The following is a 72,089-nucleotide window of genomic DNA, read 5'->3' on the forward strand; positions in this document are numbered from 1 at the left end:
CTCTTACGTTAGCTTGGCTTCTTGATTTTTCTGAGTGTTCTTCTCCAAACCTATCCCAAAATCCCAAGTGTCACATGTGGATTGGGACTGTCCCTATCCAGTTGTGGTTCCTGAGAAAAGTTCATTGTTCCCTTAGAGACCCTGGCAAGGAGGGGGATGGCTGTAGGTGTGTATGGGAACGGGGCAGGTGGTTCAGATATGGATTAGAGCCCCTGCCTGAAGCTCTGCAGTCCTCTGCTGCAGCTCAAGTCACTGTGCTGCCCTACGGCTGTCATTCTCTGTGTGCTGACTTCCTCTGGACAACCAACCTTCTCTGGACCAGCAACCTTCCCTGAGTCTCTGCTGCTCATCACTGCTTCTCCAAATTGTAGGGAAAACTATTCTTCTCTTAAGCCCAGCTCTTTCACAGGAGGATTCTAGAACAGAATGTTTTAGACTTGCCACAACCTTTCCTTCCCAGATGATACAAGCCACCTGGTGGGGGCTAAGGAAAGGGGCAGAGAGGTAAGCACAGACTCAACTCCCTGGCTCAGTCTGGCCAGCCTTTCAGACTTCTTATCCATGGAGAATTTCTTTCAGGGGATGCATTATCCCCATCTGTGATCTCATTTAGGATTATCACCTTCACAGTCTCTGGTCTGTAAGAAAACTGTCTTTGTGTGTGTCTATGTAGGATTGTGTGAACCTGAATTCCTAGTATGATTCAAGATCTTTCTCACGTAACTCCCAGGGCTCCTCAGGAAATATATCTGTTTCCAAATGTTCTATGTCAGTAAGACAGTTGTCTACTAAGAGTGAAATGAACCCAACATAAGTGGGATCACTGTTCTCAGTTTACATTCTAGTGGAAAAGATAGAAAATAAAATAGTAAAGAAGTAATAAATAAATAGAGTAATTATGGATTGTGGTAAGTATTATGCAGAAGATAAACAAAGTGTTAGATATAAAGCAAGTGTCAGAAAAAAGCTGAAGAAACACATTGGAGCTGAGATTCTAAAGACGAAAATGCGCCATCCACATGCAGGGTGCTGGAAGAGCAATATAAAACCATTGAGGAACATTGGGCAGAAAGTAAAGTTTTCTAGTTTATGCTTTAAAAAGTAATTTTGGCTGTGAGAGAGAGAGGAGGGATTGGAGATAAGCAAGATAAGAGCAAAGGTCAGTTAGGAGGCTGTTGCAGCAGTGTAGGAGAAAGATAATGGTGGCTTCAGCTCAGGTGGTGGCAATGCAGATGGAGAAAAAATAGATTCAAGATCTTTTTGAAGGTAGAAGCTACAGGATGTGATGATGAGTTGAAAGTGGGAAAAGAAGGAAAATGAAGAGTGAAAGATGAATTGAAAGTGTCGTGGTGGAGCCGGCCCATGACCGAGTGGTTAAGTTCACACACTCTACTTTGGGGGATCCAGGGTTCACTGGTTCAGATCCTGGTCATGGGCCTAGCACCGTTCATCAAGCCACGCTGAGTCGGCATCCCATATAGCACAACCGGAAGGACCTACAACTGGAATATATAACTATGTACTGGGGCTTTGGGGAGAAAAAATAAAAAGGAAGATTGGCAACAGATGTTAGCTCAGAGCCAATCTTAAGTGTCATGGTGGATAATTGTGCCATTCGCTGAGATGGAGAAGACTGGGAGAGAGACAGGATTGGGGAAGGGGAATTGAGAGCTGCTTTTTTGCAATTATGACATTTCATGTGCCTGTAGACATTCCTCTTGCTTGAGTACATGTTTCAGTTATTCTTTCAGAATTCTGTAGCTGGCAAACTTTCTGATTGCTGGCATGCCTTTATGTCTTAATTTGTATTAAAACATATCTTAATCTCACTCTCACATTTGAACATTTGCTTGGTTATAGAATCCTAGGATAAAGTTGCTTTCCCTTGGCATTTCCTAATTTCGAAGATACTGCTCCATCATCTTCTTGCATCCGGAGTCGCTTCTGGGAAGTCCGATATCAATCTAAATCTGGTTCCACTCTTGATGATCTGCTTTGGTTTACTTCTAGAAATGTTTATGATTTTTCTCTTTTTCCTCAGTATTTTGAAATTTTATACCAAAGTGTTATAGACAGTTGTGAGTTTCTTGTTGTTGTTTTTCGTAATTCGGCTTGGCCTTGTGTACACTTTCAGTCTAAGAACTTATCTTCTTTTTATTTCTGATAAATTTTCACTTAAATAGTTCTTTAAATACTGCCTCCTTCCATTCTTCCTTTCTCTCGATCTGAAACTACTGTAAGACAGACACTAGAACTTTTGGATTCATCCTCCATGTCTCAGTCTTTCTGGCTGTACTCCGGGAGAATTCATTGGCTGATTTTCAAGATAATTCATTTTCAGCTGTGTCTCTATTAAGTTCTTTTATCTAGCTTTTAAAAAAATTTAATCAATTGTCGTTTTCATTTTTGAGATCTCCAGCTGGTTCTTTTGCATGACAGCATGCTCTTTTTTCACGAGCGCTATTTTCCTTTATCCCTCTGAGTATGTCTATTATACATATTTTCACCATCTCTCTTCTTTGCTCTGTTAAGTCTGTTTGTTTTACTCTAGGCACTTGTATTTATTGATTATACGGTTTTGTTTTTACACTCTTGGTTTTTCTCAGTGCTTGGCGACTCTTGATTGTCCATTCTTGAGATTGCGCTTTCCTGTTAAACAGTGTCTATATGAGTTTAAGAGCTACTAAGGGGAGGGATGGGACTGCCTGCTGAGAAGCCAGGCTAGTGGGTTCTCAGGGAGCTTTGAGGAGTGGAACATGCTTCCTGGTGATGTCCTTGGGCAGCTAGTCTTCTGTACATGGCCATGTCTCTCTGACCGAAGCTCACACATTCCTGCCACTACTTGGAGAAAGAAATCCCCATAACAGCTGCTCACTCCAGACTGTGGCAGTGTTGATTCTCTTGGCTGTTCTTGCTGAGATATCTCGACTAGCTTTCCTATCATTTCTCCTGGGCCACCTCCTACTTCCAGTGTTCAACAACTCCAATCCCATCTGCTTGCCATCCTCTGGGATTCCTAAGAATTTTCTGTTTGTATATTCCCTTTCCTATTTTTGACCACATTTATATGTGATTTATTTGTTTAGTTACCAATATCTGCCACTTTTAGGGATTTTATATGGAAGAGGGCAAGTTAGCTCATGCCTAGTTCACTATATTGAGAAGGGGGGTATCAGTCAGACATTCAAGGAGAGATGTTTATAGGCACTTATGTGTACAGATCTGAGGATGCGGGCGGGGAGCTGTGGGCTGGAGGTTTTGCTGTTTAGATGAGGGAGCCAACAGCATATAGAGAGTATGAAAAGTTGTGAGGCTAGATGAATCACTGAAGGAAAGAGTGTAGCCAGAAAAAAGAGCCTGGAATCCAGAGAGCACAGAGTGTTCAAAAATATGATACATGTTGACGAATGTCTCCATTTTGCTAAATGGTATCAAGTGAAGCAGTAATGTAAATACGAGAGTTGTCAAATTAGGGAGAATTAGAAAAATGAAAGTGTCCTACTAAATAATTTTACTAACTTTATCTATTAGAGTTATTACAGGATTTTACTCTGCCTTTTGACTATCATTTGAGGACCAAGTATCTGAAATTCTGCTGTACACCTGGCAAGGACAACAATGTACACTGAAGAGAAGAGAGGTTCATTTTCCTTCGAATTAACAAACAATGAATCCTAATCCGCTAGTAATATTTCTCTGAGTCAGTCTTTTCCTCCACTAACCAGCAGCAATTTCTACGCTGCACATTTTAGAAAGAAACCGCCTAGAGAGAAAAATAGGCATTCGCCTGCACCACATTTGGGAAAAGGGTGTTGTGCTCTCCCGTGATTTTAAATACTGAAGTTATTCTTGCTCCGGGCAATCTGAACTTCCCTTTCCCACAAGCTTCCCACATGCTCTGTCTCACTTTTCCATGGTTTACCTATTCAAAAAACTGCTTACCATGGCAACCCTTGTCCGCACGACAGGCAGTTATAATTTGCTTGGAAAAACTACAACATAGTGTCATTTCTCATAAACTCTTTACACCAAAATGTTTTCTTCTTCAGTGATTTTCAGTGACTTTGTTATGGTCACATGGCCCTTACCAAAAGATCATTTATAGGTAAAAAACATTATTAAGGAAACCTGTACACTTGCTCAATATTAGTGATGGGTGCTGTTGGGATTTTTATAGCCTCTCAAAATAGGAAAATAATGGACTTTCTGACTATCTCTTTGGTGCTACCGAAACAGCATTCAAATAACACTTGCCTGAATCAAAAAGTTCTACATTTTATAAAAATGTACTTTGCATTGAAGTGCTGTGAGATATAAGGAGAACAGCAGAGAGCCAAAAATAAATGCAACTCAGGTTGAACCCTACTCTGTGCCCCTGGGTATGTGTTCCATTCAGAAAAATTCAAAGATAGTTTCAAAAACCCTGCTATGGCATTGTGTGGCTAGTGCTAACAATAGCATTCAAGAGATTTCGTGTGATCGTGAACAATTATTCGCATGAATACTTTCACAGATTCACTGAATCGCCTGCCAAAAGGCAGTAGATGTCGGACAATACTACCATATTTTAAATTCAAACATTGGTATTTCTGTGATATTTATTTCTGTGGCACAAACATGTTTGGATCAATATGCTCCTTGTCGCTAGATTTGTAATTCAAGCGCCCCAAAAGCAGTAACAATTGCTACTTTCCAAACAATTGCTCGCTATTCTCCAAATCAGATTATTAATCTACACTTGGCATCCAGTGAGTGCAAAACATATTATGCAAATGAGCTTGGTGCTTCAGGCCCAGAGCATGAATGGAATTAATTTTAGGCTCAAGAGGAATTTGGCCATGAGCAAAGGATGGGGGAATATATGACCCAGAGGATTAATCATTCCTATGGTTTATGATAGATGCTCTTCCAGATGCCCCCCTTCAGCTTCACACCTCAGTATAAAAGGGATTGATGAAAACATGTCTTAAGGAGATCTTAAAAAACCAAGATTCTAGATAATTTTACTTTTTATTTTTTACATTTTGGTAACATTTGAGGATTTCTTTGTTGTCATTTGTCTTTTAAGCTCAAGGTGTCATTTAAGTACCTTTAAAAGATCGATATAAATTTGACTAATTCTTAGTATATAACACATAATGTAATAGTTTTGTTATTTGTATAATATTTTGGCAAAAATTTAAAATGGGTCAGCTGCAAATGTTGGGCTGCCCTTCTAAACATCCATTTTCTAGACAAAAATATCCTATAAGCTTACTTCATGGAGATTTTGCATCATCCTCTGTTAGATTGAGAATGGATTTGAGAACCAGGAAATTTGTATCACTCTGCCACATATAAGAGGATACATGTTGAAAAATCTGAAAAAGTAGCTTGGATCTAAGTGCTTTTAAGCCCAAAGAGGTCAAGAATAATATTTCCACTGCTTGCAAGTTAGGTCTGATTCAGAACTCACGAGGAAAAATGAATGTCAGTGGATTAAAAAAACGTTAAATAGTACTAAATAAGTGAGTGAATACTGTAGACAGAGAAATTAGATAACTGCGCAGGTTAGGGTGCTCTTATTTAGGAAGGATTGTGAAAAACAAAACAGAATAAAACCAGTGGCCACAGCTGGACACAGCCCCAAAGAAAAAGTGTGGGGCTGCTAAGAACACAGGGCAGACATTGACTGTTAGACTCGGGATGAACTGAATCAATAATAGACCATGTGTTTGAAGAATTGCTATGGCAATTAAAACCTTTGAGGTGGGAGAGTACCCAAGAAGGTGGTTATAATTAACGAGGGAAACAAGGTAGTGAATTAAGTTATAATGAACGATACAGAGGAATTTCATAACTGGACCCCATCGTGCAGGAGGAGATTGGTCGGAGTTGTTAATTGGACTAAGTGTCTTCAGGTGCTAGGTGTCAGAGTAGGTAATAAAAATGAAAGTCCATACTCTACCAAGTTGCCTCGAACTTGATTATTCCTGCGTGGAGTGTTGAGAGGTGGAGTCAAAATATAACAGTGTTTCAAATGCACGTAGTGTCTTTCTCTTAGTATTCTCAAACTATGCCGCTGTGCCAGTGTTTCAAAGGAGTAAGTAACTATGTTGAATATTGCTGACAGGTCAAATATGACAAGGACAGAAAGGTGTCCTAGTGCATTTAGTGTCACGCTAAAAGTAGTTTTTGTTGAGTGATAGGAGCACAAGCCAGATTGAATTACAATGACAGGTGAACAAATATGAGAAAGTAGAGAAGTCAAGAAGAGTAGTCTGCTGTGAAGGGCAGCAGAAAAATGGTGCGATAGATGGGCAAGGTGAGGGGTTCTATGGAGGTTTGTTTGTGTGATTTTTAGGATGAGAAATACAGAGCAGCTTGAAAGCAACTGGGGATGGTCCATTAGAGAGAGAGAGAATGCTGATTCAGCTGAGGGGGGCCTGATTGAGCTGGTGAGTGGGGCTAGAATCCAACACCCTTGCATAGGGTGCGGGCTTTTCTTGAATGGAAGAGAAACTCTTGCTTAGACGTTTTAGAGGAAAGAAGATGTAAATGTTTGCAAATTTGGTGGTGGGTAGATAAGAAAGTAGTACTCTAGTTGTTTCTATTTTTTGAAAGCAAAAATGAAGCTGATTGGGAAGGAAAAGTCCATGTAGAACCCTTGAAGAGAGAGGAGAAATTATGAAATTGTCATCTTGGAAAGCAAGGGATGAGCTTATTAAACAAAAACTGTAGGATTCCTGGACCATGTTGAGAGCCCATCTGAGACCTGAGATAATAAATTTAGACGGAAATCAATCTGATGCTTTTGGGTCGTTTTCCTTTGGGTACCAGCCTCAAGAGATGGGTGTGAGTTTATTCAAGGCCGGGGACTCTGCACATATTGTCACTTTAGGCTTTGTTTCTATCCTGGGTCCAAGTTCTGATTCCTCCACTTACTATCTATGAGCCCTTAGAAAGAATTACTTAATTTCTCAGTATCTCAGTCAGTATCTCAGTTTCCACATCTACAAAATGGAGATCACAGTAGTGTCTACCTTATCAGGTTATCAGGAGGATTAAATTATTTAAAGATGCAAAATTCTTGGAATAGTATCTGGTATCACAAGTGCTCAATTACTGTTAGTTAATAATTCCCATTATATAAAGTACATGTTGTGCTCACGCTGTACAAGCTATGAATTTTCCTATCCATTAAAAGCAAAACAAGGAGAGTATGGAAAATTATAAACCAAAATCATATATAAGTAATTTTCTTGGATTAAAAAATATACACGGATTTAGGAGTCATCATTTTTTTTTTAAAGATTTTTATTTTTTCCTTTTTCTCCCCAAAGCCCCCCTGTACATAGTTGTGTATTCTTCGTTGTGGGTTCTTCTAGTTGTGGCATGTGGGACGCTGCCTCAGCGTGGTCTGATGAGCAGTGCCATGTCCGCGCCCAGGATTCGAACCAACGAAACACTGGGCCGCCTGCAGCGGAGCGCGCGAACTTAACCATTCGGCCACGGGGCCAGCCCCTAGGAGTCATCATTTTTAAGAAAACCATTCATAGCTGTAAAATTCCCTAGTTTCTGAAAATTCAACTTTTTACAGGTTTTCTAAAATCAATCATAATTTGCACAGATTAAAGCTAAGGGGTAAATTCAGTCTAGAAATGAGAATTTATTTATGAATAGTTCCCCTCAAACTTTAGAGTCTGGAATATTTTGGTTCCATAATATCATTCATTTGTGTTTTGTGAAAAGAATTTTCTTGGACCAATAATGTCATTTAAGTGTATAGTACTTTGAAATTACACAAGTTAAAACAATAAACTAATGTTACTGATTATTTGTGTACATTTTCAAAATGCTCCCACGTTAAATTCAACAAGTAAACACTTGATGTTTTCTCTGTGCAAGGCCCCATGAGAAGCACCGCAAGGTACACCAGACAGGAAAGGCAGCGTTACTGGCTCTCTAGTGATATATCAATTGTTATATTTGATCCTCAACATTTTTAAGAAATAAAAGACAAATATAGTTTACTCATTTCGTAAACAAAGAGACAAAAGATCTTAAAGGTAAAAATACACAGTTTGTGAAAGAGATCATTACTCTCAACTGATCGTTATTGGATCATTTCAATCTATTCCAAAAGCTAATACATAATGTCAGCTGTAAGGATTACCTGGCTAAGGAGCTTAGAAAAACAAAAAGAAAGTATTATTACTATCATAATATTACTACTCTTAATACTGCTACTGCTACTACTACTACTACTAATTCGGAGTAACATTCTCATCATGAACCCTGTAAGCCCTCCACGCAAGTTCAATTGCACCCAACATACATGGAGAAATTCAAGGTTATGTGTATTGATCCTAAAAAATTATTTCCAAATGATATAAGGAAACCAAAAGTCATCTGGAAAGCATATAACGTTGCATGATGTCATATATATGCATATATTTTATATACATAATGTATACAAAATCATGAACACTGTTATACTAAGAAATTTTTTAAATTTTTGTCCGTCCGTCTTCTCCCTTTTAAAATCATTTTCTCTTTTCTTTCTGTTCTTAAAAAAGAAATTTGGAGATCAACTCTCCCCATGGCACATTCTTCACCATGAAATTTTTCCTGAGAAACTACAAACCAAACAAGTCTAAAGATCTGGGTTCTTTGAGGATTTAGCCTTCCTTTTCTTTCTTTCTTTCTTTTTTTTAAGCCTCATTGAGTTATAATTGGTATACAAAACACTATACATATTTAATGTATACAATTTGATGAGTTTGGACATATACATACACCTGAATCACAATCAAGGGAAACATATCCATCACCTGGAAGTTTCCTTGTGTCCCTCTTTTGTGTGTGTGGCAAGAATATGTAACATGTGATCTACTCTCTTTTCAAAGTTTTAAGTGCGCAATATTATATTGTTAACTATAGGCACTGTGTTTGTATAGCAGATCTCTAGAATTTATTTATCTTGTACAATTGTACCTTTACACCCTTTGAACAACAACTCGTCATTTCTCCCTTGCCCCATCCCTGGTAACCACCATTTTATTTTCTGCTTCTATAAGTTTGACTATTTTAGATAACTCATATAGGTGGAATCACACAGTACTTGTCCTGTGACTGACTTATTTCACTTAGCATAATGTCTTCCAGGTCCATTCATTTTGTCACAAATGGTAGGATTTCCTCTTTCTTTAATGCTGAGTAATATTACATAGTATGTATGTACCACATTTTTTAATCCATCCATCTCTTGATGGACATTTAGGTTATTTCCACGTCTTGGTTATTGTGAATAATGCTGCAATGATCATGGGATTGCAGGTGTCTCTTCAAGATCCCGATTTCAATTCTTTTGGATACATACTCAGAAGTGGGATTTCTGGATCATGCAGTGGTTCTATTTTTAATTCTTTGAAGGACCTCCATACTGTTTTCTATGGTGGCTGTATCATTTTAATTCCCACCAACAGTGCACATGGGTTCTAATTTCTCCGCATCCTCACCAACACTTGTTATCTTTTGTTAGCCTTCCTTTACATGAAAGAAAACTTTAAGAACAAGATCTATTAGATGGGATAAATGGTTGACTTCTGGGTTTGTTTGGTTAAGATGGGAGAAAGAAGTTTATAAGCATTCCTCAGCAAAAGGGCTGTTGTAAATCTCTGTCTTAGTTTAAAGCTAAGGGATTTAAGCTAGAAAGAATGAACCTAGCTTACCTGAGAACAACTAGACATTGTAGTAGATTTATCCACTGAAAACAAAAGGCAGTATCAACATTTTGTGCTTGGTTAACCCAAAAACATCGACTCCATTTCAAATGGGCTTGCTTGGGGGAAAAAATAACATTCTAAGATTTTATTTAAGAAAAGTAAAGAATTATAGCTAAATACTAGTTATTCATCATTTTATATTCTGTATCATATGGAGAGGAACAATATTAATTCTATGATTTGTTTGTTTGTTTTTAGATCTTATTAACCGTCATAACTCTAGTTTACAAGGTCTTTATCTTTGAATATTCTACATTGCAAGAGCACATTTCAGGACTTTTCATTGCTTTGCCCAAGAGTCTCTAATTTCAAAAATGTTATATTTATTTTCATCACATTTCATCTGCAGAAGACTCCTTACCCTTTCTTTTACAAACTGATATTTTGGAAAACAAATGATTAACTGAAATAAATGGCCTTGTTTTTAGCCGTTCCACTCAGCACTGTTACCTACATGATAGCAAATTATAAACTGATTAATGAGGTTTCAAAGCAATTATTGGGCTATGAGATCCCATTAGGCCTTGAGAGAAGGATTCCTTTTCAATAAATATATTTGGTAATGTAAGCCACAGAATTAAAAAGAAATTGACCAAACTTTACTTATGTATGCCATGAAAAATTCAGTATCTAATACAGTAGTCCTTCCTTGTCTGTAGTTTCACTTTCTGTGGTTTCATGTACCTACAGTTAACTGTGGTCCAAAAATTCTAAATGGAAAGTTCCAGAAATAAATGATTCATAAGTTTTAAATTGCACATCACTTGAAGTAGTGTGATGAATTCTCACGCAGTCCCACTCTGTTCCACCTGGGATGTGAATCATCCCTTTGTTGGATCGCCAACCATCAACATCATCTGCTCCTGACATCCAGTCATCAACATTGTCACTGCTTGATGATCCTCCTTCTGACCTATTGTCAGAAGGTCAATAGTAGCCTAACGCTACATCACAACACCTACATCGTTCACCTCACTTCATCTCATCACGTAGGCATTGTATCACCTCACATCATCACAAGACGAGTGATGAGCATAGTACAATAGAATATATTGAGAGAAAGAGAGACCACATTCACATAAGTTTTATTGCAGTATACTGTTATAATCGTTGTATTTTATTATCAGTTGTTGTTAATCTCTTATTGTGCCTAATTTATAAATTAAACTTTATCATAAGTATGTATGTTTAGGAAAAAACATAGTATAGATAAAATTCAATACTATCTGTAGTTTCAGGCAACCACTGGGAATCTTAGAATGGGGATCTCATCCCCAGCAGATAAAGGGGGACCACTGTACATGAGTTACAAGCAGCTGTAGTTTAAAACTCAGTAGGTAAGATTTGGGGGAGTTAATTCCTTTTCTATTTTCCTATTGAGATTTCGGTAGCACATGGGGAGACTCGGGAGCTACCATGGAGAAAGTGAGTACTTCCAAACCGATAAAGGGGGAGGGTGTTTAACACACAGTCAGGGAAACTGCTAATCACTACTGTACTATTGATGTGGTCAGAAGCGGCTTGGTGGTGCCTGATGCTGACGTCTACTTGAAAGATAATGATAACATTTTAAATTAAGGGCACAATCATAAATGCTTTATTAATATTTATTGAATGATTCTAAGATGTAGTCACATCTTTTAATAACTTTTTATAATGCATGTTACAAAATGCCTTGGAAACATATTCTTAATAAATGATGCCATAATAAGCTCCTATAATGTTGCTATAACACAGCTGTTGTTAATTAAAACAATGTATGCACCTGCTTCATTCATCAATTTAGATTATTAGTTTATAAAACATGCTAAAATGACCGATATGATTTTTTAAATCATCATTATTTGGATGAACCTTTAGCTACAATGACTTTTCTTCACTCTCACAGACACTTGTAGACTTTATGTCTTGAAAACAAAAGAAAAAAGTTAGGTCACCAAATATCTGGAGGTGTTCCTGGCTTAATAATGTAATCACATTCGTTGGTAGTCTGCTCTGTGTGCAATAGATCTGCTTCCTGAAAAACAACATGGAGGGGCGTATGAATTATTTCATGCTCATGATTTTGGTCTTAATCTGCTGTCCTAAGGTCCAAGCACTGCTTAAAAACTGCACACTCCAACATTTTTCTGATCTCACAGAATATTATGCCATTTGAAGATACATCTTCTCCCAGAAGACTATCCCCTGATCAGTCTAAAATGGAAATAACAGTAATATAATGACAGTTAAGGTGCTGTCTCTTGTCCATACAATGTCAACTCTTTTTGGAAGCTATCACATCATAAATGATGAAGTTTGTAGAAGGAAAAGCTTTACCATGTGGAAATTTCAGCTTTGATCTTAAAAACTGTTTTCTCTCTTCCCCATTCATTCCCATCACCATAGCCTTTCAAGTAATGTTGTCCATGGCATAAACATAACAATATCTGTATAATATAGATTGAAAAAATGGAAATTTCCCTAATAAACTCATTAAAAGTAATTGTGTATTGATTAGTATGTGTATTAGCTTGCTTGGGCTGCCATAACAATGTGCAGCTATATGCTGCATAACGACGTTTTGGTAAATAACAAACTGCATATACAATGGTGGTCCCATAAGATTAATACCGTAGAGCCTAGGTGTGTGGTAGGTTTTACCATCTAGGTTTGTATAAGTACGCACTACGATGTTTACACAATGATGAAATTGCTTAGTGATGCATGTCTCAGAATGTATCCCCATCATTAAGTGATGCATGACTCTACCATAGATTGGATAACCTAAACAACAGACATTTATTTTCTCAGTTCAAGAGGCTGGGAAGCTCAAGATCAAGTTACTGGCAAGTTTGGTTTCTGGAAGGAGCTCTCTTCCTAGCTTGCAGATGGCCACTTTGTCATCACATGGTGGAGAAAGTGAACTCTCTGATGTCTTTTCTTATAAGAATATTAATCCTACTGAATTAGGGCCCCACCCATATGACCTCACTCAACTTAATTATCTCCTAAAGGTTCCATGTCCAAATACAGTCACATTGGAGGGTTAGGCTTCAACATATGAATTTGGAGAGGGGGACATACAATTCAGGCCCTAGCAGTATGGTTATAATACAGAAGCAAACAGGACACATGAATATTTTCTTACTCCTAACATTTTCACATAGTCATTTCTACTTCAAAGGGATTTGAAAAGTTCATATTCTGCAAAACCCAGCTTCATTAATGAAACAAATTGTTCCAAATTCTATGAGCAGTAAATCCCAAATTCATAAAAGTTGTATCTTCATGATCATTGAGATCATACATCACCCTAGACACATTTAAGTGCTGGGAATACAATGGTGAACAAGACAGAAAGGTTCCTGCTTTCATGGAGCTTACATCCCAGAGTGGAGAGAGATGGTAAATTAATATACATACATAAATAAGAAAACATCTGATAGTGTTAACTGCCATGAAGAAAACATGATACTGCAATAGAAATGGTGCCATGGGGCTCCAGTAGATAGTGTGGTGTAGGGTGCCTATCTGAGAAGGTCACAATGTGATGACAAGAAGAAGATGACTGTGAAAAACATCCCAAGAACTAATAATAAAAATAAATGAATAAAATTTGGAGGTTTCTTTCATTTCTTGTTACATTAAAATGAATATTCACAAATAAGAAAACCTACATCAACCATCGACTCATTCTTTATTTGTACAATCACCGGTTCATAAATATCTAATGGTTCTTTGTCACCAATGATCTGAAAAATAAATTCTTATTTGAAAGAATTACAACTAAGCTTTTCTTTCCTCCCCACCACAATCTTTGAGCTGGACCAAGGGGAGAATTCATTCCTCTCTGCAGTGCACCTAGATTGATATGTTTGTAGTCAGTATACCCACAAAGGTGTCTACAGCTATAGAAGTTTGGAGAATGTTTAGAAGAGGGTTTAATTCTCAGATTCATTAAAACAGAGACTCTCAGTATTCTACAATTTGCCTCCCTCTAAACACACATGAAATTGAGTTCTTGACAATTTCAAATCGTTCTCCTGCTGGAAGTCTTCATCAGTGTTTGGCCATTTTCATTTAAACAATAGCTTAAAGTGTCTAGTAGATGAATTAACTTCCAGGATGGGTTTGTGCCAGCAAGGAGGAAATAGAAAACCTTAATAATCAAATCTGGACTTGATTCATAGAGTTAAAATGACTGAATCTTGCATTCCCTTTGGTGAGTGCCTGAGGAGGGCAGAAATCTTGCAAAGGCTCTCCAGACGCCCTGGGCTGAGAACAGCCAGGTGATTATGAGTTACACATGTTTCACATTTGCTGATAAAAAGGTGAAAATCACCCTAGTTGGCAGTATTCTCATTTGAGGCACTCAAAGCACCAATTAAGGATTAAAATTAAATAAGCCATGAGTAAATAAAAAAGGCAAGGATTGGAAAAATGCCCTAGGATAATGTGGGTACACTTGCACATTATAGTGCAAAGAGATATAGAAAATTCAGTACATTCACAAACAGACACCTTGGATAATATATATAATTAAAATGGCCAGGTCAATATTGGAGTGAAGGAATTCAGATGACCAACTCGCCTCTCAAAGACAAGAAAAATAGAGATAAATTGACGATTCCTCATCCTTTGCTGTTTATGTTCTCTAATGTCTTGTTGCTCGATATCTATGAATCTTCCAAATCCTGGAAGTAGCGTTTATAATTCAGAAAGACAAATAAAGTTTCAGCATCACACCTGAATGCTTACTCTTTCTAGAAATATATTTCCCAAATTAAATCCTTAGAATCATGCTAAGAGATCGTGATTTCAAAAGAGCATGGCTAAGATTGCTTATCCTACCATCTTTATTAGTGCAAAGGAAAATGTGCCTTCATGCTATCATTCTCCCCAGTAAGTATTTCATATAAGATTACCTTCTCACACATTTGCTACATAACAGAAGTCTGGAGTGGGGAGTATATTTCAAATAGTGAGTTGGAGTATTGGCATCCAAGATTGAAATAACTCACTGCCATATAAATCTAGGTGAAATTTATTTAAACTCCTCTTAAGTATTATTTTGGGGCAGGTAGAATCACTTTACATTTATTAACTGATTAATAGTCATTTCTCATCTTGAAATTGCTGTATGTCCTAAACAATCTTCCTTTCTCTGCTTTACTTACAAATTCATAAAGCTTCTCATTTCCTGCAAACTGAAATTAGAACTCCTTAGCATTGCTTGGCAATCTTGCTTCACAAATTTTTCCAGATTCATCTACCCCTTAAATCTCAACCACCTCTTTCCTTTCCGCATCTCTCATATGGTGCTACTGGTATTTTTCTAACCATGTATTTTCATACCAACACACCTTTACTCATGTTACCTCCCCTGCCTGTAATGCTTTCTTTTCTCTGCCCTGTCATCCAAAGCACTTCTCTGACTATTTAAGTATTCTTCGTCTTCCAGACCCAGATAGAATGTTTCCTTTTCTTTGATACACTGCTGATGCTCCTAACAAGTAGCTATCTCTATTATGCACTTTATTACAGCACAGTGTGACTTACACCAGAATTATTTGTGCACACAATTTTCTCCCTTCATAGACTACGTATTCATCTATGTAACTCCCTTCGGGTCTATGACTATACCTGGCATGCACTAAGTAGCTGATATTCGTTGAATTGAATTGGTTTTGAGAACGTTAATGATTCCTTTTGGCATCTATCTTGATCTAGAAAGCAATGGTTCCCACACAGCAGAGATTCAGTAGCACTATTCAGAGGAAGGAATTCTAGACAACAGCCATTCTAATTTTCTGTAAATAAACACAGATTAGAACAATCTTACGCTGGAGAATCAAGACAGGGCAGGTTGAGCTTGGAGCTTTTGAAAATAAGCCCTGAAGATGCTTAGCGTATGACCACAATGAAAAGACTCCCTCTGAAGAGTAAGTAAGCCTGCCTTGCTCAGTCATCCATCAACCACCGCAGCTACTTGTTAATTAACGAAGGCAAGTTTCTTCCCTGATGGAAACGACACTTGGTTATGTTTGTGAAAGGAGAATTGATTTTGATTGACTCAGACCTTCTGTTTGCTGTGTCATGAACATGTAGTTGGATGACTAATTGAATGACTGGCCTCTCATTGGAAAGTTCTGGATCTTCACCTAAGTTACTTCATTAGTCAAGCGCCCATATTGAGAAGACAATCTTATCTGAATTGACAGACTGGTAGCTATGTTATGATGCAGCATGGTCTAGTAAAAGAACACTGTTCAGGAAGGTAGGAGCTTGGGTTCTAGTCCTGGATCAGCCCAGATTAATTAGGGACCTCTAAGAGCATGTTGTAATGAACTTTGTCTTCAGGCACACTTCTTGGATTCTGACTCAGCTGCTCAATAGCTCTCAGACTTTTTGCAGGTGATTTACTTCTCTGAGCCCTGTTGTCTTCATTTGTAAGACAGGAATAGGAAAAATCCTTTGGGAAACCAATTAAGGTTTAACTGAGATGCTATCAGGAAAATGTCTGACATAGTGCCCAGGACAAAGGCACTAAATGTTGATCTAAGTAAATGTTCATCAGTGTTTATTCTCACCCTTACCTCCTCCAATCATTTTGTTTCCTCATCCATTCATGTAGGAATAACATCCTCCCTCTCTCAGAGTAGACAGGCCTGAGCAACTAGGATGCTAAACAGCTGCATCTTCTTTAGAGAGCTTTCTGAGATACAACTGGGTGAAAGATGCACAGGCTCTGGGAAAACAGGACGAGGCACTGACCTGGTCATTTAGGCAAAGGAGCCAATTTTGGGATCATAAAGTACCCCAAGAGTGGTTCTCAGCAGGCTCGCATGATGGGAGGAAGATTAGGAACAGCTCACACAACAGCGAAGGATTTATATGACTATTTACCCACATCCTCAGGAATATACATTCGTTAAGACTGCCTCAGGCTCAGTGAGCTAAGGTATTTCATGTAATGCCATGAGTGATGAACAGACCTTTCCTGTTACCAGGGAAATCTAGTGAAAGGGTCATTGATCACCTAATCCACAAAATGGGAATAACTGCTTAACAGATGCTTGCCCCCAATGGCTGTTACAATGATTACTATACATTTTGAAAATACATTAAAAAATGGTTATAAATCAGCCCTCCAGATTTATATTTTAAAGTCTTCAATTCAGTGTGAGGCTTCCTAGTGACTTCCAAATTCCCACATGTGGCTGACATTTGATAAATATACCCCATTACACATAAAAAGAAATTACCGTACTAAATTTATAACTGAAAGTGCATCTGCAACTCTACTTTGCCAATTAATATCTACATTAAGCTTCCTTGATTAGAAACCAGTAAACTTTAAATGACAAGGTAGCTTTGATCTACGAATTCACGTTCCAAGGCTGACTGCATTTAAAGTTGTCGATGAATTTCATTTTTGGAAAGACATTGGATACAAAAAGAAGCCCCATGAAAGTCTGTAGTTCTGGCTAAGACATTGAATATTCATTCAATTCTCGACATTCTTTTTTCACAAAATGTGCAATTTAGCTAACATATGCTGATTGTTCTCCAGTAATTGTATACTGTGGAAGAATATCACTCTTCATCCAAAGTATCAAGTGTCTTAATCACTATCTTGAGCTAGTTTTTGTATTTAGATACTTTGGGGGAAAAAAAATCTTTGGAGGGGAATTGAAACTAACAACCCCTGGTTCCATCATCAACTGATGGCTTAATCACCAATAGCATAGCCATTTAAATTAGCCTCCTGTGGCTGCTTAGACAATGTAGCCGATGAGCCAGTGTGAGGCACCTGCGTAAAATGGGCAGTAAAAGCCTTGGAAAGGCTCACTCCCAATTAATAAATGAACCAACAAACCAGTGACAGTCTCATCAGTACTTTGGATGAATGATTTTTCCTTCTTGTCAGTCGTTAGTTTCCCTTTGGAATAGCTAGTCCTATTTCTCATTGTGGAAAGTGGTTGGACAAGGAAGGACAACAAGACTAGTCCATTTCCCCATGTCCGTGCATTGCTTGTAGGAAAACAAAAATTCATTTGAAGGAGCCAGTGTGTTCCTGTATTGTTTTTCAAACTAAAATCACCCATTAGCAAGTTTTGAAATCTATTTAATGGGGGCTATGATCTGAATGTGTCCCCCCAGATTCATATGCCGAAATCCTAATATCCAAAGATGTATTTGGGGGTGGAGCCCTCATGAATGGGATTAATCTCTTATAAAAGAGGCTCCAAATCTTGAACTTACCAGCCTCCAGAATTGTGAGAAACAAGTTTCTGTTGCTTATAAGCTACGCTTCACGTGGTATTTTGTTATAGCAGCTCAAATGGATGAAGACAATGGGTCATGACAAGTATGTAACGTGTTTCTTCCTGTGAGTTGCATTTAAAACTATTTGAATGCCACTGAATTGTTTACCTGTTGGATTAAATATTAACATTAAGGAAGCACTTTTTGGCCAGGTAAATTTCCATCATGCCAGACGATTAAGAGAGAATCCAGAATCAATAGGTCATCTGTTAACCTCTACCATCTTTTTAAAAAAAATCCACCTGTAATAGCTCCTGAAATGATCAGTTACCTTCTGAGGCAATCTGATCCTGGTCACACAACCAGCCTTTCCCAATGGTACCTAGCCTTCAGCCTGTTTCTAACTTTAAAACTGATGCTGTAATTTCCTATTTGGATGAAAAACAAAGGGTAAGTAGGGAGAGGAGCCAGGTTTTTGTGGGACCAAAATTTTTACAGTTAAGGGTTTCCTCTTTAGGAAAAATATATCAAACTACAAATACAAAATTAGGTATGGAAAGGAATGTTTATACAGAATAAGAAAAGAAATTATAACAAATTCCTAGAGCCTTGGAGTTTTAGGTCTCTTTCTTTTGGGATTTCTTTGAGCAATTTACTAGACATGCTTATGTAGAAATTCTTTCTGATTATAAGCAGACTTTCTCTCCTCCTGGAACATTCTACAGTTTTCAGCAATTCCCAGTACTCACAGGGACCTGGAAGTTCAAAGCTTCATGCACATAAACACTTCTCTGGCATAAGAAATAAAGAAATGAATGTCAGGGAGCACGCCAGTGCCTCGAAGACCAGGAGCTCATAGATGGGGCTGTAGTATCACTTAGTACTTAGAATAAAGCTTTGGAAGGTGACACACTGGGATGAGGCTTGGCTCTGCCAGTTACTAACCTGCAACTTTGAGCCAGTTACTTAATCTCTCCACACCACACTTCTCCCCATTTGCAAAACAGAGGTATTAATAGTATCTGCCTTAATGGGACATAATGGAACTATACAAGCAAAACTTCTAGGACAACACTGGGCACACAGTATGTGCTCAATGAATGTTTCCCATTGTTTTATAGAAACCTGTGTTAGGATCAGAGAGAGATGGTTTGAATTCTAAGCCCCACTCCCAATATTTCTGTCTTTTATTCCTTATCATGAGCTAATGTCTACTCCCTAGGAAAAAAATATAATGTGAATGAAACACTGACTCTTTGGAAGAAAGGCATATATATATATGACTGGCTGTAGTAGATGAGTATACATAAAATTATACCAATATGGACAACCGCTAAATAGAGCATATGAATAAAATGGACATCTCTTACACTGTAACTAAATGACCAGTTACATAATTTCCATGCATATAAAAACTGCATTCACCTGGGGAAAATAGATGGCAGAGGAGAGAAGGGCAGTCTAAGTAGTAAATAGTCTATGGTAAGTAGTCCCTAGAATAAAATAGGTTTTTAAAAAATTCAGTTTTATTACATGCAAGAAAATAAATGATAGCATTACTTACAATTATCATATTGATTACCTGTAAGCAAATTAACCTTGAGTGGTTTTTAAAGTACCTGATCAAATTTCCTAACTGGGATAAATGTCTCTCCCTTGAAATATAGTTTCAGTGATGACTTTGCCTAGAAAATATTTTTCCACAGCTAAAGCAAAGGGAAATCTCTCTCTCAAGCCATCTCAAGACCGTCAGACATTGCAAATAGCAGAATGGATAAATATTTGCTGCATTTAATGAAAGATAAAATATATAAACATTTAACACATCAAGTCCAACTACTACACTGGCACTCTAGGTCAACCTCTGTTTGGAGATGTGGTTATATAGGGTCTTCACATATTTATACATTTTCTAATGTCATTGGTACCAACATAAGGATTTCTAGTATTCTGTGGAAAGGATAGAGAGAGAGAAAGAGGGAAGGGATTTTACACTCTAGACGGAAAGAAAAAATCTACTTCCATTTACTCTAGTTCTTCAGTCATGTGTTTCTCTTTCTCTGTTAATAAGCAGTAACTCCCCAATCCTTTTTTTGAATTGAAAACCTTGTAAATTAAAATGCAGAAGTGTTTGTCCTTCATATTTCACTCACAGGGAAAATATATATTCATATGAAAATTGAAAAACACATTTTTCCTGTCTACCAGCCAATGCTGAAATTAACAGTTAATTCTTTGAAGTACTTCTCCGAGCTATTCCTTTCCTAAACTATGTAACAAACACTTAAAATTTCTACAGGGTAAATATGATCAACTACATTCAAATATATTCCATTAAAGGCTCTTACCTATAGAAAGAAATATGAAGCAAGTGGAACCTGCATCTTTGTAAATCCTGACAAACTTCTCTTGGACCCAGAAAGCCCCATAGACAACATCTGCACTGATGAAGGCCAAACTCCATAGGAAGAGATTCTGGAAGACTCCTCTGCCAGGGTTTTGTTCCCCTAATTGAATCTGATTCTAAAATTTCCATTTACAAGGGAGACGACCTATATTCTAACTGCAATTTCTGCAGTTGTAAATGATGCTTGAAATTAGTATTTTTATCAGAGAGCTTCTGAGCTAAGAGTTGTCTTTTGTATTTCAGATGAGAAAGAGAGACCCAGTGAACTATGGACTCACTCCCATTTTGTGGTAGAATGGAGTCTACAGGCATGTCTACTGACTTTGGACCTAAAGTATTTCACATCATTTTACCTTGCTTTCCACCAATAGACTTGCTTTTACTCCTGTGAAAAGCTTTTTCCAATGAAATTCTTCTTTGCAGGTCAAGTCATTGATTAATTGGAGTCAGTGCTTATTTTCAGAGCTTTAACTGAGAGTAAAAGAGAACCGAGTCAAAGTAAATTACATGTGTGCATACCATTTTGGTAAAACATCAGATCTAGGGGTGTGAACCAGTTCAACAGCAAAATCCCCTATTGCTGCTTCTGGGCAGAGGATACTAAGTTGGAGCCACACAGACAATAAATAGTATCTTTAAAATGGCACTGAGACTGGAATTTACCTTTTCTCAGCCAACATGCACAGAAATATTTGGACCCGCCAACATCTATACTGTAAGTTTCTTGTAGATAGACCTTCTGATTCAGTTACCCCATGCCTTGAACCTCACAAAGTTGCTAGCACAGACTGCCATTTGTGTGAACTGGGGGCAGGAGGAACAGGTGAGCAGGTGGTATTTATTTATTTATTTACTTACTTACTTACTGAAAGAAGTCCACCATCTAACTGTGGCCAGCCACATCTCTGTGGAGACAGAAATGACCAGAAATGCGTAGATCTCTGTTAGTTTTGGAAGAACTATGTGCTGACATAGTGATGCAAATATAAAGCAGTAGATAGCTATTATTCTGAGAGGAAGGGTAAGGAATCTTTTGTGACCCAAAGGACACTTGAGAAGGAAAGAGGCAGGCATATTTGCATACGACCCAAGGAAACTTCTGGGAGGGAAGCTTATCTGGCCTATTCTCTCTCATGGTTCAAATTCTAGGATGGACTGAAATATTCCCAAATGTCTTCAAGTTGCAAAAAAGGTCGCATGAATATAATTTGAGAGACAGGAAAGTAATGACCAGAGGAGTGGAAGCATTTAGGAACTTCCCTCCCTCCCCCAAACTAAGAATGGAGAAAGAACACATTCTAGCAGTAAAATAAATTTATGAAACCAGTATGTTTTGTATGTAGGGTATTTAATTTTTTATTATCATTATTATGTTAGCGAGATTGGAGTTAGATGTGGATGAGGGGAGAAGCGCAGCCAGTGTTTAAAAGCAATTGAGAAGCTCCCAGCGTAAAATGGTATGCTTACTATGACTCAAAAAAGATCTAAGAAAATTTGATTTAACCATATTAAAATGGGATAATTTAACAGACCCAAATATTAAATGATATATGTACCCAATTTCCTTTGCAATTGGAAAACACCTAATGGCAAAACATGGGGTACAAATCAAACGGACTGTAAACTCCAATATTCTTCAGATGAAAAGATTTGACAAAATTCTGATGGGCATTTTTATTTTCAGACTAATCAGATGGCTAAAAATGGTAATGATTTTAAAAGGATTTAAAATATTTATTTGTAAACAACTTTGTTATTGCTTAAACTGAAATAGTAGTCATGGAAAGACATATAATCTTCATCAATCTGTGAGTCATACCTCTTTTGTAGAGCTAACTGAATCATTCCCCTTTGTATCTTCCCAACAAAAGAACTGTCTTGGTTTACTTCACACCAATAACATCTATTCCTTTCTTTTTCCTTATCCTTTTGCACTCCAAGTTTCAAATTCTTCACCAGGTGAGATGTCATTTAAATTAAGAGAGTTCTCAATTTCCTTTTCCCACCCTATAATAATGATACCTGCTTTCAGTTTAGGAATAGAGGATAGTATTGGCAATAGTCTACAACTATTTTGTCCTTGTCATAGAATATGAAATCTCTGACAGCCACGCCTGTTGCAAGGTTTGAATTAAGTACAAAATCTTAACATAAAAACATTCAAATGCTATTTAGATTTTAATTACATAGAGAGAGTAAATATAATAAGAAAAACTTTCAGAAGTATAAGAACACTTGGAAATTTCTTTTAAAGTGGTTTTTTCCTTTTTAAAATTTTGATTTGTTAGGCAAGAGTTATGTAAAAAATTATAAAGTCACATAAAAATTAAAAACTTAAATTATAAAGGGATAAACATTATTCAAAATAAAATGAATTATGAATAATTTTGGCTTCTTGGGAAAAGACAAAGAAACAAGAGAAATGCAATTCTAAACAGAAATTGAAGCAGAAGTTTTACTTTTTATGATTTTATTTATGAAATATGGATGGAAGATAATCCTTTATGGGGAAAACAAACTAGACAATCACCTACCTGGCTCAGTGAAATCTGTAAGTAATCAAGTCACATAGCAATTGAAATTAATATGTGGTTAACAGCATTCTGCTTCCTGTGCACAGAAATTGTGCCACTCTTTCATGTTTAATAAATATCGATGATTTACTGAAAGCAAACTTAACACATGCTTAAAGTTTCATTTCACTATGTTTACTAATCTTGTGGAACCTAAATTGTCTTTATCTTCAGAGTTTGTGATAGTGCAGTATCAGGATCAAACCTGGATCTGCCTACCCCAATCTCATTTGAACTCATAATCTCTCCTCACATCTGTGGGGTGTCTAGATGATCATATAGACACTCATTTTAATAAAGCAGTTCAATTAAAATATTTATTAGCAAGGACCCCATGGGAGAAGCCACATTGTGGGAAGACTTGGCTGAGAGGGGTAAAGAAATTAAGCCAAACTCATTAGCCCTAAAAACTAACACAATATTCTGCAAAACCATCAGAAATCAGCATGAAGAGAGACTTAGCAGACAATGCCACATGTTGGGTCCATTTTCTAAACATTCAATGCATTTGTATCAGGAATTTTGCTACACATATGCTTAGATTGTACATGTCACTGATATGACATGCCAATACATTTTTAAGTGCCTAAAATAAGAATGATATTAGTTTGGTATTAAAGTTGGTAACAAGAGCTTAGGAATTTATCTTATTTTGGGGTGGAAAATCATATGTATATAAAAGAGTTAGAAGATAGCATAAAGCAATAATAATATGCTATATCGTGTAAGGGTTTGATGGGAGGCAGTATTGTTTAGTAGTCTGAATTAAAATCCCAACTTCAACAACTGTTAATTGTTTGACCTTGCGATGGTTAGCTCATAAGCCTCAATTTTCTGTATCTATAAAATGATTTTAATAGTGGAATTTTACTTATAGGTTTGTTTTAAGAATTAAATGAGGTAGATCGTAGTAAGCATTTAGTAAATCATCTAGCTTAAACTTTCAACAAAAATATTTGGTGATAATAGTGTCAATAATTTTATCTCTAAACACACTCTTCTCTTGCTACAAACATGTACCAAATGATAAAGATGAAAGATATTGGAGAAGAGTTGACTTCTGCTTCCAGTTAAGATGTAATAGGTCAATACTTATGCTTGTAACAATTAGAAAAGGTGACAACATTGCAGAAAAAAATTTTAATTTAAAAAGTGTCAGAGAACTGTGGAAGCAATGACCACCAGAATTAAAGTTCCAGAGAGAGGCAGTGTCCAGAGGTAAGGTGAGCTAGTAGTTGATTTTTCCCTATAGTGTCTGCTGATTCTAGGTACAGACTAGAGGTTGAGAACCAGCACATGGCATAACTGCAGGGCCACTGCTGGTAGAAGGACGAACAAGATAGAATTTTAGCAATCATAGAGGCTGCAATGACAAAATTGGAGGGACCTAAGGGGCCTTAAAAAAAAGGCCATTTCCCCCACACAAGGCATTTGTTGAATTCTGAGGTTCAGTGGAAGACAAAAGAGCTACAATGAAACCTGTGAAAAGAGTGAAATATCCTATAGTTTCACGGGGCTTTGAAAACAAAGACCCATTAAGAAGAGGAGACTTGATTTAAAAAAGGAAACAGGAGACAAAAATCTTTAGGAGTTGTGAATTGACACTAAATTTAAGGATCTACAGGGTTTTTTTTCCCCCTAAGGACTCTTATCAATGTTGAGCAACATTGGAGGCTAAAGAATCTAGGCTTGGATGTAGCAGAAGGCTGCTACTGAGCTATAGAGAACCAACTGATATTTTGACATTTGTGAAGGGCTAAAATGATAAAATTGGAGACCCAAGGACATCAAACACAAGGTCAGTTTTCCCCTTAAGAAGAAATTGTGAAGTTCCATGGAGAGTGAGGCTAAAGAGCTAAGGCTAAAGTCTCCATTGGGAAGAAGTAATTCCTGCAGTTTTTGAGGGCTGAAGAGACAAAGATTTATCAGGTTCTCACTTGAAATCCCCGGTGATCATGCCCTAGAATCAGGACAACCCAGGCATAGATTGAGTCTTATCAAAATTCCAGCCTCAACACAGCCTAATCCATGATTGTAGTGAGATTATAAATCCTCCAACTTGACCCTACCCTGCTTCCTATATTATTAACAGGGGAAACATTTAGTCCTCTCTGGAAGAAAAGAATATCATCTAGAGAGTATATGGGTTTTTAAATATTAAATATCTGGCATATAATAAAACGATAGACAATAAAAGCAGACCCATAAATAATTTACATTTTGAAGCAGCAGAGACATACTTAAAAATAACTACCATTAATGTGCTTAGAAAAATAGATGAAGAGAATAAAAATAAATAAAAATATGAGGAACAAAATAATTGAAGAATTGGAATCTATATGAAAGAATCAAATGGGTATTCTATAACTGAAAACACAATAATCTAAATTAAGAACACAATCAAGGATTTAACAGTAGACTAGATACAAGTGAAGACAGAATTCATGAGCTGGAAGACAATTCAACAGAAAATACTGAGGTTTAAGCATAGAGAGAAGTAAGGATGAGACTAAAGAAAGAAAAAAAAAGAAAATAGCAAAAGAAAAATGTAGAACATGCTCAAAGTTTCTAATATATGTGAAAGTGGAGTTACAGAATGACAAGATAGAGAAAATGGGCAAAAGTAACATACAAAGAGAGAAAGCAGGAGAATTTTCCAAATTGATGGAAGATTAATTTATAGATGCATGAAATTTAATGAGGCTGGATAAATACAAAAAAACCCCACACATCTAGGCACATCACAATATAAAAGACAAATTAATAATCAAAGGACAGCCAGAGGAAAGAAAACATTACCTTCAAAGGTGCAACAATCAGACTGACAGCTGACTTCTCAACAGAAATAGTATACACTGGAAGACAATGGGAAAAAATCTTTAAAGTGATGGAAGAAAATAATTGCCAACCTAAAATTCTATATCAAGCAAAAATATCTTTCAATAGAAATGATGAAATAAAGACGTTATCAAACAAAAGAAAACTGAAGCAATCGGTTTGCTAAAGACTTGTCATGACATATCCTAAAAGAGTTCTTTAAACCAAAGGAAAATGATCTCAGATGTAAACACAGAAATGCAGAGGAAATGAAGAATATTGGAAAATATAAATATGTGAGTAAATATAAAATATATATTTACTCTATGAGACATAATAGTAATGTCTTATGGAATTTAAAATATACAGAGAATGAAAACGCAATGCAACAATAATGCAAAAAGTCAGAGGATGGTAAATGGAGATTCTATGTGTTAGGCCTCAACATTATTTAAAAAGTTTTAAAAGTATAATATGTATTATATTTAAATAAGTCAAACATTTTTTAATCTCTAAGGTATCCACTAAAAAAGGATTAAAAGATGTATAATTAACAGGCTAATTTAAGGAAAATGTGGAACAATAAAATATAATGAAAAAACTTAAAATACATACCCACACATGAAAGAAAAGAAAATAATCAGAGGTGGAAAGGAAGAAGAAAAAAAGGTAGAATAATAAACCTGTGAGTAGATAACTCTATAGCCCCAAAAGGATGTCAGTCTGGTCTAAACCTTGATGGCTCAGCTCTTGAGTTTTTAACATCCGCATAGATTGAGGAACATGATTTGTGGCCCAGGTGAGGCTGATGTTGGAACAGAGGTTTCTGCGTGGAGCTGACACTCTGCATGTACTGGACTCTGAAGGAAAGAAAGATTATAAGTCCTCTACTTTCCTGCTCAGGAAAGTACCACAGAACTTGCCTTTACCTCAGGCTCAAGGTAAGATAAAATAATATGATATAAGATAACATGATTTTCTTTAAGAATTCCAACCCTATGCCTACACTATGTGGAACTTCAGAATTTGATTTTTATATGAGTAAAATATAAAACCTCATTCTGGACTGGTAAAACCTAGAATTCACCTAGGAAAAGTAACTCCAGCCAACTTTCAACAACTCAGGGGGCATTAGACTCCCAGGAAATAAGAGTCCTTTTAAAAAATAGGCTAAAATTCCAAAAGTTTAAAAACACAAAAGGAAATGATCCACCATGAAATAGATTCAGCAGTCACAATAAACTAGAGGATTTGCCTCCAAGGGCTTAATATAATAATGTTAATTAAATCATAAAATAAATGTGCTTGAAATTATTGAAGATATATAAGAAGAATTAGAAAACACGGTGAAAGAAAAATATAAAACCTATGAGAAAAGGAGAAGCGGCTTGAAAAGAACCAAATAGAATTTATGTAAATTTGAGAGAAAATAGTTGTCAACAGAATTAGATACCCATCTGTACTATCATTTAAAACAAAAATTTGATTTAAGATATTTTTAAATAAAGACTGAGATAGTTGGTGACTCCAAGGGCCTTGTTAAAAGAACTAAGTGATTTATAATAAAAAAAAGTTGAGCCCAAAGGTAGAAACTGGATAAAAGAAACAATAAGGAGTAGAGAAATTGGAAAGTATCTGTGTAAATATATATGTGCATTGACTTTCACATTTAACTAAACAAATCCACAATATTAATGACTAAATTTACCCTTAGTTGGAAGTTCTAAGCTTCCTTCTCTATATTATGACTATAGAAAATATTCCAAAAAATTCTTTCAATGAACTTACACTTTGAAGAGCTCTTTAAGTTCTTTAAAAGTCATCTTTTTATTACAAAAGTGTTTTTATTCTTACCGGCCTGAAGAAGAAAGCTTGAGAGACAGATTTCTTTTCTCCCATATAAACACAAGATGAGTTTTGTTTTAATTTTTGGCTTAAATATGTATTTGCCACAATAAAAAATTATATTTTCAATGGAATAACTAAGGTACAGGTAGATACAGACATAAATACATGTACACAGATGCACATACCACACATATGCCAGGTCTAATTTAAATCTTAAAAATGATTATTTTTCTACACACATTTATACATTTTAATTTGTTAAGCCACTCAAAGATTTCAATAAAGGGCCAGTCCTCTATTGTATAGTGTATAATCCTATATTTCTAAAAAATTTGTTTCTTAACTCCTATTTTTCAGAACCTGACACACCTATGTTTTAGTTAATACTATTCTTAATTATTCATTTTCCTGAGGCTGCTAAACATACTAAGGGAAAGTATTACAAAGCACATGAATGCACTTTGGTTTAGTTCTTTTATGCTAATTCTAGGTAACCTATAATGTAATATAAATTCCACACATGTTACAAATTTGTGATTTGTCCATAGGCTATACTATCTCCTCTCCCAAATTGACAAGAGATGTTAGAAATAATACAATGGATTAGTTCAAACATTCCTTTTTTTTACTTCACTTCCATTTGGCTGTGCTAATGAGCAGAATCATAAATAACAGGTTAGCAGTAACCAAAAGGAAATAGGAACATAAAGAGATATGACTAACCCTCAAACTCAAGAGTTGGCATTAATTAAAACTGATACTTTTTAAAACAAGTTGAAGCATGCTGAAATAGAGCATTTCTTAAGTTCTAAGATGTTTTGAGAAAAATATATCTTACAAGTTGACTTTTGGATGTCATATTTTCTAGTGTCACATGTGGAAGAAAACCTCACAACTTGTCAGATTCCCAACCCATGTGACTCACCAATATGCAATAATTTATATGGAAGAGCTGGCTTAACCTTTAACTCATTTTCAATGTGAAATCAACCATCTTCAAAAAACTTAAGTCAAGCTTTTAAAAAGGTCATCTAAATTTTATCTGTACATAGTTATTGCAAATGTTCCAACAACCAATAAAGTTTAGGATGGCAAAATATTCCTGCAATTTCTGTCGTTTACACAAAAATAATGTCTAATCATATCCAGCCTTTCTTGACTTAGGGAAATATTGGAATTGAATATTGAAATAAAAAATATGTTGATAATTTTCATATCTTTTGAAAATTGATAATCCATAAATGGTTGAATTACACCATATAAATACTGTCTGGAATACAACTCTAAAATGAAAAAGATTAAGTACCTCAGCACAGAATAAGTTAATTCTAATGGAAATATCTTTAGGAATAAATACTAATAGATACTACTGGAGAGGATGTAGAGAAACTAGACTTTCATTACATTGCTGATGAGACTGTAAATAGTAAAGCTAGCCACCTGGAAAATAGTTTGACAGTCTTTAAAAAGCTAGACAAGGAGACTTCTGCTTCTGGGAAGATGGAGCAGGCATATTTTTCACTATTTGTCTGGCTAAGTGCAAGTAAAAAGCCTGGACATGATACATAAAATAAACATACAAAGTTTCTGAAAGGTGGAGAGAAGGCAGACATGCTCGAGAAATTGGGACATGAAGAAGAACACGGTGGTGAATTCTCTGCTTTTTCTTTTTGCTTCATATATATTAGACTTATTGCTGAAGAAGTTGGCAAAACCAGAAATACTAAAAGGTACAAACAGGAAAAGAACTAATAAAAGCTTAACTCTCTTTAGCCAAAGAACCAGGAAAGCAGTAGCCTTGCAAGAATGAATACTTTTAAAAAATAGCTGCTCTGCTGCAGCCAGACACTGTAGAAAAAACTGTAGCCCCACCTCCACCCATACTAGCAAGGGCTACGTAAGGAGCCTTGACTGCCAATCTAGCCAGGCTTTGATGAGGTATCCAGCCTCATCCCCCATCCCAGGATAGTGTGAGAGAAGTCCAAGGAGGGAGTCAAGACTTCGATTCTTTCTAGGTAGTAATAAGTCACTGGTCTTCCCCAGTGTCAGTGGAGACCAGATGGTGGGGATACTGAACTTCCACCCCCTATCACCACAGTGACAATGTGCCCCACCCCATCCCTATCCCTACTGGGATGGTGTCAAAGGAGAACGAAAAAAGAATCAGGACTTTCACCACCACCCAGTGCTAATGAGGCTGCCCATACCATGCTGTCAGTGAAGGCCACTTGGGGAATAATAAAAAGGCACTCCTAACCTCTGAGACAAGGAAGCCAATAGAGGCATCGTGGGGAGCCAGAATTCTCACCCTCATCCAATAGTATTGAAGGGCCCCACCTCAGGTGTCAATAAAGCCAAGTCAGGAATCTGGACTTCTACCTGCACCTGGAAGTAACAAGGCAGAGCTCCCTCCTTTCCCTGCCAGAGCAATTTCAGAAGAAGCCACCTAAAGCAGAGATTGAAATAAGATCCAGTATCTCATAATATAATAACCAAAATGTCAAGATTTCAATTGAAAATCATTTGTCATACCAAAACCCAGGAAGATTTCAAGCTGAATGAAAAAAAAAGGCAATTAATAGATGATGACACCTAGAAAACAGAGATGTTAGCATTATCTGACAAAGATTTTAAAGCAATCATCATAAAAGTGCTTCAATGAACAATTAAGAGCACACTTGAAACAAGAAAAAATGAAAGAAATACAAAACACAAAGAGAAAATAAACGAATTTTAGAACTGAAAAATACAATAACTGAACTGAAAACTCAGTGGTTGAACTCAGTAGCAGAATGGAGGCAACACAAGAAAGAATCAGTGAATTTGAAGATAGAATAATTAAAATTATCCAATCTGAACAACAGAGAGAAAATAGATTTTAAAAAAGAACAAATCCTTAGGGATCTGTGGGACTAAAACAAAGATCTAACATCCATGTAGTCAGTGTCTCAGAAAGAATGTAGAAAAGAAGAAAGGCTGAAAGAGTGCTCAAAGAAATAATGCCTGAAAACTTCTCAAATTTAGCAAAAGACATGAATCTATATATTTAAGAAGCTTAATGAATTCCAAACAGGATGTAACTAAAGAAATTCACACAAAGACATGTGGTAATCAAACTTGTGAAAACTAAAGAGAAAGAAAATATCTTGAAGCAATGAGAGAGAAAAGACACCCTACCTATAAGGGAAAAAACATTAGAATTCGAGTAGATTTCTTTTTTTTTCTTCTTCTCCCCAGAGCCCCTCAGTACATAGTTATATATTCTAGTTGCAGAGTCTTTCTGGCTCCGCTATGTGGGACACCACCTCAGCTTAGCTTGATGAGCAGTGCTAGGTCCATACCCAGGATCTGAACCAGTGAAACCCTGGGCCACTGAAGAAGAGCACGCAAACTCAACCACTTGTCCACAGGGCCGGCCCCTAGAGCAGGCTGCTCATCAGAAATTCTGAGGGCCTGAAAGAGCTGCCACAATCTGTTTCAAGTGCTGAAAAGAAAAACAAAAAGCAACTGTCAACTCGGAATCCTTTACCAGAAGAAACTCCTTCAGAAATGAAAGAGAACTCAAGATATTCTTAGGTTAAGGGAAACTAAGAGAATTTGTTCACAGCAGATCTACCTTGAAAAGATGGTTAAAAAGATTCTCTAAGCAGAAAGGGAAAGATTAGAGGAAGGAATCTTGGAATATCAGGAAGGAAGAATAAACAAAGTAAGCAAAAATATGGGTAAATACATTAGACTTTTATTCTCTTGAATATTCTAAATTATGTTTGACTGTTAAGCAAAAGTTTTAATGTCTGATGTAGTTCTAAATGAAGATAGATGAAATATTTACAATATTATGTTATAAAGAGTGGAAAATAAAGTGATATGAAGGGAGCCAAGGTTTCTACACTTCATTCAAACTGGTAAAATGATGACACTAGTAAAGTGGGATAAGATATCTGTCTATCTATAAAATGTAATATACATACACATATGTAGTATAAATGTAATATATAATGTAATACCCAAAGCAACCACAGAAAACCTACATAAAGAGATACATTAAAAACACAGTAAATAGATGAATACATAATTATAAAATGTATTCAAGTAACTCTTAGGAAGGTAGTTACAATAAAACAGAGCAATAAAAAGCACAGAGAGCAAACATACAACAAAAAATAAAATGGAAGACTTAGTCCCTAACGTATCAATAATTACATTCAATGTTAATGGTCTAAATAAAACAATTAAAAGACAGAGATTGGTAGAATGGATTAAAAAACATGACCACTATATGTAATCTACAGGAAACTCACTTTGAGTTTAACAATATAGGCAGATTGAAAGTGAAAGAATAGGCAGAGATATATCATGCAAACATTAATCAGAAGTAAACAAGAGTGGTTATAAAAATGTCAGATAAAGTAGATATCAGACCAAGGAAAATTACCAGAGACAAAGGACCTTATATAATAGTAAAAGACATCATAATTCTAAAAGTGTATGCACTAAACAACAGAGATAAAACAAAAATGCGAAGCAAAATCTAAGAAAACTGAAAGGAGAGATAAACAAATCCAAAATTTTAGTTAAAGACATCAACAGTCCTTTCTCAATAAGTGATAGAACTATTAGACAGAAAATCAGCAAGGATATAGAAAAACTCAACAACATCATCAACCAACAAGATCTAATCAACATTTACAGAACACTCCAGCCCAAAACAGCAGAATTCAAATTCTTTTCAAGTGTCTACAGAATATATACCAAGATAGACCATATCCTGGTCCATAAAACAAACTTCAAAAATATAAAAGAATTGAAATAATACAGAGTATGTTCTCTGGCCACAATGGGATCAAACTATAAAACAGTAACAGAAAGATAATAGGAAAATCTTCAAATAGTTGGAAGTTAAACAATACATTCCTGAATAATCTATGGATCAAAGAGTAGGTCTCAAAAAAATACATTTAATTGAATAAAATAAACATCAAAACTTGTGAGACATAGATAAAGCAATACTGAGAGGGGAAATTTATGGCATTAAATGCATACATTAGAAAAGATGGGAAGTCTCAATAAGCCTAGCTCCTACCTCAATACCTAGAAAAATAAGAGTAAAATAAACCCAAAGCAAGCAGAAGGAAGGAAATAAAGAGAAGAATAGAAATAAATGAAACCGAATGTAGAAAAGCAATAGAGAGAATCAATAAAATGGTGAGCTGGTTCTTTGAAAGTATTAATAAAATTAACAAACCTCTAGCAAGACTGACATAGTAAAATAGGGGAAGACACACATTACAAATATCATAAATGAAATGGGATATCACTCTAGACCCTGTAGATATTGAAAGGATAATATGGGAATACTACAAACAACTCTACACACATACATTGGCACTCAGACAAAATGGGCCACTTCCTGGAAAAACACAAACTACCACAACTTACCCAACATGAAACACAGAACTTTAATAGCCCTGTAGCTATTGAGGAAACAGAATTTGTAGTTTTAAAACTGCTCCAAAAGAAATATTTAGGCCCATAAAGTTTCACTGGAGAATTCCACAAAATATTTAGAGAAGAATTAACATCATTTTTACACAGCCCTTTCCAGAAAAGTAGAAGAGGAGGGAAGTATTCATTTTACCCTGATACAAAAAACAAGCAAAGACAGTACAAAAGAACAAATTACAGACTAATATTCAAGAATATTGACACAATAATTCTTAACAAAATAATAACAAATAAAATTTAACAATATGCAAAAATAATTACACATCATGGAAAAGTGGACTACATTCCAGGATGCAAGACCATACTAACAAACTAAAGTATAAAAATCAAATTATCATATCAATTGATGCAGAAAAAGCATTGACAAAATTCAACCCCAATTCAGAATTTTTAAATCTCAGAAATGTTAGAGTGGAATTCCTCAACTTGATAAAGGGTATTTATACACAACCTATAGCTAACATCGTATTTAATGGTGAAAGAGTGAATACTTTTACCATTCATGGCAACAAATATTCACTCTCACCACTCCTATTCAATACAGTGCCAGAAGTTCTCGCTACTGTAATAAAGCAAGAAAAATAAAAGGCATACATATCACAAAGGAAGAAATAAAACTCTCCCTATTTCATATGACGTGATTTCACAATAGGAAACCTCAAGGAATCTAAAAATCAAAAATAAGAACACCTGGAACTAATAAGTCAGTTCAGCAAGGTCATGGAATACAAGAAAAATAAACAAGTGTCAGTTGTATTTCTATTTAGGAACAATGAACACAGGGACACTCAAATTAATATTACAGTACCATTTACAATCAGTCAAAAAAAATAGAAAAGAAACACACAGGTGTAAATCCAACAAAATATGTACAGGACTTGTATTCAGAAAACCACACAGTGCTGAACAAAGAGAAGAAGATCTAAGTGATTGGAGAGACATACCAAGTTCATGGATTTGAAGACACAACAGAAAAAAATGTCAATTCTCCCAAATTCATATATAGGTTTAATGCAATTCCTATCAAAATTCTAGCAAGACTTATTATATAGCTGCAGTAATCAAGACACATAGACGAATAGAACAGAATATAGAATCCTGAAATAGACTGACAGAACTAAGCTCAACTGACTTTCAAAAAAGGTGCAAGAGCAGTTTAATGGAGGAAAGAGAGCCTTTTCAACAAATAGTGTTAGATCAATGGACATCTAAAGGTGATAAAATGAACCATAATCTAACCACAGTCTCACACCTGATACAAGAATTAACTCAAAATGGGTCATGGACATAAATTCAAAGTGTAAATCTATAAAACTCTTAGAAAAAAACAGGAGAAAATTTTCAGAATCTAGGACTGGGCAAAGAATTCTTAGCCTTGACACCAAAAATCCATAAAAGGAAAAATTAATATATTGAACTTCATCAAAATTAAAAACTTTTGCTTGGTAAGAAAGCTTATTAGAAAAGACAAGGAGGATGAAAAGACTGGGAGTAAATATTTGTAAATCATACATTCTACAAAGGACTAGCATACAGAACAAACAAAGAAATCTCACAATGCTACAGTAAAAAAACTCAAACAATCCAATTAGAAGCCAGGCAAAAGACAAAATACATTGCACCAAAGAAGATACACAGGTGACAAATAAGCATGTGAAAAATTGTTCAACACCATTTGCCATGAGGGAAATACAAACACAGCTCCTTTCTGCCAGTTTATCCATTTTTCCTGCATCTGTAGGTCTACACCCACATTATTTCAGGAATATTTGTTGTCTAAAATAAATCTGAAAATAATTCAATTTTAGAAGAGGAAATTTTATATGATTGGTACATATTTAATCCCACCTGGACTAAGCAATATCCTAACAATAATGAGGTTTTAAAATTATGCCTTAATCTTTCAAAAAGATTTTCTTCCTTGCACCTATCTGAACGTCATGAGAAAAGGATTAGTTTTACAGACTTTAAACACAGCTTTCCTCTCATTTTTTACGTAAAATCAGCCGTGTCCTTTTTACTATAGCTATCCTAGTAAATGTGGTTTTAATTTGCATTTCTCTAATGACTGATGTTGAGTATCTTTGCATATGATTATTTGCTATTCGTATATCTTCTTTGAAAAAATGTCTACTCAACTCCTTTGCCCATTTTAAATTGGGTTATTGGTATTTTTATTGCTGAATAGTAAGAGATCTTTATACATTCTCGATACAAACCCCTTAGCAAATATATAATTTTAAAATATTTTCTTCCATTCTGTGGGTTATCGTGTCATTTTATTCATGGTGTTGTTTGCAGCACAAGAGTTTTTAATTTTGATAATGTCCAATTTATCTATTTTTCTCTTTTGTTGCTAGCTTTTTGGTGTTGTGGCTAAGAAATCATTGTCTAAAGCCTAAATCACAAAGATTGATTTCTACATTTTCTTCCAAGGGTTTCATAGTTTTAGCTCTTACATTTAGGTCTATGATCAATTTTGAGTTAATTTCTGTATATGGTACAAGGAAGGGGTCTAACTTTGTTCTTTTGTGTGCGCACATCTAATCGCCCAAGCACCTTGTGTCGAAAAAACTGCTCTTTCTCCCACTTACTTGTTCTGGGCACCTTTGTTACAAATTAGTTCATCATAAATCTGAGGCTTATTTCTGGATTCTCAATTCTATTCCATTGACCTGTGTCTCTATCCTTATGCCAGGACCACACTGTCTTGAAAATCTTTCAACTTTTAATAACCATTTTTCTCACAAGAGAAATGTGTGAGTGTATGTGAGAAAGAGAAAATGAGAGACACCTTATTAAAACCTCTAGGATGAGCAAGGAGAGCTTTGTTCCTCTTGAGGAAGAGGATCTCCCTAGAAATTCTGACATGTCAAGAACATTTGGAAAATAACATACACCATGTGCCCTAATGGGGCTGGAGTTTGGGGTGAGGGATAAATAATGCCCATTAGCTGAATAAAAGTTCTAAGAAGTGTTTGGCTTTATTTAGCCAGAGTTTCCTAAGTTTATTTAGGCAAGGAAATTTTTGCTTTCTTTTTTACGTATAACATGTATTAATATTCCATAGAACAAACTTGCTGAAATTCTGATATAACCCATGCAGAGTGAGAATATACCAAAAATGAAGGCAGAACAAAGGCATCTGGCTTGGAAAGGTTTAAAATCCAGGGGTGGAACCTGTTGGGTCGTTTAATGGGGTAGCCTTGGAACTGAACACTGAATGATTCCTGCATGAAGGATTTTTAGGTATCAGAGATCATGAGAGTTATCTCTTCCTCCATTACGTCTTTGCTTTTATTTTCTTCTATTTATTTATTAAAAGATTTATTTCAAAATCTTTTCCAGAAAACTTTTCTTTATTAAATCCAATTTACTAGGAATGTCTTTTCCTGAATATCTACTGCGTACTGGGTATGATTCTGCATGTATTTTACTCTTTATGTAATTCAGTAATGTAGGTGTTACGTCCATTTCACAAATGCAGAAATGGAGACTCCATGTGAGAGGCCCCAAGTTGCACAGTTAGAAATTGTTGAAGTTAGTCTTTTCAGATTCCAAAGTCTATATTAACAGCAATGACAAAAAGAAAGTAGTTTGGACAGTAGAAAAGCAATTGGTTTTCTATCATCAAAGAGCACCCAAGAAATTCTACCTGAACTCAGAAGCAAAGAAAAGAGAAGAGTATTACTGCTTTCATCACCAAGGAAATGTAAGAATGGCTTAATTCCACAGACAACATCTCTCACTCTGCCACATTCTATCTACAGCTGCTAGCAACATACCCACCACCCGCTCCTCTCTGCCTACCCAGTTCCTGCAGTTAATTCCTCCACAGCTTATGGTCATTTCCTCAAGAATATCTTCCCTACCTCTAAGTACCCTGCGCTTCCCCTTTACTTATCATGATTGTGATTCAGCTATTAATTATACCCTGCATCTCTGCAACTATGAGGTCACCTCTTCGCCTTGTCTTGCTCACTTCTGTGCCCTCAATACCTATGGTACTCACTGCCTCAAGAGAAATTGAAGTAAATTTTAACTATGCACGATGATGGATGTGTTAACTAACCTTATTGTGGTAATCATTTTGCAACACACACATATATGAAATCATTCTGTTGCATACCTTAAACTTACCCAATGCTATATGTCAATTATATCTCAATAAATCTGGAAGAAGAAAAGAGAAGTTGAAGTAATTTTTGTTGGATGAATGGAAAAATTCATTTGAATTACACCGTCCGCTCAAACATAGAGTTTTATTTATAGCCACTTTTGATTTACTACATTTGTAGTGGGAGGTGCATATAATCTTAAAAGGCAAATAATTATTTGAGCATTTTTACATTTTTATCAAACTTGATTGCAGATATATATTTCTCCCATCTCTTACTGCTTCCCTCCTTCTCTTCCTTTCTCTCTCTCTCTCTCTCCATCTCTCTGCCTACCGTTACTCCTTATAGTTCAGTTATATTATTGCATACTTGAAAGCTAGCTGGGCAAAGGGAAAGAGAATGCCCCTTTAATTCCAAAAGTAGATTAATCCACTCTGTAAACGTTTAAACTATGAATGTGTATCATATGTTCAAAATTCAGAGCTCACTGCGAAAATTTGCTCTGATCTGAGCAGTCATAATAAAGATATATTTTGTGTAATTGTGTATGCAGTACAGGAAAATATCTCTTCTGCTCTTTACCTCTTGCCCCACTTTCCAGTCTCCCACTCTAGGCAGGAGAGGAGCAAAGACACAGAAGCAACAGGATCCAATGTCATGTCATTGTTGTGCATAAAAGTCTGTCTGAGTATAAAGTATGGATTTTATTGTCCACAAAGTCTCAACCTTAGTTTTGAGATTGAGTTCTGTATATTTGAACATGCCATGTATGGATGAGTATGACTTCTTTCCTAGACCAGCTCACCATTGCTTAATGTGAACCTTAAATCAAGCCTTGTGGTACAGGTTGGTTATTTGCAGTATATTACAGACCTGCATTGATTAATTTCCTATCTGGGGCTCAATTCGACCAGTTCAATCTTACACACACTGTATAACATGACTACCGCAGCCAGGCTTAAAACATGCAATCTTCTTTTCAATTCTAATTTTAATCTTTTGTAATAGGCTATATGCATCTCATTTGTATTTATAAATGAGATCTGTGTGAGTTGGAAATAAAACTGCAAGCACATGTTAATCACATATGCAGGACTCCAGTACTGGGCATAAAAATATACCCACCTATGTTTGTAAGCCAAAAAAGAAAAAAAATACAAGGAAATGGGGGATCAGAGGTTCCGGCTACTCTCTTCTCCCCTGATTTGAACTGAGATTAAATATACTTAGGATAATTTACAGTAGGTGGCTTCTAAAATCTAAACCACATAAGCAAGTTTTACCATTGGTGAATAAATTATTTTTAACCCAGGGACAAGTGTATTTTTATTTTAAACAGAGAAAGATTGCAAATTGTTTCTACTTAATAGGCAAATATATACTCCCTCTTTAGGCTCCTAGGTCACAAAAGGTGGTTATCCTGTCACTACGGCTGATTTCTGAAAAGTGTGACATGCATTTAGTTGTCAGCTCCTATCAGCAGCGTTCAGGAATCAACATTACATCAGCAGCAAGACACAGCATTTTATGCTCTTTTTGAAGATAATTAGAGTTCCCTTTTGTTGCAAATAAGATGTAAAACAGCTATAACTGTGGCAGAACGTGATTAAAGTAACCTCTATAGAACCCCATTATTCTAGACAGATTCCTTCAGATGCATAATTTTCCCATTTTAAGAAAACATAATGCATGCATATAAAATTCAAATTGTCGAGACACCTCTAACAAAAATTAGTACTCTATTAAGGCATTCTTAGTAGCTGGTTAACATGTAAAACTCTTTAAGAGTATTTTAACATAATCATGAAATAATAGTATGTGTCACAAAAGGTAAACATTTTACGGTGAGAGGATTCTTCAGACAAGATCCATATATTTAACTTCCTTTTTTTTACCTACAAAACTTTTGACAGATAACGTGTAAGAAGTTGTATCCCAAACATCCCAAACCCACAGAAATATGCATGCAGATTTTCATCATTGTGTGCTTTAATTCTAAGGTAGGTGGTTGGACACACACATAGACACACACGTGCATACCCATGTGCACAAACATACACACATACACACACCTTATTTGTTTAGGCACTTGTGTCATTTAATTTGAAACATTAGTTCTCCATATATCATTTTTAGCAGGTACTCTACAAAAGCCAAATATATCTAATTCAAATAAAACAGAAGATGTGCGCCATTATCTTATGTATCACAGGTTTTTTCTTAATAATTGCTTTTTAAAATACACAATTTTCCAATCCCTATAGTAAAACCTGGTTGTCAAATAGATATTTAAAATAACTCTCATCTCTCATTGCAGGTCTTGTCCCTTTCCTAACACAACCTGGGACACACACAGCCACCTACCAGACCCAGGGTCCTACAAAATAACTCAGGGCCTACTTGGCCATGGGCTGTTCCATTTATTTAACAAAATATAAATGCTGCTTGAAAAAGACACGTAAAGTGGTGATTAGTAAATTCCACCAAGATTGCCCATGCACTGACCATAACTTTTGCAGAATGGTTGTAATCATAAAATCAAATTCTTGGTTGACTCTGCTGGGAACCTCAACATCTACCGAAAATGTTATTAAAGAAGCTTAGAAATGAATAATCATTCTCGACAACTCACAGCAGCCTTCACAGCATGCGAGTGGGAAAAATGGAGAAAGTTTTAAGGTGGGGGACTGATTGGGAGGCCAACAATCTCTGTCGAGAGAATGTATCATGCAAGGCTTCTCAGGAGAAAAAAATTTTCACCTGAAAAGAGAGAGCATTATGAACACTGTATAACTGCGGATTGCAGGACTATGATCTTATTAAGAACTAATGCTAATTTGCACACTGTCTCCTGCTGAACTGGAGGCAAGTTTACCACTGGGTTTGTTAATTTACTCAGGACACCATTATCTTTGGTTAGACTTAATGTATCAGAGTAGAGGTCATTAACTGCTGAGCTCATGATTATCCAGCTTGAATTACCGACAGGATAACCAAAATAGATTTGTACTTTGACTTCATTTTTCTGGATGCAATTTTTTATTCAGCCGTTTTTTAATTTCTACTTTGAAACACTAATTAATATATTAGATGTATGTATATGTGTATATTCATGAGGTTTTAGTAGAGAATAGAGTCTAGCACAATGTTCGCAATGAAGATTGCCATTTTGGTTTGGTTTCTAGCATTTCTGAATTGTAATGCAATCACTCTATAAATAAAGGATCCAGCTTTCTCTTGCTGAGGTTGCAAATAAAGAAAGGTATGGGCATGTGGGAATTTTTAATCATAATAAAAATATATAATTATTATGGGAGCTGTCCATCGTCCATTAGCGTTCACATTGACTTGGACTGTTACATATTCAGAGTGAAGCCGCCCTGAATCTGTTTTCTCTGCTTTTGCAGACATTTTATTTCAACCGTCTATCAATCATAGCTCTAAAACTTATGTTCAATCCCAAGTAAACACTTTGTTGGAAAAGAAAAACCCCTACAAAATCCCACTGGTACATTTATTTTAGCTTACAGTTCAATAAAATCACTATGAGCATTCATAAAAAGAAATCTTGGAATTAAAAGTTAAACAGAAAAGTGCATTCTTAAAAATATTTGTGGTTTCTGGTTAAATAAACACATTTTCATAAAGCTGCATGTTCAATCTATTTTATATAAATGGAACAAATCAACCAAAAATTCATTTACAATTTTTATAGTCTGTACAAGCCCATTTCTAATAGCAGGGAACGCTTTTGTGTCTCTGCATGATATCTGCAGAAAGAGGTGAATTTTCATTTATTTAATGCAAATATCCATACAAGATAAACTCTTCAGGCATATGTGAAGTATGCCTCATGGCAGCTTTGTGGCAATAGGAAAATAACATGACATAATTGTACAATAAATTGAGTGCCACCACCTCAAAATTACCTGCAGCATAGTGTCGCGAATATAGAAAATACAGGAAGACTGAGGTGGTTTTTTTTTTTTTTCCGCTAGTTTCTAAGCTCCTCTGCTTCCAAATGATTTAATTCTGATCTTATACAGCTGGACATTTATGACAATCTCATCTTTAGAACTGCAAAATTATTAAGGAGATCTTTTCTTAAAGCTTTGAATAATGAAAAGTGCATTGTTAGTTGATGGGCTAAAGCTTTCAACTACACAACACACTTTTAGCTAACAAAGTAAGAAGGGAAGAGGGGTAAAGATGTTCCTTTCCGACTTACTGCGTATGAAGAGTTGAGCTTTTTATATCTTTTGCCTGAGGAGGCATTGTCTGGACTCATACTTTAATTACATTATTTTCCAGGCAAACTTAAATACCAACCTTTAAAGCGTAAGTATAATTTTAGATTTTCCATTGAAAATTCGTGTTGACACAATGACCCAGAAATCACTCCATATATAACAAAATATTCTGTCACCTGCTTTTACAATGCCTTTTGATGATGGGGTTTTCAGCATAACAGGGTTTCTCTATCATAGGAGAGGATGTTAAGCAGTTTTACTGATTGAGTATATACAAATATTTATTAGGAAATTATGTTTTCAAGCTGGTGGAATCATATGTTTTCGTTTATTCCAGAGCTTGTTGTATTTAAGCACACACAGAGTGCAGACTGATGGCCCCAAGTCTAAACTGAGTTTCACTTATATCTTATACCTTTTCCAAGCCCAGCTTTGATATTTTCAAACAAATTACATTTGTGGCTTCATCGGACAGGAATCCATCACGTTTAAAATAATGTGGAAATAGAGTGGCCCAGCCCACAATTAAGCCAACCTCTAAAATGCGCTCTGGATACACTCAAGTATTTGCAAAAAAAACAAAGTTTGAAATTATTCATTTAGAAAGGCTACCTCTGTTACACTAGCTAGCGGGGAATCGGTGAAAACAACCAGATTTTAAGAGACTAACCATTCTCCTAAGTTGGAAGAGTTATTGCTATTATTTATATATAATTGATTGATTAAAAATATCATTGGAATAATTTTATTAATTATTCCTTACAAAGATATTCAGAAATCCAAGCATACTGTTCTTGAAAATCAAATCTCAAATGAGCATTTTAATTAAAAAAGAATATTATGTTACATATGTGTCGGTAAGACTATAATTGATCTGAATTAAATCCTGGTGGGATGAAACTTCAGAAACGGAACTAATCTCTCATTCTCTTTCCCCCCACAGAGAACTTCACTATTTAAGTGTACCTTACTTCAGATGTTCAAATAGCGATAACGCCTCACCTGGACAATCTTCTCCTCACTGGTCTTCGGTGTAAAAACACTGAACTGATGCCAGAGTAATTATTTTAAAACACAAATTTGATCTTCTTACTCTGGTTTAAATCCTTCGCAGCTTTCAGGACAAAGTTGAAGCTTCAGAGCGCAGCACATGGACCCATCACCACAGGGCTGCTGCCAACCTTGTTAACCTCATGCTTTGATACTCCAAGTGGTCCTCTTAAACAGCGCATCTTTTCATATTTCTGATTTTCACAAATAGAACTTTCATCTGGCCAAATCTCACTTGTCCTCAAAACTCCAGAGATGTTGCCACCATCATTGAAGTATCTTTCTCTCTCGAAGATACAAGCCTTTAGGGGCAGTGACCTTGAATTCCATGTCAAGAACAGATCCTAGAACACACCATATGGTCAATATTTGTTCGTTGAATAAACGAATGACGTATAAATATTCTCTATTGCCTTAAAGACTGCATAGCAAATATAGCAGAGGCCTTTTTATCTTACAAAACTGAAATCAGTGATTCTGTGGCTAAAGAAAAATGTCAGTTCTCCACTATTGCCAGTTTGAACTGAATTAAGAACTTAATGACAATTGTACATTAATCTCCGGGAAGAATCTAGGCTGGAAAACTATTTCTCCTCTCCATCCTTTAGAGTTGTTTTGCCCTCACATATTTTGATAGTAATTTTTTAGTGACTTGCTTTGTTGAATCTTCAAAGCATTCAACTTAGAAACAACAGCTCTCTTCTCTTATTCTTCGTTCACTAGTTTACTTAATATTTAATTAAATTATGTGATTACAAGAACAAGCGCAACTGACATAATCAGATTTGGGAGCAAACACAACTAACTGGCTCTTGGCAAACATACAATTCAACCAGTGGGAGAAGAAGTGTGTCAACATACTTGCCACAAGAGCTCGGAAGAAGATGCTATCAGTCAGTGGGTTTTGCAAAAGATGTGGAGAAAATCAGTTAATCCAGAGGTGATTATGGGGAATTAGGATAAAAGAACTTCTTCTTTAATAGAAGTGTTTGTTACTGATTTTAACATCCTGCCGTGTTTTGAAGTCAGTATTCTGAACATGAATTTCCATGTACAGAAGCAAAGTTCTAGCTGTGACAGGCAGAGGAGATGGAGCTGAACTGATTTTGACTCCAGAATATAGCCTGAACATCTCTGCTTTTTAATGTCTGATATTTACTAATTCTCCCCTCCAACTAGCAAATAAAGGAAAAATAGGGAACTTAGTTTCTCATAGGGTTTTTATTTTATTTTTCTTCCTAGTTCCTTCAATTTGAATAGACTGTAATAATGAAGATTAATATTCAAGAACAAACTCAGTTTCTGACTTCTGCATTATGGCAAACCAAAGGACTCAGGAAATAATGTTGTTTTCACTTAGGAGAAAATGGGGATGCCTTTTAAAATCTTTGTGTTAATCTGAACCATTTTTAACCAGGATGACTTAATTACATAGCCCAAAACAAGAAGGATGCAGAAGTCAGAGAATCAATTACAACTATAAAATACTGAGAATATACCTTATAGGTGGGAAACACTTTTTTTTTTGTCATAGGGTCATCTCACATTCATGAAAAACTTAACCTCCCAGAAACGCAAGGATAGGGGTTGGTAGTGGGGGATGGGAGAGACCCAGCATTCTCTCTGGCAGAGGAAATAGTTATAGGAAATGGATGTGTGGCAGCCAGATGTTTCTAGTAAGTTCAACAATGCCCTAAGTACGCAGTTCCCTAAGTAATCTATAGAGACTGATTTTTTAAAATTGGTGTACTCCTTTTGAAATAATAAGCTTATCTCTTATTACTGTCACTTGATCTCAAAGCAATGGACACTTAGACATTTTCTTTTATTGTCGCTTATTTTCTGTCCACAAGTAACAGCTCTCCTGAAGTACCTACGTCAGAGATTCATGAAGGCTAAGTTTTGATTTTGTTTATTTTTCTGTAATGTATACAAATGGTTGTATTAGAGTACATAAATTTCTTATATATATATATCATATATATCATATCACATACACTATAACATCTTTTATCTCAGAAAGCAAAATTATCCCAAAATTGAGCAACATATCAGATGTCATCAGTATTCCTGAATTACTTGGCATTCCTAGACTACTCCGCCAATACCATCAAACAAATTTATTGTCACTCTCTACTCTGGAATTTTTCACTGATGGCCTAATATCCTTTTTTTCCATGATTCCACAAAACTACTAAATCGGGACTCATTTACTTCTTGAAACAAATGTCTTCAAATTTTCCTTTTGCCTTTGTCACTTTGTGATGAAGAACAGAGTGTCTTCCCCATGAAGAAAGTGTCTTGCTTACAGACTAAACTCTGCAATTATATTTACAGAGCATGCCAAGAATGGCTTTTAGTTTATTCCTGTATTGCATGCAGGGAATTGTGGCTGGGTATTTTTAGCCAGTAGCTGGCACTTGGGGTACAGTTTTCTCAAACCTCAGTGAGATGGGTATCTGGAGGGTATCTGAAGACTTCTTTGACATCACAGTCATTGGTCTTAGCAATGCTGTGCCTACCGTATGCTGTTAGACTGTGGACACTGATGAAAACAGAGGCTTCCCACCACTTCCCTCTTTTCTCTGCTGAAAGATTGCTGTTTCATGAAACCTCACTTTTGACTCGAAGGCTTAGGTATTTGACCCCTCACTGTTTCCTCTCTTACCCATTATGTTAGTCCCAGTCTTACAGTGGGAAACACCTGGAAGGTATTAGCATGGTTGTTAACAATAGAGAGGCAGGTGAAAAGCTGATTCCAGACAGGATCAGAAACACGAGTTTGAAGGAAAAAAAAGGAGTGTGCAGAGGACAAAAGAAGAGATGGGAGGAAGGAAAGGAAAGATCTGAACAATAGTGCTCTTTACCCCCCTTCCTCCTACAACTTCCCCATTTGTTGTCTCTCCTCTCCTCTCACCTCTTCCCACTCCCCACCACTCTCTATCTCCAAAAAACAGGGCTTCCAGGGTAGGTGTGGAGTCATAGCTTCTCTAGCCAGCTCCCCTGACAGCTTGCTTCAAAAGCTGGCACTTGGCATCAGAAATCACAACCAGTAGGATGGGGACTAAACACTACATACGTTCCTGGAAATCCCTCTCCCTTCCAATTACCCACCACAGAAGCAGCTGCACTGGATAGAGAAAGCAGGGGAAACATGGACCCAGCTAGGCACTGGCCTCAAACTATAGGCCAAGAAACCACCACAGAAAGCTGAAATAGACCTCCAATACCACAAACACCAGGATGCGTCTGCCATACATGACAGCACCCTAGCAACGGGTCTGATAGGGTTCGATTCCAATCTCTTTGTGGTCATTGGCAAGGTGAAGCATCAACCCAACTTGGCTGTCATTTCTTATAAGCTGCCAAGCCACCCAAATTTGTCTGGTTTTGAGTCACTGACCTGGTAAGAATTGGAAATGCTAACTTGACTTTCTCTGTTTTCAAAGAAATGATGTATCCCAGATGTGTGTGTAAAGAATGACCAGAAAAAGGGATAGTTAAGAACTTAAACCAAAATAAACAAACAAAATATATTACTGTGACAATGAAGGATTAGGAAGGTGGGAATATTATGAAATGTACACCCAGTTCGATAGGCACACTGGGAGTCTCCTGTAGTCTATGAGATTTGGCACTAAAAGTGACAGAAACCTTGTCACTGCTCATCATGGACAAATGTCAAAACTCCAGCCAAGCGACGCATGTGTGGATTGCTGCACACGTCAGTGATGGCACCTCCTCCAGCGGGAGGTGTCTACTACCTGCAGAAGAAGCCCTAGCCACTCACAGAATGTTTGTCCAAGAGGACAATAAAAAAGGATAGGGGCTATTTTGAAGTCAGAGGAGGGTGAACACAAAGGAAATCGCATCAACCTTGCCCCCAACACACGTGCATGCACACACACCCCCTTTCTATCTCTTATTTAGTTTTTTCCTGTTGAGCTGTTCTCAACCTCCCCTTTTCCCTCTCTGCGCTTTCTGCCACCCTCCCTGGAGAAATTCCACCATACACAAACAAGGAGATATTAAACAAACGAATTGGTTCCAGGCGCCGTCACTAAATTGGGTATAAGTACCCACTTTTCTGACCCCATTCTGCATTTACCTAAGGAAGAACAGGCTTAATTGCCCCAATCCCACGGCTATGTTGACATATTTCCAAATGATTACATAACTTCCCTACATCCTTCGCTAGGAAGGAGTGTTTATCAAAAGCGTGGAAGCTGACAGGATGGCATTATTAGCACGGCTCTGAGCTGATAGCATTGCCGATTTGTTGAGGATGATTTTAGCTCTAGTCACTTACAGACGGGATGCTTCCTGACACATTGCCCTCACGAAGGTAGACTACATAATACGGGCAGGCAAATGGAATGATGGAGAGATTACAGTGACAAGAGCTATGGTGGGGGAGTCGGGACACATTCTGAAATTATTGGAGGGCTAATGATGAAAACATAACTTGGGGTTCACCTCTATTTGGGATTGTCTATTTATTTAAGATGCATATGTGAAAATGATGCATCAGGAGACTGAATTCCAATGACATTTCCTCTGGAGGCAGGAAAAATAATTTCAGTGTAACCAAACAGTTGTGGAGGAAGGAGAGGCAGGCTTCCTGTGATCGCCAATGCTGACACAGCCAAAGAGTAGGAAGCCTTAGCAAGGGAGTCTGCATCCTTCATAAGCACAGAGGCACAAAAGGCTTCGTGACCGTCCCGTGATGTGTCCTGCATCCCAGCCTAAGCGTTTCAGTAATGTTGGATCAGTGTATATAGACATAATCAGAAATAGTTCTCAAAAAGAGCTCTAATAAAATACCTAATTAGTCCAGGTAAGACTGGACCACATAGAATGCGTCTTTATTTGGCAGATGAAGAATCAGTTTTTCTTTCACTGCCTTCTTTTTTCTTTTTTCTGCTTTATCTCCCCAAACCCCCCTGTACACAGTCGTATATCTTAGTTGCATGTCCTTCTAGTTGTGGGATGTGGTACACCACCTCAACGTGGCCCGACGAGCGGCGCCATGTCCGCGCCCGGGATCCAAACCCTGGGCCGCCGCAGCGGAGCGCGCGAACCCAACCACTCGGCCACGGAGCCAGCCCCTTTCACTGCCTTCTTAACGACTGATTTGGCCAAATCTAAAGAGCTCCTTCCTAGCACCCCAGCAATGCTTTGGGTGGAGGATTGAGGGTGTGAGGCCAGCATTGTGGGGTTGGGATGCGTTTGAGTCAGTACCACCTCCCTGACCATCAGATGTATCATGTCAGTGGTGGCGGGGAGGTTGCCTAAGGGAGCGATGCCTGAAACAACCCTGCTTCTCGCTCTCGGTTACAGCGGCTGCAAACAGATTTGCCTGAATCTGCTGTAAGTTTCTGGAGAGGCCTCTACGGATCCCGCAGCAGTGTTGGCATTGGCGCTAGTGCGTTCCACCGCAGTGTCCCAGCCAACTCCCCTGCAGCACTGCAACGCACCCATTTTCCAAGTTTCCCTCTGTTCTAGGTCGTCTCTAGCTTCGGATTCCTTTGCTAGAAAGTCTGTGTTTATTGCCCGTTTCTTCCTCACCTCTTCCTCCCGTTTGTTCTCTCCAATTCTACCTTCTTAGGAGGAAGAGACGCAAAAGAGAAAGACTTTCAGAGCCTTCGATTTAAGAATATGCTTCTAAAGAAAAAGATTGTGCTGCTCTGTAATCCACAGCCCAGGCAGCCTAGAACAGCGCAGGCGGTCTCCAGGCTGCCTAAGGAACAACCAGGTCTGAATGGCAACTGTCCTGGTGTCATCTCGGTCATTTTTCACTACGTAGTGCTAATTGCTTCTTTTATTTCAGATTTGCATCAAGATTTTTTCTAAAAGACCCAAAGTACCTTTTAAAAAATTTTTTAAGATTTTTTTTTAATGATTGTCAACTCTAAAAACCACACAGTTGTCAAAGAACGTGAATAGGCTGTTATAAAAAGAAGTATAAACAGCTTATAGACATAGGAAAAGACGCTTTGGCTTTCATAATAAATTAAAGATATGCAAATTAAAACAGTAATGAGATACTATTTTCACATATTGGAATGGTAAATACATATAGCAAAACCAACAGTACACAGAGTTGATGTGGGGGTAGGGAAACTGACACTTTCATATAATGTTAATAAAAGAATAAATTGGTAGCATTTCTTGGAGGTTGACTGGGCAATGCAGATCAACACTTTAGTGCATATCCCATTTTCTCTTTAATAAACTTTACTTTTAGGGTAGTTTTAAGTCCACAGCAAAATTGAGCAGAAACTACAAAAAGTTCTCATATACCTCCTGGCCCCTGCCTCACTATCATCATCCTGCACCACCGTGCTACATTTGTTGCAATCCACGAAACTGTGGTGACACATCATTGTTATGCAAAGTTTATGGTTTATATTAGAGTTCACTCTTGATTTTGCACATTCATGAGTTTTTGCAGATGTATAATGACACGTCTTCACCGTTGTAGTGTCGTGCAGAAGAGTTTCACGGCCCTAAAAATCTTTTGTGCTCTTCCCATACATCCCTCCACCCTAACCCCTGGCAACCACTGATTCTTTTACTGTCTCCATAGTTGTGCCTTTCTAGAACATCATGTAATTGGAATCATATAATATGGAGCCCTTCCTATTGATTTCTTTCATTTGCATATTCTTTTAGCAATATGCATTTAAGTTTCCTCCATGTCTTTTCGTGACTTGATAGGTCATTTTTTTTTAGCATAGAATAATATTGCATTGTCTGGATGTACCATAATTTATCCATTCACTTACCGAAGGACATCTTGATTACTTCCAAGCTTTGGCACTTATGAGTAAAGCTGCTATAAACTTCTGTGTGCAGGCTTTCGTGTGGACATGTTTTCAACTCATTTGAGTAACTATCAAGGAGCACAATTGCTGGATTATATGGTAAGAATACATTTAGTTTTGTAAGAAACTGCCAAACTGTCTTCCAAAATGGTTGTACCAGTTTGAATCGCACCAGCAATGAATGAGAGTTCCTGTTGCTCCACATCCTCACCAGAACTCAACGTTGTCAGAGTTTTGGATTCTGATCATTCTAAAGGTGTGTAGTAATATCTCATTGTTGTTTTAATTTGCAATTCTCTGGTGACATATGATGTTGAACCAAAGCACTTTTTACATGCATTCATTAATCAAGTGATACCTTTGAGTGAAAAATGAACTCTGGAAATATGATGAGCTGAAAAATAACATGGACACATTTTGAAATAAACCATCTTCCCATAAGGAATAGACACTGTTACAACATCCCAAAGAACAGGAAATATACATATCCTGGTAAGTTTTTGTTCAATACCACCCAGATCAGTGTTTTTCAAACATTTTTGACCATCACATGTAACAAGAAAAGCATTTTACTTTGATGGCAAATATATACACACAAGCCAGCACTATTGGTTTAATGGTTAGGATTCAGTGCTCTCATTTCCACGGCCCGGGTTTGTTTCCAGTCAGGGAGCCATACCACCCATCTGTCAGTTGTCATACTGTGGCAGCTGCAAGTTGCTGAAAGCTATGCCACCAATATTTCAAATACCAGCAGGTTACCCATGGTGGACAGGTTTCAGCGGAGCTTCCAGACTCAGACAGACTTGGAAGAAGAATCTAACCACCCACTTCTTAAAAAGTTGGCCAGGAAAACCCAAGAACAGCAGTGGAGTACTGTCTGATATAATGTCAGAAGATGAGAGGATGCCCCAAAGACCAAACAGTGTTCCGCTGTACTGAACAACATAGGTTCCTAGGAGTCAGAATGGACTCCATGGCGTTAACAACAAATATACACAGACATACGCACATAACTGAAACAAATCTTCAGAAATCAGTATTTACTGTTTGTACACACGCTGCACTCAGTTTTACATTTCAATTCGAAGCCAACTTAATATACTCTCATTTATTCTATTTTTTTAAAATAGTAGTTGCTATCCACTAAATCAATTTCATGACTCATTAACGAGTTGCCACCCAAATTTTAAAATAATCAAATGAAGGAACCATATTTTTAAATGTGTAAATTAATAATTTATAGGAAACGTCTTGGAAATTGATTATGAGAGCAGTTATCAAAGCACTTGGGGCTAAACTTTCACGCTGCTCTTTGATCAAGGTTTCCCTTTTGAACCATTAAGACATGAAGCCAGTGCTCAGAATCTTAGCTTCAAATTATTGACTTTTTATTTTACAAGGTGACTGAGATGTCCGCCTGTCGTCTTCTATATCCAGATCTTCACCAGACTTAAAAAGAAAAGTCCACCCTAACTACTTTATCGTATGAAATATTACTATATTCATATTTGAAATTTAACTTCAAAGTCTCTAAAAACAAGTTCCCATCTGGGACTTCCTCCTCTTTTTACTGACTTTTATCTTCTTGAAATGCACCTGTATTTTCTTCTTTCTTTCTACCCCCATTCTTTGCTTAATTGCTTCTTTCTTTTCCTTTCTTTCTGTCCACCCTCTCCTTTTCTTCTCTCTCTTCCTTCTTTCTTTTTTGCCTCTCTTTTCTCTTTCTCTGGCTCTCTCTGCCCCTCTTCTCTCTTTCATTCCTTCCCTCTTCCCCACTTTTTCTCTTTCCCCATATCCATATCTTGCCTACAATGTCCATAGCTAGTATTTTTGCTTTCAATTCACTCTTAGAATTTTCATTCTATTTTACCACTCTTTATCATTCTCTTTATCACCCAAGTCTACTTTTCAACTGACATTCCCAAGCTACTGATTATAGGTGAGGAATTATTGCTTTGTTTATACTATTGGAGAGAAGGACAATAAAAATCTGCCACACTTAAAGTTTGTATGAATATGTGTGTGTACAAAATATAACCTGAATTCTCAGACTGTCAGAGAATGCTACCAATTTATTTCCTGAAATTCAGTTTTGATAGGGAGAAAGAGGAGCAAGCATAGAGCAACAGAAGGAAAGAAACATTCCAAAGGTCCCTGATTGCCAGAAAAGGGGAAGTGAGGATACTGTTTCATTTGGGTCTAGCTCTGGTTAAAGAGTTGTATAGTTTTTTTTTTTTTACAGATTTTATTTTTCCTTTTTCTCCCCAAAGCCCCCTGGTACATAGTTGTATATTTTTAGTTGTGGGTCCTTCTAGTTGTGGCATGTGGGACGCCACCTTAGCATGGCTTGATGAGTGGTGCCATGTCCACGCCCAAGATCCGAACCAGCGAAACACTGGGCCACTAAAGTGGAGCACGCGAACTTAACCACTCGGCCATGGGGCCGGCCCCTGAGTTGTATATTCTTTTTATGAAGCTCAGCATCCTTATCTGGAAAAACAACAACAAAAACTAAGAGCAAAGAAGAAAGAGGCCGTTACAAGTTGACGACATTTTATCACAAGGTATCTCCAAAAGAGCCAATTCCTTTGCTGTGCCTCCCTGGAAAACCTTTATAGCCCATCTTAAGCCAAGGGTCCTGGTTTCCAAGAATTTAAAGATGAAATACACTCAAGTGAGATCACATCACTACTTTTCATTTCAAGTAAAATCTGTGTCTACTTGGGTTCTACCGTGAGGTAGAAGAGACAGCATTCCCCTTCTGGTGATCACAGTACCTCCAACTTGGGATAAATCATTTAACCCTCCTCCTCTGTCAGTTACGTAAAGTACCAATTCATCTAACTGGCACCTGGGGAAGCTGGAGGGTTAAGTAAGATACAAATTTGAAATGCTTTGAAAAGGTTAACACAGCTTTATAAATACACAATTTTTTATAAACTCATAAAAATACCTATTCTGGAAATATAATTATATTCTACCTCTATGGTTTGTTACCCAGCAACAAATTGGGTATGTAAAAACTTAACAACCTGAAATATTTCATATGCAAGATCAAAACCTCCAAGTTTTCTGCCCACCACCTGTATCCTACAACACCCACAGAAGAGATCACTTAGAAAGGAAGCGGAAATATTATCATTTTAAATTAATTTAGCACCATGAAGGTGCTAAGTGCTGTTCAGAATAATGTATTCAAAATAACACATGGAAATAATAAAAATCCTCTCTTGCTTATTCCTCCCCGAGGCAAAAGTTAGGTTTGCTTTTTTCTTCCTCAGAGTCTGTGCGCCCCAGTTTTACTAGGTATTTGCAATGTATGATGTGCAGACAACTTTTTTCAATCTTTCGAAATTATAAAACAATGACATCAAAACCCTTTTTTTTAAACTTGGTTTTATTTCCCCCTCTGGTGTCAGGGATGTGATGCTGTTCTGTTGGACAGCTGGAGACAAGCTAAAATAGCCTACCAAAGGGAGAGGAAATCATAGGACAGAAGGGGTAGATTCTGAGGTGAGGAAAACCTCTCAATAAGATTAACATCCGGGGCCAGAGGGGACAGGTAATCTGACCCCGGGTAGAAGCTGTGTCAGTTGCAACACGCCTTCTTTTCCATCACAGAAGTGATGAAACTTCCCCCTAGTCCAATCGAGTCTCTGTTTTACTTTTAGATTTCAAACTTAAATCAAAGTTACTAACCAATAAACAAGCAAAATATATAATAGGAAAAGGCTCTGAATTCGGTCCTGCAGTAGGATGCTGGAAATCAGTCTTAAGATTCAGCACCTCATTGTTTATAAAGGAAGGGAACCGACAGGAGCAAATATACGCGACATTTGTACACTACAGGCAGGTGCGTATAGAAGTCATTCATTTCTCCTTCCACCTTTTCCCCCAAATACGAATCGACGAAGTCAGTTTGTGGCCTGAAAATCATATCTAGAAACTACCTTTAATGAATGCAAGTTTCTCCTGAACCAAATTCTCAACCTCCTCATCTTTTCCCCACTCCCCAGTTTCCCAATATCGTGTCAAAAGGAGACTAGATTTATCCCTAAGAAACTGTAACAAATTCCAACAAAAGGCAGTAGCTTACCAAGGCACTTAGAGCTTTCCTGACATATAGAATTTTTAGCTTAAAAATATATCTTTACATTTTTCAGCACAAAAGAAAAATATTTTTAGATAAAAAGCCTTAAGTAGCTACATGCATAATGAATATACCCTTCCTTCCCTGTGAATGAAATAGCAGCTCCAGTCAGCCATTCTATTCTTAACACCTCTGAAGACTTATTTGTAAATGTAATGAGTTACATTCAAAGAGGCATGTCAAATCATACACTGATAATGAAATTTTCGATGCTTTGTAATGGTATCCAGTAGATATGTATTCGTGTTCACCTGGCTTTATTTTCTTGAGTTTGTGTGTGTACTTTTAATATTTTTGTTTTGAGTATAATTGCTACAGGAATCACTGATGCTTCATTCTCATTGGAAGTCTTTATTGTACTTCTATATTCTGTACCAGAGTGATGGGAAGATGGGGTTGGAGGGATAGGAAATAAAATGCCAGTCGTTAAATGTTGCTTTGCAACTGTTTTCTTAGCCACCAAAGGTTGGGGTGTCTGTCAAGCAGAGGTTGCCTGCTGCCTGTGTCTACCGGCTGCTACAGCAGTGATTTTATATCATGGCCATCTTTGTTGAAAGACAGGTACATGTTGCTATGAGATACTCTATCTGAGGGGGTTTCCTGCAGAAAAGTGAAGAAAGGACATTAGGAGCACACACAGCTCCTGCACCAAACGAACAACACTTTGGATAATGACACTTGTCATCAGCTTAAAGTAACAATGAGTAATTCAGTTCCCACATGTTTATATAAAATTTCTCATATAACAGCCTGTTTCCCAGCCTGGGTTCATTTAACTTTACAAAACACAGCTACTTCCAACTGGCGGCTCTTGAAAACAGCCCTACCACCAATCAAACAAAAGGAGTGAACTTAGCAGGGAGGTGAGCAGGAAGGTGCGCTTATGTCTATAGACACATGTAAATGTTCACGTGCGTGTTAATATTTAACTATTTCTGATGCATGGTGTCAAATGACAAACGCAGCTACAATTTGACGTATTATTTTACTCATTCTGCACCTCTCATTCTCTAGTTTAGCCTGTAAAGGTCAATTCAAGGGGCAGCCGAATGTTTCCTCAGCACTAATGGAGCCCTGTGTGAAGCGCTAAGGCCACCAGCCAGGATGCGCAATGGCCCAGTGGCAGGTGGAGGCCATTCTACAGGGGACCACAGGGCACCCAATAGCGGCTGGATTTCCCTCCTATTTACGAAATGACTCCCTTCTCCTGAAAAAAGAAGAGGAAACAATTGCCTGCCCCTCCTTCCTGCTCTCCTGTTATGTCTTTGAGTTGGTCTTCATAGGGATATTTTTTGGTGAAGAAACCCAGTTCTGTTGCTTTGAATAGATGTTTGATATGCCCTTACAAAATAACATTTCTGAGTTTTAGGGTTCCTTTCTTTGTAAAGGCTCCAGCACTTACCCTTAATCCTATAGATAACGATAATAAAATATTAGATAGGAAAAGGCCTCAGAGAACATCTAAAGAGTTTAACTTCTTCATTTTGCAAACGAGGAAATTGAGCTCCAGAGAAGGAAGTGATGAGCCCAAGGTGACACAGTCAATTCCTGGCAGAATAACAAGAAAGACAGCTAGTTCTCCTGATTCAAAAGTCTGGAGAGGGTTTTTCTGAACATGCTTCTGGGGTGCCCCACATAAAGCAATCATACTATTGTTCTGATTCTGTGGTTCTTTCGTGATTTTTAAGGGCAAACTCATGTTTCATGTTGATATCATATGTGTCTTGAACCAGGGTATATACACCCAGCACGTATTTAAGAAACGTTTGATGAAATGAAGAAGCATCTAATATCCTCTGTGAAAGTGTTTTTGTTTTCATATGATGAAAAAAATACAAAAGATTCAAGGAAAGGAAAGTGGAAAAGCCGCCCTCTGTAAAATAACCCTCTCCAAGCCTTGATGTTGTGAATTTATGGTTGGCCCTTCTAGCTTCGAGCTTCCCCTCTCGAGCTTGATATCCTCTCTCTCTACTTATCTCTGGGGTGTCAAATTTCAGCATCCCATTGGCAGAAGTGGAAGAGTTAAGAATAAACATTGTTCTCTAGATGACACAGCAGGTCCCTGTGACCACTGCGAGTGTGGCAAGACGATGCCGCTCTTACTCTCTAGAACACACAACCGCTTCAGTTTATAAACATCTGTACGACCGCAGGGTGTTGCTTTCCCTCTATTTATGAATGTTTGATGCAACAGCAAAGCACTTCTAATCCTGCTGCTTTCGTGTGAAACTGTGCAGAAAGATTGCCTAGGATGTGTGGAATACAAGAGAAATTTTTAATACAGCATGGCCATCAGAAGCGTTTATTTTGTTTAGTCTGTGTGGCATTTGGGGGACATTCTCATCAGGGAGACACCATTTAAATGCAGTTTGCAATGCAGTATATTTCCTTGAATTAGGAGCGAATGTTCATCCTACAAAATGATAGAGTAAAAACTCTGGAGGCTTACTTTTAAGGATTTTATTTAAGATACACAAACCAGGAAAAATACTATGTAAATAATCAGAGTGTAAGGGCAATTATTTTATGAATATGATGTAAGATATTTTTCTGGGCAGATAATTCCATAAAATTAAAAGCAGTATTTGAGAATCATGACAATTTAAAAAGGCCCGCATATGATGTTTTATTTTTTTGTACTTTTTGTTCAAACGCCAGATTTTGTTTCTTTTTCCTTTTAAGAAACTCCAGTCATTACCAAGTAAAAGTTGCAGGGGCAGTTAATGACAAACATTTTAACTTCAAAGCCAAAAAGTAGACCAAAATAGAAAATAAATTGGGTTTGAATGAATCATTGCACCCTCTGGAACAGACTCTGCAAGGATGCGTCAGACCTCTGCTTGATGAAGGAAAACTTTGAAATAATCATTGTGACTGACACTCAAGGGAAAGAAATGCTTCATTTTTGATAGAATTGAGAATTTTTTGATCGTCAAAAGAACACATTTTATGTGTTTCTAAAAATAACATGCAATACCTTATGTAACACCCAGGAAGCTTATTTCATTCTTATATGCTGTATGTGTTATTAATTATATTATTAATATTAAAAATGCAATAAAACACTAATCAAGGCTCCATTCCCAACAAGTCATAATTAAATAAATGCCACATTCCTGATTGTGCTAAGGCCAATTAAATCTAATTTCTCTTCTGTTTCCATACATAGGCTGCAGCTGTATGTGCTATCCAGGGGTAATTAATTGCCACCAACTGCCTTCCTCTAAAAGGAGAATGTCTGAAATTGGTCACACAACATGTGCCCCTGAGCCCAAACATAGCCTAATGCTGTTTAGGATGTTCCTGGTTCTTTAATGACCCAGGGTCAATTTTTTCTCTCCACAAACTGCCATCCGTTTTGTCTGTCTCTTGTGAAAAGAACTATTCAGGATTCTTGGCATCATAAACAAATTCAGACTGCATAGAAAGCCACAGGCAATATGAAAAGGGTTCCCCCTTGCCCCCCAAAAGAAATAACCACTGCCTTTCAGTGGGTTTCAGCTCCAGGAGTGGCCACCTTACCTCAGAAGGTCTATGCCAGGACATAAAATTCCAAATGGGTTGAGTTTAAGTGAAAAATTTTTCAACTTTATTAGAACATATCCTACCATTCATAGAAGGTATTTGGGAAAGGAGAGTTACAGTTTTTTATTATTTAGAATTAAACTTCAAAAGAAGCTTCAATTGGTCCAATGATTGTTTATATATACTCTCAGTGGAAATGTCGGAAACTGTGTGCAGGGACAAACACTTGGCCATGCCAAGATTTATAGATTCTTTTTTGAAGAAGAAGATTAGCCCTGAGCTAACTGTTGCCACTCCTCCTCTTTTTGCTGAGGAAGACTGGCCAACATTGTGCCCATCTTTCTCTACTTTATATGTGGGACTCCTACCACATCATGGCGTGCCGAGGAGTGCCATGTCCACACCCGGGATCCGAACCAGCGAACACTGGGCCACCGAAGTGGAATGTGCAGACTTAACTGCTATGCCACTGGGCCGGCCCCAGATGTGTAGATTCTTAAAGCTGGGAGAAAACTCAAGGGGTTAAACCACCGCTCTCCTTCTCTTAAGGACAGGCCGCTTCTAGCCTATTCCTAACAAATGGAGGTCAAATCTATTTTTAAAATCTCAGCAGCAGAATACATCTCTCTTGCTACTTGCTCTGAGATTTAATGATCCCATAGTAAAAAAAAAAATAATGCATTTAATTTTTATTCATCCTGCTGCATCAGTTTACTGAGGAAGAAGGAAAACCATTTGTTCCCCATCTCTAGATAAGAACCCTTTAAAAGTAAAGATTGTTATTCAACCTCACCATTCTCTTCTGCATATCTCAAGAAGCTACATATCTCAATCCCTTAACCTTTTCTGTCCAAATTCTCTACACCACTCTTTATTTGTAGAAGCTAGATTGAAAACAGCTCAGAAGATGAGCAGTATTGAACACAACGATTGTTTTAGCTTGCCTGATTTTTAGATACTCATTCTGTTTTGCTATCATGTGCTTTCGTCATCCACAATGAAAGCGTCTTGCCACACTTGCAAAGACTTAGGCGTACTCTGTCTCATTTGTGCAAGCTTAGCTTTTTCACTCAGGGGACCTCCGCTTTCTGAGTCTCCCTCTGTTTATCTCCGAGTACACTTCACAATTTCCAAAAGTCACCCTTAATTTGGATGCTAGCTTTCAGGGTCATCTTCAAGCTTGGGTTCAGTTTCTCTCCATGCCATCATCTTGGATATTTATTAAAGTATTAGACAATAAAGGTTCATGAGAGGCCCCTAAAGAACTTCCCTAGCTTGAAGCTGATCCACTGATAACCACTCTTCTGATAGACTCTGCACTTAACCTCTTCATGCTGATATTTTCTATTTCATCTGAATTTTCACATTACATGTACCCGTACCCTCGGTGAAACCCTATGAGGACATATTCATTACAAAATGCCTGTGTGGATGTTTCTCTGTGGGAATATATAGTAAATTAAGACGTCCTTCTGAGATCGGTAAAGCTGTGGCCTGGAATGCTATAGCATTTAACCACAGGTTTGATCCAACTTCCTTTGTAAATCACCTTGGGCATGTGCTTTCTGAAATATGTACGTGAATTATTGCCTTATTTTCATACTGTGGGTATTGTTTATTATGGAAGGGCCATTAACCCTGTAAGATGCAGATAATCTTCCACTTGCTTGTCTACAGCAGAAGATCATTTACTGTCACACTGATTAAATATATTATGACAGCAAAGCTAGTAATGCGCAAGGTATGGGCACAGGGAGAACATGCCTCATGTACTTTCTCTGCCGGCTCTCTGCAGAACGGTTTCTGTGTCTAATTTGATACTTTTCAAATAAAGAACATCGCATTACCAGGAGCCATTTTACCCTCATATGCTCACATCCATTGGTCTCCAGAGAAAACCCAGATAACGGATTTCTATAAAAATTGTACTTACAAAGTAACACTCCTGATTAAGTTTATTATGTGTACTCTTGATGCCTCAAACACTGGACTCAAGGTTCTCCTTTAGTACAAGCTATAAAACAAACCTCAGGCTGACCTTCCCCAAGACAAGCACAAAAATAATGGTATCCCCAACTTACGTCTAAGCTTAAGCCTACACTGGAAGCTTGCACGTGATACACAAGGATATACAAGGACGCATCTCAAACACCCATGTACATAAAGAGACATTATAAATTACATTTTCCACATCCTGTCTCTATACACACACATAAGCTGCTATAATTTAGTTATTTACTATGTACTACCAGTGGTGTAAAATGTCATTTTCTAAGAATACATCCGAGGCTTAAGTCAGCATTTTTATGATATCATCTGCACTGGGAAAACATTAAAGGCTCAATATTTAATAAACATAATAAACATCCCCATGAAACAAATTGTTCATAAACTACCTGTTTAATTTTTCAGGGTTCCTGAACCACATATTTTCTTATTAGTTGTGAGCCTGCTGGGTTGGAGGATAGATAGGGCCTGTCAGGAATAGAATATAATGTAGCGGTTTTATGAATTATTTCTGTGAGGAAAAGCCTATTACAGCTGACAAGAGGGTGATGATATTAGCCCATCATCATTCAGATGGCACCACCCGTCCCCCTTTCATCCGTCAGGCCTCTTGTATGGGGGCTGGAAGCCACACCGTCTTTGCACAGCCAACACAAAGACAAATTCTACTCTTTTTCTGAGTCCATGAAACATTTAGTATTTCATTTTGAATCATGGCAGATGACAGAAACAAATGGCCTAATGAATCTCGCTTATTGTCCCTTGCAAATCTGAAGATGAGCTAAAAGGAAAATCTCTGTTTCTTTTCTTTTTTTTTCTTTCTTTATCCTTTTTTTTGCTTTTTTGTTGCATTTTTCCCCCCAGAATGATCTCTGCTATTTTCTAAATAAATGTTGAGGTTAGAGGATTATTTTCATAAATAGACCGTTTGATCTGGAAATCAATTGCACGGCTCCTCGACAGCCCTTTTCTCTACCATCTCTTTAGAAGTAACCTTCGGGACAACATACATTTTCACCCATTTTGCTGCTTTATAAAATGTAAATACAACAGGAGGCAGGATCAGAAGAAAAAATAACAAGTAAATACTTAATGTGTTTGGGGAAAATGGCACCATTCATCAAATGGCAATAAGAATTATATGCCTTTTTGGATTTTATTTAAAGGAAAATTAATTGTCTGCCCACATCCTCTGCAGGCCGTATTTATAAGTTGTTTGGTTCAACTTATAAAGCTTTTATGGTTGCCTTTTCTAGGTGTGTTTACTTTAAATTGAGCACTGAGGTTTGTAAGGGATTTGTTGGGTGGAGTTGATTGGGAAAGTAATGGAAAAGACTCTTGAGAAATGACTCCACTTGCCAATGGCATCATTCCCTCATTTGTTGTTTGAAAGGTTCTGGACAGAACTGAATGCAAGGCAGTGCTGCTCCATGGCCTGAAAAACACCACCTATTAGGAGATTTCCTTCATGCTCTTCGCTGCTCTGTTTAAAGGAAAGTCTTGTCCCTGGTGTTTACTAGCTCCTTCAGCTACATGCGACGGCCATTGATTGCCATGTGTCCCCTGTGACCCTCTGTTCCAAGGCCATCCTCCTGTACCGTATATGCACATTTTCAACAAAACACAAAGACATGGACATTGAGAAACATGCATTTAACTTCGTAAAAAAGGACAAGGAAAAATTCAGAGTTGGGGCTAGAAAGAGGGAGAATGACAGGAGTTAGTAAGAAAACAAGAGAAAAATTCCTCCTCTGGTTCTTTGGCATGCGTTGGCCTTTTTCTCCCCTTTCTCTGTGACTCTGTAATGGCTTTTTCACAGACATCAGAGTTGTCAAGTAAATTTTTCTTAGTACAAGTATGTACAATTGATCCTGATAGATGTTAATAGCTCCCAAACTAAGGCAGAGTCTGCAGTCAACATACAGGAATAACAGTTCTGTGGTTAAAAAGAGAAAAGAAAGTTTGACAATTGATACCATAATATAGGCCAGGCATTGCAAGTCAAATTTCCTGAATTTTTGGAGTAAAATTTCATCAGAGATGCTCCTAAGTCGTACAACGTTCGTTATATTGTGACTTAATTCATTAAGATTTAGGTTTAGGTAATTTTATAATAATTTTTTTCCCAGAACATAAAATTTGGCAAGCTATTTTTGAAAAACTGAAATGTAAGTATCTTGGTTTTCTTTGATTTTCTAATTTTCTTTCAAAAAGAAAGCACTACATGAAAGTTTGATTTTAGTATTAGTGTTGCAAATTTTTCTAATTGCATTTTTGCTGGTTGTCAAGATTGTGACATTAGGAAATACCATATCAATGTACTTCTCTTGCTTTTATTATGCTCTTGAGTTACTAATTTCAAAAACAATATTTGTTTTTTCCAAACTAAAACATTTTATAACTAATGGCCATTTATTCCATAAATATATGAACAAGAAGAAATTTTTACAATCCAAATACACCAAAAATTGAAATCAAGTGAAGAAAGTCAATTGTACAAATAGAACATTTGAAAATGTCTGGGTCTAATAGTTTAGCACTGTCCATTTCTTCATTATCTAATGACCTTTGTGACTTCTCTTTGTCAGTCTCTGAGCCCAGCCTAAGTACCAAGTAGAATTAAAATTTTTTTAATTGAAAGAATTAATGACTATCTTATATTTCTTTCTAACTCCTGCATATTATTAGGCTAAGAAAAAAAAAGGATTGATTTACTACAGAAAATGTCTACCATTTACTTTCAAACATAGAACAAACCAAGCTGAAAAAGGAACTAAAGAGAAGTAAAATACATTTGTCCCCATAGACCTACCTGTTTCTTAGAAGACTGAACATATAAAGCAATGCTCAACAGTATCATGGTGAAAGAATCTCCCAGGAACTAAGGCAGTATCTTGTCTTCTGGTTTCCATCTTCCTACCATCAAGGCGAATATGTTTGCTTCTGACTTTGACGTACTTTCTAGTTAATCAGTTCAGATCAATTTTCTAATGTTAGTAAAGAGCTTCCCTTTAAATTTCATAGAAACACATGTTCAGGAAAATGCTGGAATATTTTTATTAAAAATAGATATAATATTGTAAAATTATCAAGCAACTGAAGTTGGACTGAGGGAAATGAGAAGGGGGGCATGATATTGGTGTATCCTTATTAAAGTGGAAAGGAACATTGGCCAGGTAACACTGGGTGGAAACATATGAAACTGTTGTTTTTGTAGAGCAGAAATGGTTGAATATCAGCGATTTCATATGGTTCAACCTAATTAAATACAGCATTTGTAATAAGCTTAAGTTGCACATTTCTTTTAGAAAAAGAAGTACATAAAGTTGCTTGGTGATATCTCGGAGCCTGATGAGGGCATAGTTGTTACTTCCAAGGTCAATATAAAATTTCCTGAAAAGAATTAAATATCAAGAGTTTGAGGGAAACCTCCCGGTGTTTACTTATATTTCTGGCAGCATTATTTCATCTCTTCTATTCCTTAGAGGAGGATCCCTTCTCTCTCTGCCTTGTACTCCCCACCCTGCCTCCCTTTACCCCCACCAGAGTAGATAGGGTTCTTTTATTCCTTTCTCACATTCTTGGGTCCACAGAAATTGTCAAGAAAAACTTAAAAATAACAATATGGCAGCACTAAACTAGGACGGGGCCTCACTCTTAATTGCATGGGTCTGCGACCAGTGCAAGTGCACAGAGGTCCCCACTCAGAGGCTCACTTCTCCTTGGGGTTTAATGCACTGTAGTCACTGTCTTCAAATTACTAATAATTTTATCTTCATTAATAACTTTATCTTTGATTTTGTGTCTTGTAAGTGAAGTCCGATGGGCTGCTGGAGGATGCCCTTGGAGCTTGGAGACTCAATGTGTATACAAGTCCCTCCTCCTGCCACCTCCTGGGACCAGTCCTCCCGCCACCCTGCCATCCTTTCCCCTCTCCAGTCCAGCGACTACCTCAGCCCTTCACCCCAGTGGGGACCTGGGCACAGATGCAGTACGGGCTGGACTGGGTGTGCACACCCCATGCACACTGCATCCCAGGGCACGGTGTTCACTTGCCTGCAAGTGTACCCATGGCTGAGGAAGCACAACATTAAATAGCAAATAAAAAAACCCTTGGCAGGTCCAGAGAGACCACAGGAAGAAAGGAAAAGGCTTTATCTTTTCTTGCTTTTGAAACAAGGAGGCCTACATTTTCATTTTTCACTGGGCACCGCAAATGGTGTAGCCAGCCCTATTTAAATGCATTTGTAACACACATCCCAGAAAGTAGAACTGCTAGAGAAACTTCAAAAAGACGATTTGGAATCTGGTAAGGGTGTGTGTGCTTGTGTGTGTGTGTGTGTGTGTGTGTTGAGGGAAAAGGAAGTAGGAAGAAGGAGGAAGAGTGAGCAAGAAATCTATTTGAAGGAAAGCAGTCCAAAGCACAGAGGACAACTTACTGTTTCTACCTCTAGTGAATGGATTCAAATACAATATCAGAAAGAAAACAAAAAAGGAAGAAGGTGTTAATATCATATGAAAGCTCAATTTTCTCTCTTTTCTACCATGACTATGACTCTGAATGCAGAGGATTTCAGAATGTCAGAAGTAGTAGAACAGTCTTTAGGTTGCAAAAAAGTTCCCTGGGAAAAGCTGAGAAAGTAGGAGGGGACCCTGAATTCTAGAACGTGAAAATTCTGTACAATTTTAGGTCCTTTAAGTGAGATGGAAACTCAAAAGATTGGGCTTTTGCCAACGTTGGAACATTCCATCCAATATGCATATTCTGCTACAATACTTTCTCACGTTATCTTCTGTGAAATACTTTGATTTTCCCATAACTATGTACTGAGAATGATAACTGGGCATTCCAAGCGTGTTTCGCATGGCAGATAATTCCAGGAGTGTGGAAGAATGAATATGCACATAAAGGTAACTTGAGGTTCTTCTTGGAAGGGTGTTTCTGACAAGAGGTCCTGTATTTATTTGGTGCTAAGGTGAGATTCAACTCTCTCTATGTACATGTAGCGCCTGAATGTACTGCTTAATTTCAAATATATACTGTCTTCTGATTTTAGATTTATTTTCCTATGCCATTATTTCATCCCTTGCACTGCTAAGTTCCTTGAGGACATAATCTCTTGAGCACAGTGATTTGCTCATAGTCACTCAATCAAGCTGTTAATTGATAAATTAATTAGAATTAAAGTCAACACCCAAGAGCTCTTTATCTATGATCTAATTTTTAATCTCTAAACAGTCACTGTGCTATTTTGTGTGTGACTTATTCCATCTACTTAGGACATGCACCCTCTCTTTCTGTCTGTTTCAAATCTCTCCAGTTGCCAAGACCCAGATCGAATGGAACTTCCTTCATGATGCTTTTCCCAGTCTCCCAGTGGAAATCCATCAGCCTCTTTGGGCTCTTCCAGCAGATTGAGCTTCCGTTAGAACAGCAATTATCCTGTGCTACATTTTGTCCTGGCAAATCCAACACTGAATAAAGCCAGTTCCACAAACCCTAAACCAACTGAACTCATCTCTCTTTCTCGCCTTAAATTATAAACTACTTCATTTTCTAACACAGAAACAACAGTTTTATTATTTCCCAGAAGTCAGAACTATAAAATAGATGGATAAAATTTACAGGACACAGTAGTATTGTTTAGTATATGCTCATTTGTGAACCAGATAAAATTATTATTCCCAGAGTAGTTAATTACTGTTTTGGTAGGAAACTGACTAAGAATGTATTTAAATTCCATAATTAAAACAAAGTGAGCAATAAGTGATAGTGCCCAGAAAACGTACTGAAAATTATGTGGGATTAGAATAATATGCAGAATTATAACAATAGTTTGTTAGAGCTGAGAAAGGAATATTATCTTCCTCAAGACAGAGCCAGTGTTTGGATAATCTTTAGAAAATCCAAAACTCTGAAACAGTTAATACTTCACCCACAACTTCACCTTTACATATATTGTTCCCTGTATCTGGAATGCCTGACACTGACACTCATACTTCATGACCCAGTCCATTAATTCCTTTTACATGTCACTTTGCATTTTACACTATAATTATTCACAGGCTAATCTTCTTCACTGAACTGCTAGATCCCCAAGAGGAGGGTTGCTATCAATTTTTATTTTTTCCCTTCTAATAGTGGGTACAGTACATCACAGAGAGTAGATGGTCAATATATGGTTGTTGGGCAGCTAAATATTTTTAAAAGTTTTAAAATAAAAGTTACGACTATTGTTACCAATTTTTTATGTTTTGAATTATGTAGAACTGAGATGGGCTGATATAAATTAGCAGTTGAAGAAAAGTTGAGCTAAATAGTATATTCTAATCAACTGGAAATTTGTGAAGTAAAAAAACTGAATATGTATTCTGTAAGGCATATCAGATATCCAAATGTCATGACAAATATCATAATGTACATTGACATACTAAGTTTTAGAAATGAAACATTAGACACACGTTGAACATCTCTGTGTAATCCCATGTATCCCATTCTTCTCTCCCTTGGCCTCCTGAGTAATCACTATGTTAAGTTTGGTTAATATTTCCATGCATGTCTTTATACATTCACTAAATGTTTGCACACCTAAATGATAACTTTTGGGAGGCAAATTTTTTTAATGTTTTTCAGTTTTACTGATATATAATTGACATACAACACTGTGTAAGTTATACAACGTGATCATTTGATACATATAGATATTGTGAAAGGATTACCACAATAAGGTTAGTTAACACATCCATTTCCTCATATAATTACCTTCTTTTTTCTGGTGAGAACATTTAAGGTCTACGTACTTAGCAACTTTCAAGTGGGTAACACAGTATTGTTAACTATAGTCACCATGATGATCATTAGATTCCCCAGAACTTAGTCATCTTATAGCTATAAATCTGCACACTTTGACCAACATTTCCCCATTTCCTCCAGCCTCCAGCTCCCTGCAACCACCATTCTACTCTCTAAGAGTTCAGCTTTTTAGATTCCACATACAAGTGAGATCATATACTATTTGTCTTTCTTTGTCTGATTTATTTCACTCAGCATAATGCCTTCAAGGTCCATTCATGTTGTCATGGCAACATTTCTTTCTTTTTTTTAAGCTGAATAATATTCCATTATATATACATACATATAAACATGTCTTAGCTATTGGAATAATGCTGCAATGAACATGGGGGTGCAGATATCTCTTTGTGATAGTGATTTCATTTCTTTCAACATATATCCAGAAGTGGGATTGCTAGATCATAACAAAAAGTTCTATTTTTAATTTTTTGAAGAACCTCCCAACTGTTTTCCATAGTGGCTGCACCAATTTACGTTCCCACCAACAGTGCAGAAGGGTTCCCTTTTCTCCACATCCTTACCAACACTTATCTCCTGTATTTTGATACTAGCCATTCTAACAGATGTGAGTTGATATCTCAGGGTAGTTTTCATTTGCATTTCCCTGATAGTGATATTGAGCATTTTTTCATGTAGCTATTGGCCATTTGTATGTCTTCTTTGGAAAAATGTCTATTCAGGCCCTCTGTTCATTATTTAATCAGATCATTTGTAGTTTTGCTATTGAGTTGTATATGCTCCTTAAATATTTTGGATATTAACTTCTTATCTGGTATATAGTTTGAAAATATTTTATCCCATTCTGTAGGTTGCCTTTGGATTTTATTGATAGTCTCTTTTGCTGTGCAGAAGCTTTTTAGTTCGATGTAGTCCCACTTGTTAATTTTTGCTTTTACTGCCTGTGCTTTTGGTGTCATATCCAAAAACATCTCTGCCAAGACCAATGTCAAGGAGCTTTTCCCTATATTTTCTTCTAGGAGTTTTATAGTTTCAGGTTTTACATTTAAGTCTTCAATCCATGTTGAGTTAATTTTTGTAAGTAGTATAAGGTAAGGGCCCAATTTCATTCTCTTGCATGTGAATATCCAGTTTTCCCAGCACCGTTTATTGAAGAGACTATCATTTCCCCCATTGACTATTCTTGGCTCCCTTGTCAAATATTAATTGATCTTATATGCATGGGTCTATTTCTGGGCTCTTGAATCTGTTCCATTGGTCTACATGTCTCCCTTAATGCCGGTACCATACTGTTTTGATTACTATAGCTTTGTAATATAGTATGACATCAGGAAATGTGATGTCTCCAGCTTTGTTCTTCTTTCTTAGGATTGCTTTGGCTATTCAGGGTCTTTTGAGGTTCCATCCAATCGTAAAATTGCTTTTTCCATTTCTGTGAAAAAAATGCCATTGGTATTTTGATAGAGATTGCATTGAATCTATAGATGCCTTTGGGTATTATGGACATTTTAACAATATTAATTCTTCCAATCCATAAATATGACATATCTTTCCATTTATTTGTGCCTTCTTCAATTTCTTTCCTCAGTGTTTTATAGTGTTCAGCGTACAGATCTTTCACCTCTTTGATTACATTTATTCTTAAGTATTTTATTCTCTTTGATACTATTGCAGTTTTCTTAATTTCTTTTTCAGATAATTCATTGTTATTGCAGAGAAATGCAACTGACTTTTGTATGTTGATTTTGTATCCTGCAACTTTACTGAATTTATTAGTTTTAGCACTTTTTTGATGAGTCTTTAGGGTTTTCTATATATAAGATCACGTCACCTGCAAACAGACAATTTCACTTCTACTTTTCTGATTTGAATTCCTTTATTTCTTTTTCTTGCCTAATTGCTCTGGCTAGAACTTCTGGTACTATGTTGAATAGAATTGGTGAGAATGGGCACCCTTGTTTTGTTCCTGGTCTTAGAGGAAAAGCTTTCAATCTTTCACCATTGAGGATTATGTTATCTGCAAGTTTGACATATATGGCCTTTATTATGTGAGGTACTTTCCTTCCATACCCAATTAATTGAGAGTTTTTATCATGAAAAAATGTTGTATTTTGTCAAATGCTTTTTCTGTGTCTCTGGAGAAGATCACATGATTTTTATCTTTTATTTTATTACCATGGTGTATCACATTTAGTAAGTTGCATATGTTGAACCATCCTTGCATCCCAGGGATAAATTCCACCTGTTCATGATGTATGATCCTTTTATGTACTGCTGAATTTGGTTTGCTTGTATTTTCTTGAGAATGTTTGCATGTGTATTCATCAGGGATATTGACCTGTAGTTTTCTTTTCTTGTAGTGTCCTTCTCTGTCCATCAGGGTGATGCTGGCCTCATAAAATGAGTTTGAGAGTTTTCCCTCCTCCTTAAATTTTTTGGAAGAGTTTGAGAAGGATTGGCATAATTCTTCTTTAAATGTTTGGTAGAATTCACCAGTGAAACCATCTGGTCTTGGGCTTTTCTTTGTTGGGAAGACTTTGATTGCTGATTCAATCATCTGACTTGCTATTGGTCTGATCAGATTTTCTATTTCTTCATGATTCAGTCTTGGTAGGTTGTATGTTTCTAGGAATTTACCCATTTCTTCTATGTTATCCAATTTGTTATTCATAGTAGTATCTTATGAAAGTTTTGTTTCTGTGGTATCAGTTGCAGTGTCATTTCTGATTTTATTTCAGTCTTCTCTCTTTTTTTCTTAATCTAGCTAAAGAAGTGTCAATTTTGTGTATCTTTTTAAAAAACAGCTCTTAGTTTCATTGATCTTTTCCATTGTTTTTCTGGTGTCAATTTCATTTATTGCTGATCTGATCTGTTATTTCCTTCTTTCTGCTAACTTTAGTCTTAGTTTGTTCTTTTTCTAGTTCCTTGAAGAGTAAAGTTAGGTTATTTATTTGAGATCTTTCTTAACATAGGTGTTTATCACCAAAAAAACTCTTTTAGAACTGCTTTTACTGTATCCCATAAGTTTTGGTATGTTGTGTTTCCATTTTAATTTGTCTTAAGATATTTTTTTATCTCTCTTTTGATTTCTTCTTTGACATACTGGTTGTTCAGAAGTGCATTGTTTAATGTCCACATAACTGTGAATTTTCCAGTTTTCTTCCTGTAATTAATTTCTAGTTTCATATCATTGTGGTTGGAAAAGATACTTCATATGATTTTAATCTTCCTAAATTTGCTAAGGCTTGTTTTGTGAACTAACATGTGATCTATCCTTGAGAATGATCTGTGTAAACTTGTGAATAATATGTATTCTGCTGCTATTGGATGGAATGTTCTGTATATAAATGTCTGTTAGGTCCATCTGTCCTAAAGTAGAGTACAAGTCTAATGTTTCCTTCTTGGTTTTTCTGTATGAATGATCTATCTTATTGAAAGTGAGGTATTGAAGTCCCCTTCTATTATTATGTTGTCTATTTCTCCCTTCAGATCTGCAAATAATTTGCTTAATGTATTTAGGTGCTCTCATGTTGATGCTATTTCTTTTTGGGTTTTTTTTTCTCCTTATTAAATCAATGTTACTTTTAACATTCTTGTATTTATCTTCATGTATAAGGGTTTTTGTTGGGTATGTACCTGAGATTCTTAATTTTAATGTAGTCAAATTTGTTAATTTTTCCTTTATAACTTTTACTTTTTCTTTTGTGTTTAAGATATCATTCTCTACCCTGAGGTGAACATAATAGATTATCTTCTGAAAGTTTAAAAATGTCCCTTTAACATTTAAGTTCTTGATTCATTGGGATTGATTCTTGTGTATGGTATGAGATAGTATATATTTTTTCCATATGAAAAATATTTGTCCCAGTAACATTTACTAAATATATTTCCTTTCTTCATTGATCTCAATGGAAGCTGTGTTCATAAATGCATGTGTTTTTATACATGTATGGGTTTCTTGGCTCTTTGTTTTGTTCCTTTTATTTATCTTCCATCACAACACCAAAACTACTACACTTTGTTAATAATTTTTTAATAAGTTTTGGTATTTAATAGGACTAGTCTTCTTGCTGATGCTTCTTCTGTAAAGTGTCTTGAGAAGTCTTAGTTTTTTATCCTTCATAATAAATTTTAATGAGTTTGTTATTTATATTAATAAATAAACTTATTAGGATTTGAAATAAGATTGTTTTGAATTAATAGATTAGTTTTTGAAGAACTGACCTTTCTGTGAATATTGAGTATTCTATTAATGAACACGGTATATCTACCCATTTTTTATCTGTTAATCAATTAAATGTTATAATTTTCTCTCAAATAGTTTTAGCACTTCCCTTTTTAGATAGCTTATATTTTTAACATGTTAAACGGCATTTATTTAAGAGTACATTTTTATAATCGGTTGCTGTTTGTATACAAAACTGTAATTGACTTTTGTATATTGAAATTGCATCTATCAACCTGTGAATAATTTTTTAAATAGCAAGAGAATAATGAGCATTCAGGTTCTGGCAATATGGCTGACATGGAGCACCAAGGGACCTATTCACTACAAAGCAATTGAAGTCTGAAAAGCTACACTATTTGAGACATCTCTGGCTCCCAAATAGCATAGGTGGCCTCCAAGAATCCCTCTATTCCCAACAATAAACAAGAAAAACAGAAAAAAAAGTCAAAGCTGAAAATAATTGAGACTACTTTATGGCATTATTGGCTAGGATATGGCAGTGGGAATTCTCATATACTGCTGCTGGGAGGGCAAGCTGCTAATTTAAATGTTCAAATCACCTTGAAAAAATACACATTTCCTCTCAAAACTGATCCATTGAATACTCTACAATTCCAAAGCACCATTTCTTAAGTGTATGCCTCTGGTAAGGTCTTATGCATATGACCCAGGAGATATACATGAATGTTGATCTCAACATTCTTTATAACAGTAAAAAACTGGAAAAAATAAAAATAAAAACTTTCCATCTGATAATATAGCTACACGATGGATAGTTATCTAGCAGTAAATGAAAGAAATGTTATACATGCAATGCAAGGATAAATCTTGAAAGCATAATGTTGAATAGAAAGCAAGTCTAAGAAAATAACATATAGTATAATACCATTTTATAGAACCCCAAAACAGTAAAACCAAACAATATATTCTTAAACATTCAATATTTATGACAGAACCCCATATTTAAAAAAGCACAACCATGAAATTTAGGATAATGGTGTCTCTGAGGAAAGAATCATAGGGATAAGACAAGGGAGGAACATATAGTAGATACAAATTATGGTAATTCCTATCTATGGGGCTAAGTGTTAGGTTTATGGATATTCATTGTATCATTATGCTTTATTAATAATATTTGCATAACATATAAGTCTTTTCTATAACATATAAATCTTTTCTATTTGCTAAAACATATATTAACATAATAAAAATAAAATGAATAAAGATAGAAAAGAACATAAAACATTCATCCATTCATTTAGCAAATAATTATTAAACACCTATTAGTGTCAGATACCATTCTACGTACCAGGAATTAAACAATGCCAAAAGCCAGTATTAAACAAAACAGAAAACAAAATACCTGTACTCATGGAGCACACATTCTAGTATATTCAACTGAATTGACTTTATGAAATAGGACTTATCAAAATTAAAATACTCATAAAGTTACCTGAAGGAGAAATAAAAGAGAGACAATATTTTCACTTCAAACAATGAAGTATTTTAAAATGACCAACAATCTGGACAAAAGGAGAATGACTAAAATCCACTTAAAGAATCAAAACCCTCAACGAATTCAAGTTATTTTCATCTGAGAACAACAGCTTCAGAGATGGCGAGAAGGTTTGATTTCAAAGACAAACTGAGTAAATTATAGTTTTAGCTGCTTGAAGAATTTATTTTCTATTTAATGACTTACAGAACGTGAAGACCAACTGAATATTCTCCCCTAAATGTCAAATACCCATGTGCTAAAGATTCAAAATAATTGTCTTTCCAATTCAGGTGCAGATCTGGGCCAACTACATCTTGGTTATAAATACTGAATCTTTGCCTATTCCTTGAGAAACTCTGTGTGAGCCTCCAACCAAATAATCGCTTGTTACTATTCTCCATAGACTACCCACAGTAGAGAATCTGGAGGTCATCATGTTCAGGGTGTTAATGAAC

Source organism: Equus quagga, chromosome 2 (genome assembly GCF_021613505.1).
Source record: "Equus quagga isolate Etosha38 chromosome 2, UCLA_HA_Equagga_1.0, whole genome shotgun sequence".
Classification (NCBI taxonomy): Eukaryota; Metazoa; Chordata; class Mammalia; order Perissodactyla; family Equidae; genus Equus; species Equus quagga.